Source organism: Globicephala melas, chromosome 16 (assembly GCF_963455315.2).
Source record: "Globicephala melas chromosome 16, mGloMel1.2, whole genome shotgun sequence".
Classification (NCBI taxonomy): Eukaryota; Metazoa; Chordata; class Mammalia; order Artiodactyla; family Delphinidae; genus Globicephala; species Globicephala melas.
The window spans coordinates 77,102,577-77,160,319 of record NC_083329.1 but is presented as its reverse complement, the minus strand read 5'-3'; the positions used below and the strand labels follow the sequence as shown (position 1 = coordinate 77,160,319).

Here is a 57,743-nt window from a genome sequence, read left to right as displayed (position 1 = left end):
AGGTCTAACCAGTTTGCTGGGTTCATTTACACACAATGTACAACAACCCTTTGAAATAAGGAAGTATGTGGTTCAACAATATAACTTTTTATCTCAGGTTGCATAAATTTAAGTAACACCCAAAATGATGTAAAATGAACAAAAACAACATATTTCAATGATGAATCAAATAAACTTATGTTTTGAGTTGCTGTTTTCCCCATTTGAAGATAACATTCCTTATCACCGTCATTGTCTGTGAAAAGACACAAGACCAACAGTTTTCCCCCCACTTAAGGCTTTAACCATAGTATCATAAACAAACGTCTCAAAATTTGCATGAAAACTTCCATGGCAAACTGTCAGTCTGAGGGTGGTCACCACCAAGCCGCTTGGCTTCCATAGGTCTTTAATCCCTTTCTTCCACACATGCCCCTTCCTGTTTTAAACTTTCATTATCTTGGTTCTACAGTGAAAGAGTATCTGCAGATCTCTCTTGACCACACACTCCTAAAAGTCAGGGACTTCTCACTTTGGTTTCCCAGGGCTTGGCATTTTGTTTGGGGCATGAGGGGGCTATCAATCAATCCATTGATCTGTGCTGTACACGAACCCTATAATAAATACTGGTTCATTTCTTATAACAAAGGCAATAGGAGCTTCTCATAATAGACTAAATTCCAAGGAAAGAATGAAGGCAGGAAAGTAGTTGGTTTATTTGTACCTACTATAAGCCAGGCACTTTTAGGTAATTTTATATATGCAATATTTCATTTAACTTTCACAATCCTACAAATTCTTACAGACTCAAGAGTTTTGAGTAACAAAACTTTGTGTGCTTAAGTGTGCACACAAAGCACACTAGTAACTTTTTGTGCTAAAGTAACACAAACTCATGGTGACGGGCCTATGAGTCAAATCCAGCACATCTGACTCTTTGGTTACCAATTCCCATTTATTGTGATTCCGAGATTCATGAGTTAATTTAGGTGCTATTAAGAAAAGTCAAAAATGTCCATTTTAAAGAGTGTTTTAAAACCCTCTCTGGGTAGCAATAGAAGGAAAAGCAGAAGGACACAGTATGACAGCAAATGGATTGTATGGTAGCCCTTTGGCAACTCCAATGGATGATAATTGTTTTTAAGTGTCCATCAACAGATGAATGGATAAAGAAGATGTAGCAATATATACAATGGAATATTACTCAGCCATAAAAAGAAACGAAATTGAGTTATTTGTAGTGAGGTGGATGGACCTAGAGTCTGTCATACAGAGTGAAGTAAGTCAGAAAGAGAAAAACAAATACTGTATGCTAACACATATATATGGAATCTAAAAAACAAACAAACAAAAATGGTCATGAAGAACCTAGCGGCAAGATGGGAATAAAGGCGCTGACCTACTAGAGAGTGGACTTGAGGACATGGAGAGGGGGAAGGGTAAGCTGGGACAAAGTGAGACAGTGGCATGGACATATATACACTGCCAAATGTAAAATAGCTAGTGGGAAGCAGCCGCATAGCACAGGAAGATCAGCTCCGTGCTTTGTGACCATCTAGAGGGTTGGGATAGGGAGGGTGGGAGGGAGTGAGATGCAAGAAGGAAGAGATATGGGGATATATGTATATGTATAACTGATTCACTTTGTTATAAAGCAGAAACTAACACACCATTGTATAGCAATTATACTCCAATAAAGATAATTGTTTTTAAATTAGCTTTTTGTAAATTAAAAAAAAAGTTCCACTTGCATTACACTTTAGAGTTCACAAAGCACATGGGAAAAATAAGGTAATGAGGGCTTATGGTTGCAATTCACAAAAAGTAGGTACAAGGAAATGGAATGAAAGGGAATAATATATATAGTCAATTTTCTTTTAAAAAATTAATGGTGAAGTGTGTTTCTGCCACCCCTCTTCTATCTGATATAATAAAAGTGGGAGTGATAAGACAATTAATTCAGGGTTTTGAAAAGCCAACCAGCTTCAGAGCAATGCTTGAGCTTGTGTTGCCGACTTGCTATGTGGTTCCTGACAACCAACCTCAGAAATAATTCCATCATCATGAGAAGTACAGAAAGAACCACAAACCAAACCTCAAAATGGATGCTAAGAGAAAACACCGTTTAAAAAACTTTCCCTTCCTATCAGAAGGCAGACCAAAAGGAAGTTCATCCTCCCGCCCACAGATTCCCCAGAGAGCTTTCCACCAGAAGGTCGACAGCCAGCCGGACCCTCTTCTCTGAGCCTCCCGTTTCTTTCATGGCATTTTAAGTGCCGATGTGGAGAGTGCCATGGGCCTCAGGACTACTCAACAGAGGGGGAGAGGCACAAAGCACGCCCCTGGTGGCCAAGAGGGTATGTACACACTTGCTGCTTTCCTGCATTTTTCGGAGCTGAGTTTTTAGCCAGAGGCTGCTCCTTCACGATAAACTGACTAAAAGCTATGTTATCTCTTTCAAATCAGTTCCTCTCTTTCAATTCTTATGTGTGAAGACAAAGGTTATTTTAAACCCTTAAGAGATTACTATTAAATTTAAATTGCCTGTAACCCTCGTATAGTAATAGATTTATGATGGATGATAGGTTTAGTTAAAATATAACATTCTTAAAAATATTCTTAGTGGAAGATTCCAATCTGTGCGCACGTAATTGGTATAAAATTAAAATTAAAAAAATTAGACCTTGGCATTTCCGAGGGAGCCCTAAGCTATTTTTCTAGCGAGGCTGTGCGAGTGTGTGTCAGGCTTCCTCTTTTCACTCCCTTTGTGTTGTCAGTACCCTGGAGGTCATGTAATAACCAATGCCAAAGAAAAATCAAAACAGAAATTATTAGCGTGTGCCATCATGCAGCGGCGTACTCTGCCTAAAGAGCAGGAAACGGTCTAAACATCAGACCGCCGCCAGGCATCTCAGCACAGGCCTGTGCGCGGAGGAGAGTTGCGGCCGGGCTCAGGCCGAAAGGAGGGAGCCAGGAGAGCGACCCGCGACTGCAGCCGGCTTTTAAGGCTAATAATCGCTTCGCAGCAGGTCCCGGGCAGCACTCCCGTGAGCTCCGCGGCGGGACCTGCCCTGGGAGACCTGGGCGCAGGACTGGAAGGGCGCTCGCGGCGGGTGCTGGCGACTCCAAGGCACCCGGGGACTCTCCCCGCGCCCTCGTCCGCTGCACCTGGGCTCCAGCTTACGCGTCTGGGGGCGGGGGGTGGAACCGGACGCGCACGGCAGGGGCTTTGCTAATTGCCAAGCAGGAAGTGAGCGCCGGGAAGAGCGGCGGAGAGAGGGGAGGAGCGGGCGGAGGAGGGGCGCGCGGAGCTGCCGAGGTTCGCTCCCCACGCGTCCGAAAGGCAGGGCAACCGAGCCCTGCAACCCAGCTTTCCTCCCCTGTCCCGCCAGCCGCCCGGCACTGCTCTGGCGCCCGTCGGCCCCACTCCGTCCCCATGGCTTCTCCGGACGACCCTGTGCGCACGGGTAAGTTGACACCGCGCCGCACCCTCACCCGAAGCGCGGACCGCGGGTCGCTAGATCGCGAGGCGTCCGCGTCTGCGGCGGGGCTGTCGGGGCCGAGCTCCCCACGAGCCCCGAAGGGCGACCTGGGACCACCCTGGACCCTGGCGCCCGACCCGGATCCGCGCGGGGCCGGACGGGGGACGGCGGCGGCGCCCGGTCCCGGAGGGCGAGGTGCGAGGCTCCCCCCCCGAGCGGCTGCTGGTGGCGCGCGCCCCCCGCGGGCCCCTGGCCCCAGTCATCCCCAAGCGTGCCTGAGACGCCTCTTCTCTCCTCTTGCTCTCTCGCCCCAGCGTCTTTGTTCTGCACCGGGGATGCCAGGTTGAAACAAGCCCCTCAAACTTCTCCGGCAGAAAAGAGCGCAAGGGGTGGATTTCTTTCTTTCCTCCCGAGCTCTCCCTTTCTCCCTACTCACGTGCCTTCTCATTTCTCTTCTTCTCTCCTCGTTTCACTTTTATTAAATGGTTTTGTTCTAAATATTGGCCCTCGGAGCTATTTCATAAACTAGTATCCACAAAACCAGGCGGCTGATTCCACCTGTAGAGGCCTTTGGTTGGAATGGCCTCTAGTTCTGTCCTTATCGTTAAATATTGTGTTTGCACCTGAAGCCAGAATCTAGATTTTTCTTTAATCTCACTTGAATTGAAAAACCGTAGAATACTGTGTCAGTTCTTGAGACCAGGCTCTCGATTTTTCTTTAATTTCACTTGAAAATCTTCCTCAGACTTGACCTTTAAGGAATTTGCTGTCCTTGCTCTCCCATACCCTAGGCTGATCCAAAGTGAATGTTTGTCAAACATGTGAATGAATGAATGATGTATCCGCCAGAGCACACTGGGGCTTTTTCTAGTTTTGTTGAGGCTGGAAAGGCTAGGGAGAGAGCCAGATATACAGAACCACAGATACCTGCTTAGAGACACGTGTTCCCTATTTTATTTCTTGGGCTTGGGCAGGGCCGGAGCTTGAATGTTTTATTGTGCATTTGGGGCTTGAGCAGTTAGGAGAATGAGATAGAAAGTATCTGGAGGTGGGTCAGAAGATTGCTGACTTGGCCTTGTGATGTGCTGGGTCTGGGAGAGTTTCCTGGAGATTTTAAGAAAGATCTAAATTCTCCTTCAAGTGGTTCTTCTTTAAGTGAGGAATGGTAAACATTTTATCCATGGGAGATGGAAGATAAGTAAATGGTTTGGATATCCTTCTCCTCCCCCACATTCATTGTTTGGAAAAACAGAAGGGGAAATTAAGGGAGAAATCCTACCCCTGCCCCCCAGCTCTCACCTCTGCATCCACTTCCTCGTCTGAAAATGTAATTGGCAAGATGCCAAGAGGTGTTAAGCTAGATTTTACTAACAGTGGTTTCGCATCTCATTAAATGATCATGGTGAAGGAGATTCAAAAAGATCTTGATCGGGACCCACTGAATGGGGATACATATAAGGTCTGCTTGGGACCCCCAAAATCAATGGCACCAGAGGAGGTGGGTGCTGGGAAACACAGCTTCACGTACAAAAAGCCTCAGTGAGTCAACAGTGTGATAAGGCCACCAGGGCAGCTAATAGGATCTTAGATGACAGTAATAATACTGCAGGATCTAGAAGTCCGGTGATGCTACTTAGCCTGCTTGGCCCAGCCAGAATGGAAGCTCACAACCTGGAACAAAGGGACTAGGAAATCCCAGCACATGTGGCGGGATGAGAGACCTGAGGATATGATGATAGGAGGGCGTCATTTGGAAAGAACCTGTCTCCTTGACTTTAAGAGGTAGAACCCAAACTTGTAGGTGGACTTTTGTTGGCTTCCTACAAAGAGGGGAGAGACCTCCTGAGTAGAGATCTCCCTCTCACTTGCAGCGATGTTGAAGAATATCTCCAGGCATCTGAAAGATAACTCTCATGTCCATTCCCACTCTGGAATTCTATCAATTAGATGAGGGTTCTTCCAGTTTAAAAAAAGATACATAATATCTCCACACTTGCATATAGAAACAAAGGGTTGGACAGAAATATGACCAAAAAAATGACTTCCTCTTTCTAACATCTCATATCATTTCTATAACCACCAGGACACATCCCTTCCATTTCTGTAATGAAGCCACAAGTGGTGATAATGTGTGAAACTCGTTACGTGGCATTTTCATGTCTCTGCCCCAGACCCGGTTACCATGCTGTCTCACCACATTTCCTGCACTCACCTCCCAGCTGGTATTTCCACACACTGTCACCTTCCACCAACCTGTACACCTAAAAGCGGCCAGAGTGACCTTTTAAAAACAAGATTAGATCTCGCCATTCCTCTACTCAGAAACCTGCGCTGACTTTCCAGTAAATCCTCAGTCTTTCAGTGGTGTCCATACTCTGTACGTGGGCCTGTAGCTCTCCCTTCAGTCGGCAAGCCTGCTCTTTCTCTTCGTCTGCACTGCAGCCACCCTGCCTCCTCTGTTTCCTTGAGAGCCCTGGACCACCTGCCTCCTGGCCTTTGCACAAGTTGTTTCTGCTGCCTGGAAGGCTCCCTTCACCTCCCCCCAACCCCCGCCAGTCCATTTACCTCCTGCCCACCCTTCAGATTTCAGATCAAAACTGATGTAGATTCAGCTCCATGTTACACAATCTTGGTGCACCCTTCCAGCACCTGTCACCCTTTCTAGCTGTGAAGATTTCATCATTGTCTCTCTCCCCCGTTAGGCTATAAGTTCTTGGACAGAGGGCATGTCTGTTTTGCTTGACCGTTTTTCTCCAACGCCTGGCCCAGTACCCAGCACTTAGTAAGCCCTGGTTAAATACTTATCATCTCAGTAAATGAATGAAAGATATAAAATGTAACCACCTATTCATCAAACTGGGGGCTGAAAAAGCTCTTCCCATGTTGGCATCTTAGGAACTGATTCAGTTAGATATGTTAACTGGGTTTACCTTGTAAAGTTAAAAAAAAAAAGATGTTTGTATATCCACATGCATATAACAAAGGTGGGTATCTATTATTATACCGTATGAACTTAATTAAAAAAACTTGCCCTGAGAAAATTTACACTGGCAGGAAAATAGTCATGCTGGTTACAGTGTGACCATCTCATTCCATCTCTACCACTAATAAACCATCCGTCGTGGAATGAGTCAGAATTGCCTGTTGAAAGTGAATAAAATCTGATTCATGTTCATACATATATTAAGGACAGAAACAAAGAAAGAGGCTTTGAAAGTCGGGAGAGTTGGGGAGATGGTACCGTTCACTGCGTTGTCGCAGTGAGCTAAGTAAGTGCCCTTGGCCAGGGAGCACATCAGCGTATGTTCTGCCTTTGTTCATCCTCGGGGTATTGTTTGCACTGCACACAGGGCTGCTCCCTGGGAGACCTGGCCCTAGAGACCGGCCCAGGACAGCCCCTTAGGTGGCATCTCACCCCTCATGCAACCCTCCTCCGCGCTTGGACGGGTCTGATGTGGCACCCTGTCCTTCTTGCAAACTCCAGTAGCACCGGGAGCAGAAACCAGGACTGAAGGGGGAACTACTTCGAACAGCACCCTTATTTGAAAGGCTGGACCAGCCAGTTCATTCACCACATCCACCAGAGAGTGCTGACAGGCTGCGGTTTTCCTTTCTCCCTTTCTCCTTCCCCGTCCCGTGGGTTTTTCCAATGCCCACTTCATTTCTTTCCGTTTCTTACAATGCCTCTAAGTTTTCTCCTCTCCACCCAAGTATTTCCCCCTTGTCTGCATTCCTCTTTCATCCCTTGGTTCATCTCTTCCCTCCCCTCCCCCTCCCTCAGCTTGGCCATCATCCAGAGAAGTCGCTCTAGAGGTGCACCTTCTTGATCCTTGGACCTTTCTCAGCTTGTTCAGCCCCTGCTCTGAGGTGCAAGGATGACAGAGCAGGGCTGCTGCCAGACAGAGAAGAAGGTAAACTTAGCAGCCTGTTAGCGCTGCTACCCTGAGAGCTTCTGTAATCCTGAATACGGTTAGGACTCTAGGGCTTCCTTAGAATCAGTAGTGAAAACAGCTGTAGGTCAAAAGAAAAGCTCGGGTACAAAAAATAATAACAGAGGAAAAATAAATGAACTCTGAAATCACCGAGTTCAAAGAATTGCCTTTACTTTTGCACTAAGATGCACAAAAAGCCCCACTCTTTTGTTTCCTGATGATCGGGAAAGCCAGGAAGCTCTGACACGCTTCCCTCTTTGTCTCTCTGAAAGGACATCTTTAGAGGAGATCTTTGAACTTCCTTTGAGGAACTGTCTTGAGGAACTATTGGCCCTTATCTAATGTGATTCATAAAGGGAGAGGTCCGGACGTGACCGTGCTGCTCTTGGGCAGCGTACCCACATCTGTGTTGGACAATCTGAGATCGTTCCTGGTGGAGAGGCTGCCAGGTGCAGCCCACAGTCTCCAGGGCTCCTGGGGATTCTGATTCAGGAGCTGACGAGAGCTGGGTCTCTGAGTGGGTGATGGGTAGGTGAGATTTTGCATTTAGAGTTGATGCCGGACTGATGAAAGCTTTAGGGGATGTCGGGTGAATGTCTTTTGCACATGGGAAGGACATGAATTTGGGGGCCAGAGAGTGGACTGTTATGGGTTGAACTGTGCTCCCCACCCGCAAAAAATTTTGTGGGCATCCTAACCCCCAGTACCTCAGAACGTGACCTGATTTGGGAATAAAGTCTTTACAGAAGCAGTTAAGTTAAAAGGAGGTCATCAGAGGGAGCTCTCATCCAATGTGACTGGTACCCTCATAGGAAGGGAAAATTTGGACACAGAGATCCCCCCAGGACAGTCTGTTATCAGGTGGTCAACGCATGAACCACTTCAAGCAACCCGAAGGCAGTGGAAAACGGGTAGATTTTGAAGTCAGAAAGTCCCAGATCCAAATTCTGCTGCTTCCTTTGCCCTGTGACCTTGGGCACTCAGTATGGATAAAGGAGACACTTGGCCCTCTCTCAGGGTTACTGTGAGGATGAAACGGGGCTGTGTGTAAACCAGGCAGCGTGGGGCGATGGGGTGGGTGGGCGGGTAGGGGTACTGGGTAAGTGGGAGCTCTAATTGTAACTGGGCTTCCTGTGTTGGAGTGACCTTCACCTGAAGATGCTCTTTTCACCTTTGGGGCCCCTACTTCTCACCACTCATGGACTTTTAAAGCTGGAAGGGCACGTGGAGGCTCTCTGTCCCCCCTCCCCCTGAATATTACAGATGAGGCACCTGAGGCCCAGAGAAACAAGTAACTGCAGCTGGCCTTGCTTGCTGTCCCCTGGGGCCTCCGGGAGCCAGGCCGGGTGTCCTTCCAGCAGCTGAGTGGCATTAGCTCACCATGGGTTTCACTCAGGGCTTTTGAGGACCTCCCCAGAAGATGCTCATGTGAATTAAACATCATTCTCATTGCCATCGTGAGACCCCCTTTGATCAATTACCAGCTAATTTGGGGTGACCTCTGCCTTCTTTAGAGTCACCAATCCAGGAGAATGGAGGCAGCTTTGGGACAGTAGAGCAACAGCCAGCATCAGGAGGAAGGTCCCCACCCACCCCTGGCTGAGCTGCCGGCCTTGCCACCTCGGAGCTCGCACGATCCCCCTTTCTGTTTCGGCTTCTTCGTGCCCCATCTGATATCAGAGCCTTGCCTAGAGGCCCAGCCTGCTGTTACCTGGGGCCTGTAAAAATAAACATTTTAAAGCTTCTGAGTAAACTATTTGATTTCATACTAATAATGTTGTAAACACGTGGCTCCAAGAGCTCTCAGAAGTACTTTAGGATGACTGCTTCTAGACTAGTCTCCAATAACCAGGATCAGCCCTCCTCCAAATAACCTACACAACACGGGCCTGGGAGAACAAAGGTGTTTCTGCGTGAACTACAGCGAGGGCCGGGGGAAGGCCCGGGATCAGGTAGAACAAGTGGAGAGACAGCGTGGGCCTGGGTCTGTGAGCGGATTTGGCAATAACACGTGAGGAAGAACTTCATCCCCAGCCTGGGCTACGTCAGAAGCTGATACAGTCACAACCATGCGAATGAAAATAATAAAAGACCTGAACGTGCCTCTAAGACTGGTCCTAAACCTCTCCTGATCGCCTAAGCCTTTCCTCATTGCCCTCTCACTTTGCTGTTGTGCTTCAGAAAACAACAAAAAAAACCCTCTAAATTCTCTGTGCCCTTCCCATCTTAAATTCCATCTATTCTCAGAGGTTTCAGACCAAAGCAAGAGACTTTGGGCCTCCAAACACTTGTGGTCCTGTTCACCCCATCACCCTCTGAGGCACAGATTCTCAGGGGGAGTCGTTCCCAAACCTGACCTGACCAGAATAATGATGATCAGCTGGGTGTGGGAACCAGCCACGTGGACCCCCTCCTGTTACAGAGGAAGAGCCAGAGGCCGGGAACACTTAACATGAGTCATCCAAGGTCATACCGCTAGACTCATTCAAGGTCAGGCCACTAGGTCTCAGCGCCCAAGCCTTCTCCTCCCAGGCCCTGTGTGCCTTCCCTTTAACTGTCCTGTTTGCATTCTCACTGCTGCTTTTGGGGGTAATTCTGCCTTTCCCAGCTATCTCCTCCATTTTCTTCCTCTTCATCTTTTTCCTTCCTCGCGTACTAATGTCTCTGTAGGAAACAGGCCTAACTTGTCATAGACTTGGTGGGCAATAGCTGCACAGGATTCCTATTAAGGAAAAACTGGAAAACCGAATGCAGGTGTCCAGCTGGATCTATTTGAAGTATGCTCATGTGTCCCGTTCTTTTTCACCTCTAGGCCTTCGCCTATGCTGTTCCCTCTGCCTAGAATGCTTTTCCCTCCCTGACTTCTTCTGGCTAGCTTCAACTCATTTTTCTGGACTCGTGTCATCTCCTCTATAGACTCCTCTCTACCCTCTCTTCACTCCCCACCAGACACCCCAGGCTAGGCTTGTGTTCCTCCTGTGTTTCCATATCATTCTGCATTTCTACTGTCTTAACACCAAATGCTCTGTATGATAATTGCCTTCTCCTTTCCTTGGGCAGCAGGAGTTCTGTAAACTCAGGGTGGAGTTAGCAACACAACTTGTTCTTATTTTCTTTACATTGACTTAAATCCAGGTCTGAGTCTGTCATCTACTGGGCTGGCAGGAAATTCCATTTCAGTCCAAACTGGGGCCTGGCCCCTTCCTTAGGGTCATATAGGAACCTAAGAGGATGATGTGGTGCTTGGAAAAAGAGGGGCCTTGAATTTTTAGTGCATCCGGGTGGGCTTGATGTCCTTGTTGTCCAAGTCTGAGAAGACTCTTGAGGTCCAGGAGCCCTCCGTTTCTCTTGCAGACCCAAATCGCGGGTTTGTTTCTCTGTGGGGCTGGGAACCCTGGGACCCAGGGGTTAGCACCCTCTGTGCATTCCCTGATGTGGTCTTGCCACCTCTGGGCTCTGCTAAGGACCACGGCACAGTCCCCCCTCGTGGAGCTGCAGTGTCTGTCCCCTGCTCCATGGGGGGACACTGGCAAAAACTCTCTCCTTTTGCCCCCGCTCCTCTAGGCCACCTCCTTTAATCTCTCCAGTGACTTGTAGCCTGTCATAAAACAAAGAGATGTTCCCTTCACACTGCTTCTCCTTTGGGCATTGTCAACACCTGCGGGGAGAGAAATGTGAGAAGTCTGGACACATTCTCGGATGGGAAACATCTGGGGAGAACAAACAAATGATCTCCATAAGTGGACCTGTTTTGTTGGTTTGGATCCCCCAAGGCATTCCCAGGACCTAGTGCCTGGGCCACACTATGTACTTAATGAAGATTTGGGAGAAAAATGAAAGCTGAATCTTGATTGGCCCAAGGCTGGCCACTTAAGGCTTTGCAGGTCGTGTGGTGACTGCACAAAATACCGAGGATCCCATTCAGACAGATGTGGTTGTCGAGCAAGATAGTTTTCTGGCAGATGTTTCGTAAAGTGTCTTGGAAAGGGGGAGCTTTTTTTTCTAATTTTCTTGCTCAAAGTTATAATCAGATCGTTGCCGACCTGGGTCCTTGGACTCTTTAATCAATAGAAATTGATAAGAGACCAGACGAGAAACTCAGGCAATGCTTTATTGGGACTCGTGCTGCAGCATGAGAGGTAAAAACAAGAAACAGGTGCCCTTGCTTGCTGTCCTGGGGGGGCGCGGTGAGCTGGGGTGAGGGTGGGAGCGGATTGGTGGGTCAGGCCTGAGGTGTGGCTTAGGTGGCCTGCCCACCCCCTTGGTGGTGCTGTGTGCAGGGATCACGTGCAGTACCCTGCTTGTGCTCCCGGCACCTCAGAAATGGCAGTTGGTTTGTGCCCTTTTTGTATTCTTTTCTGTATGTTGTTCATGATTTGCCCAACGGCACTTGCATGCAGTTATTTTTAGTCTTTTATAGTTTCTTTGTACTCTGTTGCTTGAGGAGATGTTTGTCCAGGTGCAAGCGCTCCAGTAAAGGGTCCCAGGTCCCAGCCTGTCTCAAAATCCAATCTGCAAAAGAGTCATTAATATCACGTTCACCTAATTTGTAGTTGTTTGTACCTCTGAGTATTTGTAGATATTTATAAGTAAACTGTTCCAAAGTATTTTTTTAATGTAGTTTATTGGTCATCATCACTTTCTTGATGCAGCCTGAACTCATTCTTTCTTATTTTGTCTCCACTAATGACTGAAAGTAAGCTTTTCTCCAAACTGATTGGGGTAGCTTGTGTCTATATGAAGACAGTTATCAAAGGACACACTGTGCTTCTAAGTTAAAGAAAATGCTCTCTATTTGTTCTCTTTACAGATCATTTGACAAAGGAGCCAGTGGAAGACACAGACCCTAGCACTATATCCCTTAATATGGTAGGTTACAACTTTTACATTAATGGTGATGACTCCTGTTTTTCCTTTTTCCCCTTTTGTTATTTCTTTATATTTTTTATTACTTAGTACTTACATGAAATTTGAAACCCTAAAATAAGGTTTTCCAAGATAAATTTCTTTTTCATGATATTTCTCTGTGACATAATAAACTTGGGGTTTCTCCAGGTTAAAAATGGTGTTAGACTCTGTTTTCATTTTGCACATATCAGAAGTGGTCTTCTTAGGTTACGTGAGGTCTTTATCTGCTTGTCTACTTTTAATACTATTTTTAATTACCAATTCTTCAGAAATCAAAATATCTAACTTGAGATCGAAAGAAAAAATAGGACAACCTTAAAGTTAAAGGCGGCCTGCTCGTGTCAGATGGGCATACACTGTTGATTTACCTCTGTTACCACTTTTTTTTTCTTTTAATTTTTAAAATTTATTTTTGGCTGTGTTGGGTCTTTGTTGTTTCACGTGGGCTTTCTCTAGTTGCGGCAAGCAGGGTCTACTCTTTGTTGCGGTGCACAGACTTCTCACTGTGGTGGCTTCTCTTGTTGCGGAGCACGGGCTCTAGGCATGCAGGCTTCAGTAGTTGTGGCTCGCGGGCCCTAGAGCGCAGGCTCAGTAGTGGTGGCGCACGGGCTTAGTTTCTTCGCGGCACGTGGGATCTTCCCGGACCAGGGCTAGAACCCGTGTCTCTTGCATTGGCAGGCGGATTCTTAACCACTGCGCCACCAGGGAAGTCCCTCTTCTGGCTTCTGATGGTCGTTGGTAGTTCTTGGTGTCCCCTGGCTTGTAGCTGCTTCGCTCCATTCTCTTCCTTTGGTGGCACGTGGCCGTCTTCTCCCCGTGTGTCTGTGTCTTGTTATCTCTTCTCCTCTTACAAGGACGTCTGTCCTACTGGATTAAGGGCCTACCCTACACCAGTATAACCTCATCTTAAGTAATTCTATCTACAATGACCCTATTTCCAATGAGGTCACAGTCTGAGGTACTAGGGGTTAGGACTTCGAGGTATTTTTGGAGGGGACACATTTCAACTATAACATTCCTTCCAGGATTAAATACATGGTCCTTGACATGGCAGATGAGGTCCTCCATGACCACGTCTCAACATCCCCCTGATGAGCCCGTTGTGTGTAGCTATTTGCTGCTCCACAAATGCCCCACGCCCTCCCCCGTCCTGGGATACCCATAGTGCTGGCCCCTCCCTGCTTCCTCACATAATGAACTCCTATGCAACCCGCCACTCAGCCCAGGTGTTCCTTATCTGGGAAGGCTTCTCAGCCTTGGGGCCTTCGGGTGCTGCCTTATCCATAGTCCTACTTTTTTCTTTCTTTCTTTTTTTTTTTTTTTTTTGCGGTACGCGGGGCCTCTCACTGCTGTGGCCTCTCCCGTTGCGGAGCACAGGCTCCGGACGCGCAGACTCAGCGGCCATGGCTCACGGGCCCAGTCGCTCCGCGGCATGTGGGATCTTCCCGGATCGGGGCACGAACCCGCGTCCCCTGCATCGGCAGGCGGACTCTCAACCACTGCACCACCAGGGAAGCCCCATGGTCCCTACTTTTTATCGCATTGTGTGGGAATTATTTGCTTGCCTGACTTCCTGCGAGGCTGTGCTGACCGTCTTCCCATATGCAGAGTGGGGCATGAAGCAGGCAGCAGTGTTAAATGAGCCAAGCTTCCCGAGATCCTAGAATGGCAGCCTTCCTAAATCCCTTTGCCTCCTTTGCAGGGTCTTCCATGGAAACTGGCTCCATTATTTCGTGTCCAACCCTGTCTTCCTTTTCCACCTCCAGCATGCATCCGTCCTACAGGCTGGCCCGTCTTCCAACCACCTGGCCTTGCTCCTCCGTGCCCACCATCTGCAATCACCATGCTCCTTTCTCGCGGTCCTCTGAGTCCTGGGCATTCTCTAGGCCCATGTCAACTGTCAGTCTCCCCAGGAAACCTGCACTTGTTCGTTCATGTAGTCTGAACAGAGTCAAAATCTGGGGATGCACAGATCATGGTCCCTTCTCTTGAAACACTCACAGTCTGTCTGAGGAAATAGACAAATACTTTGAAAAGAGCCCGAGAAGCACTATGGTACAGATGTGTTTTCCATGCTCTGGGGAGCAGAGTATGGATAAGGATTTAGTCTGGGGGAAAAGTATTTGATTTTTAAGTTCCCTGTGATTGATTGATTGATTGATTTCTTTTTTCACTCAGGATTGTGGTTTATTACAGCGAAAGTATTCAGATTAAAGTCAGCCAAAGGAAGAGGGGCATAGGACAGGGCCCAGGAAAGTTGCACACGTGGAGCTTTCAGCTACCCTCTGTCAGTGACGTTGTGTGGACAGTGTTTACTTGTCTCAGGAACGATGTGTGATGATACACACAGAGTATTGACAACCAGGGAAGCTCACCCCACGCTTGGGGTCCAGAGTGTTATTGGGGCTCAGTCATGTAGACACGCTTGACCACCGGTGTGTCTGACCTTAGACTCCAGCCCCTTCACAGGTTGAACTGATACCGTAAAGATGATTGATTGATTTCTTTTGTGGAAAGGGGTTGGAGGCTTCTAGAAGGTTCTGAAACTTTACTGCCTAGCTCCAAAAACTCCAAGGAAAGGCGTTTAAAACAGAATCCCTGGTTCCACATTTGTTTCTTTTCCTCCTCTGTCCAAGGAAGATAGTGATGAGACTTACAGGAGAGTTGGGAGGTACAGCTTTTTTTTTTTAGGCTGGAGGACTATAGACCCAAAGGCCCAGATGCAGATGATGGTGGGAACTGAGCCGGGGTCAGAGGACAGGCTAGGGAGATTGGGTGCATCCCCACTCCTCTCATGGAAGTCTTTAGAAAATGACTACATTGTATAATCTGCAGTAGAAGCTTCCAGAAGCTTAGATACCTGCATATTTGTCGGTACCAACAAAGAAATATGTGATTATAAGAGCATTTGCTATTTTGAATTCCCTGTAACAGTACTGCCCTCAACTAAACCATTGGGGAATTGTGCATAATTGTGCATAATGGGTAACTAATTTGTAGATCTTCGTGCAATTAATGGGATAGTTACCTTTTGACTCCTGTCCTAGTCAGCCCGTGACAGAGCTCTCCAATTGTGAGTACTGCCCAGAACACATGCTTATTGGCCCAAATGAATGTCACAGAAATGGTGAGAAGAGATGGATCTGTCCCCATAATTCACTAACAGAAATGTCCCTCAATTTTGAGCTGCAGGAAATAGAAGAGCACTGCAGAAAAGAGAGGAAGTGTGGTTTAGTGGTCAGAGCTGAAGGCTTCTTCTGTTTCATGTTCCAACATTAACTTCTCATCCACCTTGGTTTCATTTGTATAAAATTGAGAATGAAAGCAAGCAATGGGTCAGGCATATTGATAAATCCAAGGCTAAAAACTTGCAAGGATTTAAATTAAAATCATGACTTTCCCAAGACAAAGCTTTCTCTTTACTTTGATCTTATAATTGACTACGATGTTTAAAAATAACACTCCTCTTTTGTTGGTCTCTACAGTCAGACAAATATCCCATTCAAGACACGGGACTCCCTAAAGGTATGTACAGTTAAAGTAGCAATTTAAACTTGTGATTACTTTCATATCTTGAACAAAGCACTAGTCACAGTAATTTTTCATTTTTTAAAATTGTAAAACAGAAACCTACTGATAATTTAGGGCATGATTTGACCTTCTCTGGTATGAATTTTCTTATTAAAATGTAGAAATTATTTTATAGCAAATTAGACATCAAATTCCTATGGTGTTTTTTAACATGCATAAAATGAAGAAAGCCAAGACTGTGGGTTGCAAGTGTCAGAAATGTAGCTCAAATTAGTTTAAAATGGGGGGCGGGACCTGGTGGCTTAGAGTCTTTGGGTGCTGCTAAATCCAAGCATTTAAACGATGTCTCAGGCTCAGCCCCCCACTCCCCCCACAATGGCTCTGTCTTCTGTGTTGGCTCCATACTCGAGCAGGCTTTCCCCACTTGGTGGGAAAGATAGTCTCTGACACCTCCGGCTTTACTTGGTGCAGCTAAAGATGCCGGGGCAAGAGGGAGCCTTTCCCCCAGCACACGTGGCACAATTTTAGGGGCAAATCGTGAAAGGAGCAGTTTGGTCATGTGGCCATCCCTGTATCAGCTGCTGTCGTCGGAGGATGGAGGGGTGACCAGGTCTGAGCCTTGAGGTTGGAGGGTGGGGGGCGGAGGGCACGAAGTCAGTTGTACTCAAACCACAGGAAAGAGGGTTCTGTTAGCAGACAAGGGGCAAGGGATGCTGTCAGACCCCAAAGCAAAAAGAGCTTGCTTTTATGATCCACAGGCGAATGTCTCAGGCGTGGTGCAGACCATAAAGGCCTGAGCCTTTCCTAATTTCCCCTGGGGCAGCCTCCAAGGCTGTATCCAGTAGGGAGGCTGAGCTGCCGCTTATCGCACTAGAGCGTTTACCTTGTGCTCTGCTGACCAGCCAGAGAGGAGGGGTGGGGAGCATCAGATCTGAGCAGCTTCAGAGATGGCAGGGACACCCCGGCTTCCTGGAGAGGAAGGACTTCCCAGCACAGCCTGCTGTGGGGTTCCCCAGCAGCCCTTGTGGTGATGGGTATCACAGGGTCACTGGGTTGCAGGGTTGGGAGCTCCCTGGCAGGGCCCACCTGTGGTTAAGTCTGTAGTTCTGCCAAGTCCCCCTCCCTCATTCTCTACTCACCACACTCTTCTTCCTGCTCTCTGAAATGGCATCATTAGAGTTTCATTCCTTTTGCCCCCTGTGCACGTCCCAGGAATGGCAGTGGTGTAGGGAAAAGAGGCTGAAGGCCAGGTTTGAGCCCAGATCCTGGCTGTACTAGGGGAGGCTTCTCCCAAGCACACTTTGCCCTTTCCCCTCTCCATGAATGACTTCCCAGTGTCCTGAATTCCCCAAGCTGTGATTGCCTAGTTCAGCAAGAAAGTGGAAGGTGCAAGCCAGGCCACCAGGACGAATCGGAGGCAGTCTTGGGCCGTGTTCCTTGGATTTTTAGGGTGCAGTGAAGAATTACCTGGGGAGCTAGTTTAAAATGCAGATTCTGGGCTTTGCTACTCCAAAATCATGATGTGGTGGATCTGGGGTCAGGCCCAGAAACCTGTGTTTTTAATGCAAACCTGAGGGGGTGGGACACAGACCTCCCTTTGAGAGCCTTCCTAAGAAGCTTCAAGAATGTGGCGTGGGGGCTTCCCTGGTGGCGCAGTGGTTGAGAATCTGCCTGCCAACGCAGGGGACGCGGGTTCGAGCCCTGGTCTGGGAAGATCCCACATGACGCGGAGCAGCTGGGCCCGTGAGCCACAGCTACTGAGCCTGCGCGTCTGGAGCCTGTGCTCCACAACAAGAGAGGCTGCGACAGTGAGAGGCCCGCGCACCGCAGTGAAGAGTGGCTCCCGCTCGCCGCAACTAGATAAGAAAAGACCCAACAAAGCCAAAAAAATAAATAAATAAATAAATAAATTTATATAAAAAAAAGGATGTGGTGTGCCACATGTAGGAGACATGTAAGAGACACCGAGCTGCAGCCAGACCGCCAGCTCTGAGAGGACTCAGCAGTTGACCTCATGGCTCAGGGTCCCAGTGTCCAGTCTGCAGTGCAGAGAGGACAGTATTACACCGACCTCCCAGGGTGCTTGTGAGAATTCAACGAAACGAGACTGGAACAGCACCTGACTCCCAACAAGCATCTGACAGGTGTGGAGGGAAATCTGGCAAAAGAATCGTGAGCCATCAGGGTAGAGGACTGTTGAAAGCTTTTGTAGTGGAGAGGCAAGAGTGGAACCACCGTTTTAGGTAGACTGGGCCGCAGCAACTATTCGAAGACCTTTTCTATCACTCTTGAACATGATTTTCTGTTTTAAGAGAAGAAGATTGTTGCTTAGCAGCCTGATAATACAGTAACTGTACCGTTGGGTTTCTCCTAGAATTTGAGGTTTACAAAACCTTAATTAAAATTAATTAAAATGGTGGGGGGGAGGGGAAGTGTTATTAAGCACATAATTTCTTATCTCCAAGAAATACATCGTCTTCTATGTAATATCCAACATTTGCATTTAATAAGAATTTAATGTCTGCAGTAATTTTTTCAAACATACCATAATGGAGCCAGTATCATCGTTAAATGCTTATGGTAATTTTCTCACTGAAGTTGTTTTTAGGGAAACAAAGCCCATATATAATTAGTGAAGAGACTAATTTACAGCTTAAAAGTAAATGTAGGCTTCCCTGGTGGCACAGTGGTTAAGAATCCACCTGCCAGTGCAGGGGACACGGGTTGGAGCCCTAGTCCAGGAAGATCCCATATGCTGCGGAGCAACTAAGCCCGTGCGCCACAACTACTGAGCCTGCACTCTAGAGCCCGCGAACCACAACTACTGAGCCTGCGCTCTAGAGCCCATGCTCCGCAACAAGAGAAGCCACCGCAATGAGAAGCCCGTGCACTGCAACGGAGAGTAGCCCCCGCTCGCCGCAACTAGAGAAAGCCTGCACGCAGCAACGAAGACCCATCGCAGCCCAAAATAAAAATAGATAAATAAATTTATTTTTAAAAAAAGTAAATGTAATCTAATTATATTAAGAACAATTCAGACTCTGACACGTGAATTCTAGGGGGGCTACTATATTTAATAGAGGAGTCATTTGTAATTAGCTTGAACCATTTCCATATGATTTTAAAAGTCCTCAAAATGTATTTTCTTAAGAAAATGAGCATGTTTCACAAAGTCTTCATTATAATTCTAGTATACTCCTGCTTTTCCCCTGGACAGTACACCATAGTCCCTTAACACGGTCCACACTAGAGTGGCTCTCGATAATGTGCTTTTACCCATAAATCAACTGTGGGACTCCAGTGTGATTTCAACGATCAGCACGTTTTTGAGGTGAAACGTGTTATTATACCTGTTTTCTTCTCGGGAACAAATGTGTAGCTTCTGCCTCCCCTGAGTTTAGAGATTCGGGAGGTTCATTCTGTCAGGCTTCTGTTATGACAGGTGCTCTGTGAGGATCTGTAGGCACCAAACTCAGGGCTAATTTAAGATTGGGGTTTGTCTTATATCACAGAATTCCTGTATCTCGTAGAAACTGCCGGCTTGAGGGTTCTGAAGGGAATGTGACTCTTCATATTTTGAGAGAAAAATGTCTTTGGAAAAAGAATTCTGATTTTTGAGGCACTATTCCTAGTGAGGGGAAATTGCACATAACTACATCATAAAGCCATCAACATTTTACCATCTTCATCTTCTCTGGCATTACTGCCCTTCCATTGTTCAAAAAATTTAAATAGCGGATGTAAAGTTAAAGAGAGGTAGACTGATTTTATTGTTAATTATTTTGAGAAATTTGAACTTAAGCATGGATGATATGTGGAATAATTCGTTAACTAAATGTAGAAGTAGTAGTTCCGTTTGAAAAAGGAGAAAATAAACAAGTACTCAGGAGATCACCAAAATAATTCCTAAGTAAAAATGTCTGCCCGAAAACTAGCAGGCCAATGTGTTGTATTTTAGACGGTTTCTCATCTTGCCAGTTGACCGACAGTATCTTGCTGATAGGTTTCCTTGTTGTAACATGAAACTAAAAGCCCCTCCTTCCCGCACGATTTACCGTGACCTGGTCCCGCTCATTCCACAAGTTCACTGCCTTCCACCCAGCCATGACGGAGAGTCCTGACAGTCTCCTGTTTTAGCAAACCAACCCCTCCCCCAGTTATGACACACATACAAAGATGGCCATTCTTTTTTTTTTTTTTTGCGGTATGCGGGCCTCTCACTGTTGTGGCCTCTCCCGTTGCGGAGCACAGGCTCTGGACGCGCAGGCTCAGCGGCCATGGCTCACAGGCCCAGCCGCTCCACAGCATGTGGGATCTTCCCGGACCGGGGCACGAACCCGTGTCCCCTGCATCAGCAGGCGGATTCTCAACCACTGTGCCACCAGGGAAGCCCCGAAGGTGTTTTCTTTTATGGAGGGTAGCGGGGAGGGAGAGGGGTGCAACCACAGGAGTGCTTGGGGGACCATGTAAGAAAAGTTGCTTTTTAATTTCAGGCTAACATTGCGTTGGGAAATAAAAAGTCCCACTTGTCCAATAATGCTGGGTTAACAATTATGACACTGGCCATTGTGAGAATTAGTATGACAGAAGTCACATGTCTGTGACTTTTTGCTGTGAAAAATCAGTGTGCATCCGAATTCTGTGGGGTGCTTGTTAGGTGTCAGATTTCTGGGGTCCCTGAGATTCCAATTCAGAAGGTCTGGAGTGGAGCCCAGCAATCTGCATTGTTAACAGGCAGCCCAGGTGATTCTGGTGCAAGAGAGCTGGGACTATCTTGAGAAACAGAAGGCTAGGTAAGCTCTCTACTGCTCCAGCTTAAAAAGATACCATATGGAATCTTAATAAGAGACCGTGCTTTTAGTTTAAATTTTGCAGATAATAATGTTCAGGAAAAAATGGCCTTTAGTCAGAATTGTGTAGGCAGCAATAAATATAGCCCCTTATATGAATAAATCTATCAGCCCAGCCTATATAGGTCAATGAATGTTAAGGAATGTAAAAATAAATAGATGAATTAATCTGTCACTCAGTCCTAACTTTTGAACCTTGAATTAAATGATTCTCTATTAAGGGCTTTATTAACTCTAAAATTCTACATGCCACTAAACATTTCTTTCATAACATAATATATTACTGGCGATTTTCAAGGTTAGAGTGGGATGTTGAATTCTGTGGTTAAAGATTAAAATCTGATGGAACAAAATCAGTTTTTAATGCATTTGTACAGTCTTCACCACAAGTTGGGGAACTGTGAAGTTAACACATATGTAAGACAACCTAAGGATGGAATTTCCTTCCTACCAGTTAATTCCGAAAGGTGTTAGACATTTCACATGCCTATCATGTTCCTTTGACTTTCACTGGCAATCCCCACTTTAACCATAGAACTGAAATGGTTTCGGTTTGACTTTTAGGAGGGTGAGCTATCAAGACAAGTATAATCCCACTCTGCTCTCTGAGAGATTTAGTAAACTGTCAAACAGTGAACACCATGGAATCTGATGTAAGGTTATCAGAGGGGAACGTGTTTGGACTACCTCCTGTTCACCCTGTTGGTGAGGGAGGGATCCTGCCCTGGGGTTATGGGGATGGCCACACACAGGACACCTGACACTGGGCAGATGAGATTGACAGTAGCTTGTGAGTCACGGATATTCACCGCCTGGGGAGGGAGAACGCTGCACCCCATGCAGGGTCTCATGGGGGTTGCACTTGGGAACAGAGTGAACAACCAGGGGCTGTGGGTGACAAGCACTGTCCTGTCAAGAGGGTGTGTGACCCCTGGTTCCCAGGGAAGGATATGATGACTTGTCTGAATAATTCAGTGGTCTGGCAGGGAACTGAAACCCACTGCTCAGGGATAAGCAGGGACTGTGCCTGGTCCCCTTGAAAAGGAGCGTTGTTTAGCTGGCGGTCTTATCCACAGGAGCAGAGCGGGGAGGGGAACTTGCAGCTGGGCCATTCAGCGTCCTCCTGGTTTTACCAGATGTAAACAGCACATAATATTGAGTCTTAATTTTAGGCCTTACAACCACGGAGTATGTGCTTTCTTTATCAAGCTTGCATCTTTTTTTTTTTTTTTAATCCCTAGCAGAGGAGTGTGATCCAATTAGTTTGAACTGCCCAACAAATTCTGATGTGCAACACCAGGTAAGAATAATTTCAGTTATATTTTTACCCTTAGGTACATGCTAATCTAACTAGAATTTATTTAGGAATTGTTTTCTAGAGCTTTAAAAATAAAGAAAGAACAGGATTTTTAGATAATAAGTTTGGAAATGATCTTTAAGCATCCCAGTAATGTAGCACATCTATACAACTTCTGTTACTTTGAGTAACTGAGGTAGCTTTAATCCATTTTTTGGAAATAAATACTTATCCAGATGCCAAAAACCATCAGTGTTACTGAGTTAGAGAGTTGCTTTCTTTCGTGTGTAGTTGGTATGCTGTGGATAGGAACTTTTTAAAGAAGCCTCAACAAAACTGGGTAGTTTAAAAACATTTTTGTAATGTTTTATAAAACTTTTACTTTGTTCAGATATCAGATGTCAAATTTTAACATATTATTTTAATTGTCCTTTTCCAAAATACATCTATTGTTTTCTGATTATAAAAGACTGTTATTTTTAACTTCAGATACAACAAAAATGTACCAAAAGGTTGAGAATCGCTTGTCACATTCCATTGTTCACCTTTTGAGGTACATCCTTCCAGAAGCTTCCTGGGGTCACCGTGTGCTTCAGTTACTACTTGTACTTTCCAGCCTATCTCTGTTTACTCACTCAAAGCTCATTAGCAAAACTGCACAATACCTCACATCTGTTAAACTATAGTTAGAACACTAAATGTCTCAAAAAGGATGTCTTGCCTGAAGATAGACTGGTTGGGTCCTGCTCTCTTTATAATATTGATACCAAGTTAATTTTTAGCAAGACAAATTTGAAGCTTTGTTTAGTCTTCCTTTTAAAACATCAGTCAGTAATCATTAATAGTGATATTCTTGGATAATCAAATCACTTTTTTAGTAAAGCAGAGTTATACAATAGTTGATAAAACAAGCAATTTTAATCATAAACACGATTCTCTTGAAAATCGTCAGTGGTGCTACCTTTTTTTTTTTTTTTTGTGGTACGCGGGCCTCTCACTGTTGTGGCCTCTCCCATTGCGGAGCACAGGCTCCGGACGCGCAGGCTCAGCGGCCATGGCTCACGGGCCCAGCCGCTCCGCGGTGTGTGGGATCTTCCTGGACCGGGGCCCGAACCCGTGTCCCCTGCATTGGCAGGCGGACTCTCAACCACTGCGCCACCAGGGAAGCCAGTGGTGTTACTTTTAACTTTGATTTGGGGGTCTTCAGTTGCCCACTGAGAATATTATTTTCTTATTTATTAATCCTGATACTCAGCATTTTTCTTGGAATTACAATCTAATGATTGACTTTGATATTGACTGAATTTGAGCTATTTTAGTGAACCTAAAGTATAAATTTTTCCTTTCTTGAAATCCTTAATTTGTTTAATGAAGTTTTGCTCCCCACATTTTTTGTAACAAAATACAGACTCCTTTGAAGATACAAAAATGTTACGTTGTTTGTTTAGTTTTAGTGATTTTCCAAAATCATTTAAGATTAGGTACAGAATATGCATTAGGACACTGTTCAGTATTTTTTCTGATTTCAGTGTTATAGTTCTGGCTTTATCAAGTAGACTGTCTTTAAAGATGGGAAAAGATTTATCAGCTAAAGAAAGCGGGAAAAACCTATTTGAGATTTTTATTTAAGTTCTGTTTTAAAACAGGGTGTCTTACATTCTTATAAAAAGTAGCACTGTACCTACCTACTGCAGTTGGTTATTTCTTTGCATAATCTATAGGATTTGTTCTAACTGCTAGATATCCAGAAAGAGTCTTTGAAACCAACTTGGCAGTTAGAACAAAGAAAACTCATTAGGGGAGAAACGTTTAAAAAAAAACAAAAACAAAAACATCCCCACGCTTCATTTTCTATAGCTCAGACATTAAAAGCAAGTTGAAAATACATTCTTTAGTATATTACCATTTGCCGTTTCATTGATTTTTATAATTTAAAAACTAAAATCCACTTCACTGAAGACTTAATTTTAGCCACCTTTTTTGAATGATGCCACGGAAAAACATTGTGGTGTCCTGGCATCAAAATGGAAATCTGACATGTCATAAAATTTCATAAAGGACCCTTTACTTTTAGTAATTTAAAATCAATACCCCATCTGTTAGAGCTATCCTACTTCTACAGTTTGTTACAGCTGGTACTTGTCGAGCCTATGTTCTGAGACCGGGTATTCTTGGACATGAAATATACCAGGGGGAGTGGGGGGAGGCAGACCCCAGGCAGAGCTTCCAGACCTGGAGAAGCAGTGTACACAGCATTAGATTCTAAATGTGGATATGGTTCAGCTGTTTAAAAGTTTTTCATGGTTCTTTTTTTAAAAAATATTTATTTATGTATTTATTTGGTTGCGCTGGGTCTTAGTTGTGGCAGATGGGCTCCTTAGTTGTGGCAGATGGGCTCCTTAGTTGTGGCATGCGAATTCCTAGTTGCAGCATGCATGCGGGATCCAGCTCCCTAACCAGGGATTGAACCGGGCCCCCTGCATTGGGAGCGAAGAGTCTCTTTCACCCTCACGGTTCTTTATGTTATAGAAAATGTTTCCCAGAACCTTTGTCAAACAATAAAATTTTAACTACTTTAACTACAGGCACACATGTATGGCAAATTATAGTAAAGCAAAATTTGTTCCAGTTTGTAGCCAAGGATCCATGCCAAGAGGAAACTGAGGTAGTAAGAAAAACAGTAAATATTAGGATGCTAAGTTGGAGTTAGAAGTTATGAAAAAAATGACATTTTCTTCTATTTATACTGTTTTTTTGGTTTTACCAAACTGTAATTTTTTTTTTAAGGTTTAAAAACCACATTAAGTTATTGGTATGATATGGTATTACTAGTGTGATACTAATTTATGGTGTTGGTAATAAGGGAAACTGGTGTAGGGTGTACAGGAATGCTCTATACTATCTTCTCAAATTTTCTGTAAATCTAAAACTATTTTGAAGTATATATGTATTTTAAAAACCACACTAAATGGAATTTAGAATCTAGAAAAACAAAAAATATTCATCCAAAATCGCACCACTCTAATACTCTATTTTTGTCATTTTGATGTATTCACTTATACAGTTTTTTCATAAGGATAATTATAAAACTGCAGACAATTTTATATCTTGCTTTTGTTATATAATACTATCTCACAAACATTTCATCCAGTTTGCTGCATGGCCTTACCATCCGTCTGAATGGCTGCATGATACTGTCACCTCTGATATTTATTGATAACAGAAATAGATTCAAGGATGTGTGTCTGAGGGCAGGGTGAGAGCACTCCTGGTAGAAGGAATGCTGTAAGCAAAGGCTCTGAGAAGAGTCAGGGACAAATACTTTGCCTGGAGCTGAAGTATTGGGAGATTGTAGGCAGTGAGGCTGGAAGATCTGTTGGATCTGGGGTCCCAGAGCCTTGAATGCCAGAGAGAGGCAGATGGAAGGTATTGGTGGTTTTAAGGGATGGTCCTATGACTGTATCTGGGACCCTGGGAGACTGGAGAGAAGATGAGACCAGGTCTTAGGCCTGTGATTGGGAGAGGGATGCTACTAACAATATCAATAGAGAATTCAGGAGGACGATAAGATTTGTGTGTTTTTAGGATTGAGAGTTGTTTGTGGGCTGTGGAAAAAGGAGATAATGGTCTGTAGAGTTTGGGGTATGTGAGATGTGTGATAGGAAGGGCTGCATTGGGGGTTGGTTTAGGATTCCTGCATCAGGAGGTTACACTTGAAGCCCAAGGGGAGGATGGGACTGTCGATGAGAGAGTCCTTGTGCAAAAGCAGAGAGGAGAGCCCAGGATGGAGCCTTGAAGAACAATCTGGAGGCCAGAGGAAGAAAAGGAGCTCAGAGGCAGACAGAGGAGTGGCCAGAGAAGAACACTGTCAGTGTCGAGGCATCTGTACTTTCCTTTGCAGCACTTTCCCAGTTTACAGTCACATGTTTGCTGATGGCTTCATTGTCTCTCCCCACGAGGGCAGGGACTGCTGTGTTTTTTGGCTTGTAAGTGTATCCTCCATCCCTAGCACATAGTAAAGTCTCAATAAATACACGTTGAGTAAAGAGAGAAAAAGGCCAGGATTGGGCATTGCTTCACGTGCCAAGGAAAAGGCCGTCAGCATCATCCTGTGGTCAAGGGCGAGGATTTGTCCTTTCAGACGTTACTGGGACCTTTCAGGAAGGAACTCGATCATAGGGACAAAAACATAATTGCAAAAGGCTGAAGGAGTGAGTGGGTGATAAGAAAGTTTATGTAGTTCTGTCAAATTCATTAAGGTAGCAAGGAAAAAATAATAAACTTTTATTTGAAGGTGTTGGAAGATACAGGAAAAGCTTCTTTTTTTAAGGTTGGGAAACAACAGATTTTAAAGGATAAGTTATCACCAGGAGTGGAGAGATTAAAAATTAAGAGGGAGAAGAAAGAGAAGTGGAATAATTAATGGGATTTGTTTTCCCTGTGGAAGGTAGAGAGGATTAATTTTCTTAGCAACTGTTTATTGATAACATCCTTAGCAATATCTTGTGGAGAAGACACAGCACATTGATTTCCCTCAAGGAATTTGTAATCTGGAAGGTGAGATATATGTGCCCCTATGTTAGATAAATAAAGTTATCAAAGGTACAGAGAGATGAGTTAGCATTTTAAAAGTAAGAACCTCAGCTCTTTTTCAGAGGCAAGACTAGAAGAAGAGGAAAGATGGAAACTTCTTTTTTAGATGTAAAGGCAAGAAGTTGAATTAGTTGATGTCAAATTTGAATTGTGCCTTGAATGATGACATTTGGATGGGGCAGGAAGGGAAGAAATCCATCGAAGTGGGATTGACTATACACACTACTATATTTAAAATAGCTAATCAACAAGGACCTGCTGTATAGTGCAGGGAACTCTGCTCAGTATTCTGTAATAACCTAAATGGGAAAAGAATTTGAAAAAGAATAGGTACATACATATGTATAACTGAATCACTTTGCTGTACACCTGAAACTAACACAAAACTGTTAATCAACTATACTCCAATATAAAATAAAATTTTAAATAAATAAAAAGAAATCCAGCCAAGATATTAGGGGACTAAAGAGTTTGTTCTGTTCATACAGCAGGGAGGCCATAGGCCTTCGTGAACTAGGTGGTGATATGACAGTGCTTGATAAATTGGAAATAGATTGCAGGTGGATAGATGATGACCCATCCATCCATCCATCCAGCATTTGAGTCCAAGAATGTCTCACCACTACTCTCCTAGGTGCTGGGGGGACAGTGATACACACTTGGAGCTTTCAGTGAAATTGGGCGTTTTTAAATCTCCGGCAAGGAAAGCTGAGTCGGAATGTTTAAGCTAAGAGACTCTCCCTTAGGTTCTCAGAGAGTCTCAGCACAGAAACAGAGGGAAAAGACAGAGAGAAGACATTTACTGAGGTCATTCAACAGGTAAGCAAGCTTCTTTGATCAGAGAAAGGCTTGTTTCTCCCACCCCAGCATAGCTGTCCCCCAACAGTCAGCGTTTTCTCTAACTGCCACCGAGGGAGGTGCTGCTCTAGAGGAGTCTTGAGGGCCACGTTGGAAGCACGGGCTTCATCTTCCAGGCCCTGGGAAATGATGGGATAAAAAGAGAGTCTTAGAAAGGTTATCCTCGTAGTGGCTCGTCAAGGGGATGGGTAGGAAGAAAGACTGAGGCCGGGAGACCCCAAGTGCCTGTTATAGGAAGCTCATCCCAGGGGCCCCAGTGCAGCTGTGGAAGGAAGAATGGGGATATCGGCTCGGTGCTCTGTGACCGCCTGGAGGGGTGGGATAGGGAGGGTGGGAGGGAGGGAGACGCAAGAGGGAAGAGATGTGGGAACATATGTATATGTATAACTGATTCACTTTGTTATAAAGCAGAAACTAACACACCATTGTAAAGCAATTATACCCCAATAAAGATGTTAAAAAAAAAAAAAGAATGAAGAGCGGGGATTGTAATTCCAAGGGGTTAGTGTTCACTCTGCTGTAACGAAGCACCACGCAGAGGGTGCCGTAAGCAACAGAAATGCATTGTTTCACAGTGTGGAGCCTGTGAGTCTGAAATCAAGGTGTGGGCAGGGTTGGTTCCTCCCGGGGGCCGTGAGGAAAAGATCTGTGCCATGTTACTCTCCTGGGTGTGTAGATGGCCGTCTGCTCCCTGTGTCTCTTCACATCATCCCTCTGCGTGTGCCTGTCTCTGTGCAAATTTCCCCTTTTTCTAAGGACACCAGTCACATTGGTTTAGCGCCCACTCTCGTGGCCTCATTTAACTCGATCACCTTTGTAAAGAGCCTCTCTCCAAATACAGTCTCACTCTGAGGTACTGGGGGTTTGGACTCCAGTGTGCGTCTTTGGAGGGACACCATTCAACCCCTAAAAATGCTTGGAAAAAAAAGAAAAAGAAGAACCAAGACATAACACATTTTGAGGGAGAGATGTCAGGGATTCAGTGTCTGACAGGACTTGGAACGAAGAGAAGGGAGGGTTGGAGATCTGCTTCAGAGAGTTCCAGCTGGTGACCAGGTGCATAGTGGGGCCACTGTCGAAAAATAAGAAAATAGCTTATCTGGGCAGTGGGGAAAAAGTGAGTTCATCTTTTTTTAAGCTCTTAAATGAACTCCATACAGTAGTTAAATCTCTCATCCAAGTTCAAAGCCTTTCTCTTCACCTCCAACTCAGGCCTGATCTGAAATGTGGAGGCCCGAAAGAGGGGCAGGTGACCTTGGTTCTCCTCCCCTTCCCCAGCAGGTGGGAATTCAACACTGCAATTACCTGATACAGGCAAAGCATTCCCAGCTGAATGTTCACAGCTGCCCCCAACAGCTAGCCCCAGCTCCTTCTCTCCCAGGCCTACCTCCTGCACCTCTTACCTTGGACAGGGTCCTTTCAAGATGGCGATGGCTCTGGTCCACTCGGCAGTGGCAAGCTCACCCCACTGTCCGACCGTCAGGAGAGCTCCAGCTGGCTGCTCTCTCCTCATACACACAGGGTAGTGTCTCCCAGTGGCAGAGGGTTTGGCACTGTGGGTATCTACACATCAACAAGCATCAGGCTAAGGAGTGACAGGCCGTCTCCCCTTCTGGCATGCACCCCCAACAAGTGGTGACCTTGAGGCCCCCTTCACTTGGCTTGGGGGGTGGAGCTGAGAGCTGCCCCTTCCTCCTTATGGGCAGAGGAAGGAAAGCAGCCCCCGCTCTCACTTCTTCCACTGAGTCCTTCAGAGAAATCTCTTCCTCTTCTATAAGCTGAGGGTGGGGCTCATACCACTATTCTTGGCCCTTCTCAGCTGGTCCTTTGGGGTTTACCTGGGACCTCTCCGTGGGGTGTATGCATACCATTGTCCTGAGCTTGGGGCCCCAGTTAAAACTCTTAAGACAGTGGGAAAACATCCCATCCCCTATCCTGTTATATTCTATGTCATAGAGTTACTTGAGTTTCCCAGTTATGGGACTTTGAGATTGTTTCAACTGTTTTACTTCCTCAGTACTGCTATGGTGGATGTCCAAGTGTCCGTCCCCACCGTATAAGGCTATATATTTCCTTAGACTACATCTCCATTTCCAGGCTAGACCTAATAGGCCACACTGACCGTTTGTTCTTCCACTAAGCAAGCTGTAAGGACTCAAAGTCAATTCCTAGTCATAAATACGACCAAATTTTAAAAAACGTGTTGTCTTATCTATCGAAAGCCTATCAACAGCTAATTGATGTCTTCGAAATTAAACAAGCCTTTTAAAGTTCCACATTATATTACCCAGAGTAAATGGCGGGCAGGGGACATACATCCAGTTTTAAACCACAGAAACTCCAAGCATGCTGGTCCGTTGATAGTATTATACAAAGTATAATAGGATAGCCAAGACAGAAAAGTGGCTTTAACAACTGATGCTAAAGTAGCGGCCCAAGAGATTAATTTTGTATCTTATTTATTCACCAAAGAAACAGAAGTCTTTTATTTCCAAGGACACATATTTTGTATCTCAGGCGGGTCTCTCCCCTGTAGCCTTGGCCCTTCACATACCCTCTGGGCTCTCACCTTCCTCCCAGCTCTCCCGCACACCCTCTGTTCTGACAGAGGCCGGAGCCCTGTCTATATTCTACCTTATCTCCTGAGCTTGGTGCCTCCTGGTACTAAATCAGCGGGGAGGCTTGGCATTGCTAATCCTGACCATTTAGAAAGTGGGTTTGGGCCCAGATGCTCAAATTGACAACTTGGCATCTTTAGAACTGAAGGGGACCATAGAAATCATGTTGTTTCACAGAGGGGACCTGAGCCAGTGGTTGAGAGGCTGAGTTGGGACCTGGGGCCTTGTCCATCATCCCTCCACCCCCATCCACCCCCTCATGCCTAGCATTTCTGAATCGGTAGCACTTGGTGTTACCAGTGGCTGCTGAGCCTCTTGCCTGGCCTAAATCTAGGGAGACAGGCTTTTCCACAGTTCTCAGTGCTGTCAGTCTGGCAGACTAGCGCTAGGGTAAACACTCCTGGAACAAAATTGGTAAGTGGAGGGGTTGCTCCTGTCTTTAAAGTGGACTGAGAGGTGGGTGGCAGAATCCCATCCCGCGGCCTCATTGCCTTGGCAGAGACCATCTGCAAACCCGAAGCAGGTCCGTGTGTTTTAATGACAGGGAATGGACCCCACCAGCACTTGCCGTAGATGGTATCTTCTGAGTCAGCCCAGCAGGCCCCTACCTGCCCTTCTGGATGTGCAGCAATCCTTTCAAGCTCCAACAAGATCTGTTTGATAGATTGGCGAGTCCTTTCGTTTGTTCTCTAAGGGAAAGTCAGATTGTTCTGCTTTTAGGAAATACTTGATCATTCCTTACTTCGCCCCTGATGTGAAGTTTAGAGATGAGGGACCAGGTAAAACTAGAGAACTTTGCCCAGAACCTGCACTTGGTATTTTTAAGGGTTTCTTTTTTTTTATTGACGTATTTTCTCCTAGTTATTAATCAGATTGTCCTCCTTTGTATGTTTATTAATTTTTTATTGCATGGCAAACATTGTGAATTTTACATTATTGATCTGGATTTTGTTTAGTTCCTTTATTTTATTTTATTTATTTTTTGGCTGTGCCATGCAGCTTGCAGGATCTTACCTCCCCGACCAGGGATCGAACCCGGGCCCCCTGCAATGGAAGTGCATTAGGACAGCCAGGGAATTTCCTTACACTTGGTATTTTTAACTCTGGTGAGAGGGACTCCCTTTAGCCTTGCAATCACCATCTCCCAGTCCAAACAGGCTGCACTTTCTTTAAACAGGCTGTCAGAAGGTTGGTTCTTGAGACAGAGCTGTCTGGGCATTTAGAGGAGGGAGAAGGAATTTCAAGGGGTTGGTTTTGCTAGAATGGGAATCACCTGTTCGATTCTATGAATTTCAGTCTCTAATCTCTCTTGCCTTGTGCTCCTTAGTCTCCCTGCTCCCTTTGTGCTTCATTTATCTACCTTCCCATCAGCCTACAGAGTTGACTATCTCTCCTCTAACACGGTGATGGAAGGTGCTACGTTAGAATCAATGAATAGATGCACTGACCATTAGAAAGTGAAAATTACGTGAATAATACCAGGTGAGCTTGACTAGGGTCTTTAAGAGCTGTGGATCTTTTCTTCCTGCCTTTTAATACCTTAGACAAGTTTGCCTAAAACAGATAATGATCTGATTCTATCTCCCATTTGGTATTTAACTACCTCAAGTTGTGTCACCTTACTTTTTCTAGCCTACATTTATTTATTCTGGGCTGTATCTTCCAGTGACCTGCCTGCCTTCTCACTGTGCTCTGCCATACATGGAACCATCACATCTTATCCCTGGGGACAGTCCCTCCCACATCGGAGACCTAACCGGGTCTGTTTTCTTTCTTCCTCCCCCTCACTCCCTCTGCCCATAAGTTTCGCTGCTAACAGCCTCCACTCATCAGGCATTTTGGTGATGCTCTTGCTGATTCTGGGTGGACACTGTCTTGCCCAGCCCTAGGTTAGGTGGACTAGGACCTCCTCCTTTCTCTGTTTTTGATTCCTGGAGAAAATGATGAAACGCAAACTGCTCTTCCCACTACAAATTCATGCCACCCAACCACAGTCATCATTTCAGGACCTTGAGTCCTTTTTTTCTATAATGAACTTCCCAGAAATGAAATTTTATTTATTTTTTCTTTTTAACATCTTTATTGGAGTATAATTGCTTTACCGTGTTGTGTTAGTTGCTGCTGTATAATAAAGTGAATCAGCTATATGTATACGTATATCTCCATATCCCCTCCCTCTTGCATCTCCCTCCCACCCTCCCTATCCCACCCGTCTAGGTGGTCGCAAAGCACTAAGCTGATTTCCCTGTGCTATGCGACTACTTCCCACTAGCTATCTCTTTTACGTTTGGTAGTGTATATATGTCAGTACTACTGTCTCACTTTGTTCCAGCTTACCCATCCCCCTCCCCGTGTCCTCAAGTCCATTCTCTACGTCTGTGTCTTTATTCCTGTCCTGACCCTAGGTTCTTCAGAATCTTTTTTTAATTCTTTTTTTAGATTCCACATATGTGTGTTAGCATATGGTATTTGTTTTTCTCTTTGACTTACTTCACTCTGTATGACAGACTCTAGGTCCATCCACCTCACTACAAATAACTCAGTTTATTTCTTTTTATGGCTGAGTAATATTCCATTGTATATGTGCCACATCTTCTTTATCCATTCATCTGTCGATGGACACTTAGGTTGCTTCCGTGTTCTGGCAATTGTAAATAGTGCTGCAGTGAACATTGTGGTACATGAGTTTGTGTTTTGTTTTGTTTTTTTGCGGTATGCGGGCCTCTCACTGTTGTGGCCTCTCCCACTGCCGAGCACAGGCTCCGGACGCGCAGGCTCAGTGGCCATGGCTCACAGGCCCAGCCGCTCCGCGGCATGTGGGATCTTCCCAGACCGGGGCATGAACCCGTGTCCCCTGCATCGGCAGGCGGACTCTCAACCACTGTGCCACTAGGGAAGCCCCATGAGTCTTTTTGAATTATGGTTTTCTCAGGGTATATGCCCAGTAGTGGGATTGCTGGGTCCTATGGTAGTTCTATTTTTAGTTTTTTAAGGAACCTCCATACTGTTCTCCATAGTGGCTGCATCAATTTACATTCCCACCAACAGTGCAAGAGGGTTCGCTTTTCTCCACACTCTCACCGGCATTTACTGTTTCTAGATTTTTTGATGATGGCCATTCTGACCAGTGTGAGGTGATACCTCACTGTAGCTCTAATTTGCATTTCTCTAATGATTAGTGATGTTGAGCATTCTTTCATGTGTTTGTTGGCAATCTGTATAGCTTCTTTGGAGAACTGTCTATTTAAGTCTTCTGCCCATTTTCAGATTGGGTTGTTTGTTTGTTTTTTTTTCAGTTAATTAATTTAGTTTTGTCTGTGTTGGGTCTTCGTTGCTGCACAGGGCTTTCTCTAGTTGCGGCGAGCAGGGGTTACTCTTCGTTGTGGTGCATGGGCTTCTCAATGTTGTGGCTTCTCTTGTTGTGGAGCAGGGCTCTGGGGTGTGCGGGCTTCAGTAGTTGTGGCGCATGGCTTAGTTGCTCTGCGGCATGTGGGATCTTCCCGGACCAGGGCCCGAACCCGTGTGTCCTGCATTGGCAGGTGGATTCTTTTTTTTTTTTTTTTTTTTTTTTTTTGCCGTACGCGGGCCTCCCACCGCTGCGGCCACTCCCGCTGCGGAGCACAGGCTCCGGACGTGCAGGCTCAGCGGCCATGGCTCACGGGCCCAGCTGCTCCGCGGCACGTGGGATCCTCCCAGACCGGGGCACGAACCCCCACTACCCTGCATCGGCAGGCGGACTCTGAACCACCGCGCCACCTGGGAAGCCCGGCAGGTGGATTCTTAACCACTGTGCCACCAGGGAAGTCCTGTTTGATTTTTTGACATTGAGCTGCATGAGCCGCTTGTATATTTTGGAGATTAATCCTTTGTCAGTTGCTTCGTTTGCAAATATTTTCTCCCATTCTGAGGGTTGTCTTTTCATCTTGTTTATGGTTTCCTTTGCTGTGCAAAAGTTTTGAAGTTTCATTAGGTCCCATTTGTTTATTTTTGTTTTTATTTCCATTTCTCTAGGAGGTGGGTCAAAAAGGATCTTGCTGTGATTTATGTCATAGAGTGTTCTGCCTATGTTTTCCTCTAAGAGTTTGATAGTGTCTGGCCTTACATTTAGGTCTTTAATCCATTTTGAGTTTATTTTTGTGTATGGTGTTAGGGAGTGTTCTAATTTCATTCTTTTAGATGTATCTGTCCAGTTTTCCCAGCACCACTTATTGAAGAGGCTGTCTTTTCTCCATTGTATATTCTTGCCTCCTTTATCAAAGATGAGGTGACCATATGTGCATGGCTTTATCTCTGGGCTTTCTATCCTGTTCCACCGATCTATATTTCTGTTTTTGTGCCAGTACCATACTGTCTTGATGACTGTAGTTTTGTAGTATAGTCTGAAGTCAGGGAGCCTGATTCCTCCAGCCCCATTTTTCTTTCTCAAGATTGCTTTGGCTATTTGGGGTCTTTGGTGTTTCCATACAAATTGTGAAATTTTTTGTCCTAGTTCTGTGAAAAATGCCATTGGTAGTTTGATAGGGATTGTTTTGAATCTGTAGATTGCTTTCCTGAAATGAAATTTTAAAAGAAAAATCATAGTACTCTAATTTGATAGCGTCTATTCATGTCTGTGTCTTTGACTTATTTCTACTTTGGGACTGAGTCAAAAGAAAATGTGGTTAGACAGGTACAAGCTAAAGGGCAAAAATGCCTGCTTCCTAGCACTTAGTAGTTATTTCCCTGAGAGCAGCATAAAAAGAAGTTTGTTTATTAATCATTAAATTGCACGGGTCCTTTACTTTATCTGCTCTAATTGACCTAACGGCTTCTGTTCTCATTATTGTTCAGTGCCCTGTGGGCTGTAATGCCTTTGAATTTCACAGGTGGGCTAGAATTTCACTTAAAGTTCCTGTTGGTGTGGGTTTCAGGGTGTAGCTGCCCGTATACACGTTTGAGAGTATAAATTGATAACAACTTTCAGGAAATTATTTGGCAGCCATCTGTTACCCATTGATCCAGTGGTCCCGCTTTAAGGACTTGATCTCACAGACATCACAGCAGAGGGTGTTTGAAACAGAGGAGAGTTGTGGGTATCTTACATGCACATAGGTAGGAAGTGGTTGAATGAATTTTGGTACTTTGACACGTGTAATGCTATTAAGCCATTGAAAAGAGGAGAGACCACTGACCTTAAAAGATACTCAGAATATATTGTTAAACAAATAAACCAGTAGACTAGTATGGTTTGGGGCTAAACAACATCTCTCTATAGGTTGCGAGTGTGGCTGTCAGTAAGGACAGAGGAAGCATGTGCCCCAGGTTGTAACCTCTGGGGAGGGAGCTGGGATAAGAGATTAGGAGAAAAAGAGTTTTGTTTCTCTTGCTGCTTTTTTGAAAAACAGTATGATTTTGAGTACTTGTTATTTTGTGTGTGTGTTTGGTGTTTTCTTCAAAGAAAAGTGATGGGGCTTCCCTGGTGGCGCAGTGGTTCAGAGTCCACCTGCCGATGCAGGGGACAGGGGTTCGTGCCCCGGTCCGGGAAGATCCCACATGCCGCGGAGCGGCTGGGCCCGTGAGCCATGGCCGCTGAGCCTGCGCGTCCGGAGCCTGTGCTCCGCAACGGGAGAAGCCACAACAGTGAGAGGCCTGCGTACCGCAAAAGAAAAAAAAAAAGAAAGAAAAGTGATGGACTAAATCATCCAGACATTTAGGTGGTATTTTGGCTCAGTAAACTTTTCATATTTTGGCCTTTGAAGCTAGGTGGGCTTTCTTCAGCTAGCACACAATTATGCAGCACAGGAAAATCAGAGACTGAAGAGTTCACGAATGCACTTCCTCATCTCGAACCTTCGGTTGGTCTGTGCTCCAGCGTCGCTTGTATCCTCCGGCCCAGGATTTGTGAATGACAGAAACATAGGCCGTAATCTCCTGTAAAATACTTTTTTTTTTTGCGGTACGTGGGCCTCTCACTGTTGTGGCCTCTCCCATTGCGGAGCACAGGCTCCGGACGCGCAGGCTCAGCGGCCATGGCTCACGGGCCCAGCCGCTCCGCGGCATGTAGGATCTTCCCGGACCGGGGCACGAACCCGTGTCTCCTGCATCGGCAGGCGGACTCTCAACCACTGCGCCACCAGGGAAGCCCCCTCCTTCTTTCATGAAAGAAGGTATGAAATTACACCTCAGCGTCCCCGCCTTGAAGTCACAGGAACAGCCACTGCAGTCTTTGACCTTCACTTCAACTCCAGAAGTAGCAGGTCTCCCTTTTAATTGGATAGAAATCTTGCTGAAGAGAAGAAAGAACTAAATGTACACAAACCCACAGGTTTGCTCTCATCCTAGCAAAGCACCATAACATTCATTTCAAATTCCTGTTCTTCCAGATTTAGTTCTTTCATCCTCAGTGAAACTTGCCCTGTTCCTGAGGTCTCACTCGAGTTCCTGCCCACCTTTGTGCTCCCTTGGCACGCGGTCTGTGCCTTTTTCACACGTTATTCCTTGTGGTAACAGTGTTTATGTGCATGTTTTTGTCCCATTACTGGATTGTAACCTTGCAGTATCAGGGGTCTGCATTGTTGCCAACACTGAATAGGTGCTTGATGAATGTATCCTGACTGAAACACATCTTAAAAGCCAGTTGCTGGAATACAGGCAGACCTTGTTTTATTGCTCTTGACTTTATTGCACTTCGCAGATATTGTGTCTTTTACAAATTGGGGCAACCCTGACTCCAGTAAGTCTATTAGCGTCATTATTCCAACCACATTTGCTCACTTCGTGTCTCTGAGTCACATTTTGTAATTCTTGCAATATTTCAGACTTTTTCATTATTATCATGTGTGATGGTGATCTGGGAGCAGTGATCTTTGACGTTACTACTGCAAAAAGATTATGACTCGCTGAAGTCTCAGATGATGGTTAGCATTTTTTAGCAGTAAAGTTTCTTTAAATTAAGGTATGTAGATTCTTTTTTAGACAGAATGCAGTTGTACACTTAATACTACAGGATGGTGTAAGCATAACTTTTATATGCACTGGGAAACCAAAAAATTCGTGTGACTTGCCTGATTGAGATATTCGCTTTATTGTGGTGGTCTGGAAATAAACCTGCAGTATCTCCAGGCTATGCCTGTATACTTTCAAATAAATAGATATGTCCAGTTTTCTATATGTATATTATACTTCAGTAAAAAATAAAAATGAAAGTAAACAGTTACTGCAATAGTAATTAATTTTCAGGAAAAGAATTGAGTATAGGGCTTCCCTGGTGGCACGGTGGTTAAGAATCCATCTGCCAATGCAGGGGACATGGGTTCGAGCCCTCGTCTGGGAAGATCCCACATGCCGCGGAGCAGCTGAGCCCATGCGTCACAACTACTGAGCCTGCACTCTAGAGCCCGCGAGCCACAACTACTGAAGCCCACGTACCTAGAGCCTGTGCTCCGCAACAAGAACAGCCACCACAATGAGAAGCCTGCGCACTGCAACGAAGAGTAGCCCATGCTCGCTGCAACTAAAAGAAAGCCCACGTGCAGCAATGAAGCAGCCAAAAAACAAAAAAAATATTGAGTATAAATTGCTTAGAAAAACTCAACAGGAGACATAGTCTAGTCCTGATGTTTAGAAGTGGATAATCAGTAAACACATTCAGAAGAGTTACACGGATGTTGGGTCTGTCTTGGGAATTCATAGCATTGAAAGGTGCTTGAGTTGCACTGGCTGAGTGATGGGAGAAGACTTAGAACAGTCTAAATCCATGCTACATAAGCCCTGTTACTCTGGCACACTCAGGCATTTAAAATCTTATTTTGAAAACCATTTACTAAAATATTTTCATAAAGCAGAGACGTTAAGCTTTAGCATTGGTTGTTCTCCCAAAGCAGCTAGTTAAGTAATTCGGTGTTATGTCATTTGCAAGGGAGGCCTTTCTTCTCAGGCTCTTTGTTTGTCGTGTAGGTTGCTGCCACCAGGTGGGCAGTGATAACTTTGGTCTTCATGGCGGTTTCCAACCAGATTTAGGCTACAGTCAGATTAACCAACCTGTTGAGTGCTTTCCCACTCAGTTATCCTCCCTATAGTTTGCAAAATTATAAAGATGGGGCTCTTTATTAGTTAGCTAAGCATAGACAGTTTTAAAATAAATTTATTTATTTTATTTTTGGTTGTGTTGGGTCTTCGTTGCTGTGCGCGGTCTTTCTCTAGTATGTGGCGAGCGGGGGCTACTCTTTGTTGCGGTGCGTGGGCTTCTCATTGTGGTGGCTTCCCTTGTTGCAGAGCACAGGCTCTAGGCGCATGGGCTTCAGTAGTTGTGGCGCACTGGCTCAGTAGTTGTGGCTCACGGGCTCTAGAGCACAGGCTCAGTAGTTGTGGTGCACGGGCTTAGTTGCTCCGCGGCATGTGGGATCTTTCCGGACCAGGGATCAAACCTGTGTCCGCTGCATTGGCAGGCGGATTCTTAGCTGCTGCACTGCCAGGGAAGTCCCTAAGCATAGACATTTAAAGAAGAACCGAACAGTCCAGAAGAGCATGTTTCCCAGAAACCCAGTACCTGGCCCCATCAATCTGGTGCTGGTTAGTACCCTCCCCATCAGTCTGTCAGCATGTTCGGCCCATCAGTCCATCCCCCCGTGTGGACGGCACACGGAGTACGTTCATCTCTGAGTTGAGAGCTTTTCCCCGAGTGTCTTCTTGGCCCTGGTATTGCTACTGCTCGGAGCCTGGTGTGAAATCACCACGTGTAAGTCTCCACGGGGGACTCTTGTTCAGCACCTGGTTCTTGCAGCTCCCTAAGCAGAAATGGGACCCGACGACCAGGTTATAAACTCACCAGAGTGCAAAATTAGTGTCATCTAGCCACCTTTCTACTCAAAGAATTCTCAGCAAAGGTTAACAAATTTGCCCAGATATAAGGTAATTCCCTCGTATTCACAATGGAAAGGTTTTACAAAATGGGCGTTTTCTTTAGCCTACTTGGATATATAAACCATTGGCGTTCAACTTTGTGGTTACCTTCATATTTTCTAAGGAGATTTTTAAAAATTTGTATGTGGTAAAACAGTGGTCCCCAACCTTTTTGGCACCAGGGACCGGTTCCTAACAGTCCGCAGACCAGTACCGGTCCGCGGCCTGGGGGTTGGGGACCCCTGTGGTAAGATACACATGCAGTGTTTACCATCTTGACCATTTTTAGGTATAGAGTTCAGAGCCATTAGGTACATTCACATTGTTGTGCAGCCTTCACCACCATCCATCTCCAGAACTTTTTCATCTTCCCAAACTGAAATTCTATCCCCATTAAACTCTAACTCCCCATTCTCCCTTGTCCCACTCCCTGGTAATCATTATTTTACGTTCTGTCTCTGAATTTGACTCCTCTAGGTCACTCATATAAATGGAATCAGATAGTATTTGTATGTCTGTGACTGGTTTATTTCACTTAGCATAATGTTCTAAAGGTTCATTCTTATTGTAGCATGTGTCAGAATTTCCTTCCTTTTTAAGGGTGAATTGTATTCCACATTTTGTTAATCCATTCATCTATTGATGGACATTTAGGTTGTTTCCAAAAACCCAACAGATTGCCCTTGAACTTCACTCAGAATTAAAACGAGTCCTCTGAACAGAAATCTCTGAACAGAAAAGCTTTGGAACAGGACCTCGACGAGGACGATTTGAAAGGAAACTAAGAATGACCAAAAAGCAGCTGGGACTCAGCTGAGATCAGATTTGTGAGCTCATGAATGTGTGAGGCTTTTCATTTCTTTTTCCCCAGCAATACTCAGCATTTAGAGCAAGACTGGTGGAGTAGACTCATGCAGAGCTAAGGACTGGCAAGGCCCACAGCTGACGGACACATCTAGGGTGTTTTTAAACATATCACTGACATGGTTGACAGTGACTAAGTGACAGGAACCAGGTGAGAAGGATGGATTGGGGGTGGAGGTGCGCAACTGGTGACCAAGGAGATGAGGCCAGAGAGCAGGGTGGAAGGGAATGGGGGAGGGGTAAGGACGGCAGCTTGAAGAGCAGCATCCTCTGGGCTGGAGAACTCAGAGCCTGGGCTGTATTTAAGCCTTCTTTCCTCCCTCCCTCCCACTCACTTCCCTTCCCGCAGATCTTCTGTGTTATCTGTCTCAGACGCGTGTTAATCACTACGGGACAGCATGGACAAGACCCTTGGCCTCATAATGTAGGGTCTAGTGCAGAAGAGATACTGCAAACCTCCCCACCCAGTGTAACGAGCGCCCTGGGGAGTGGCAGGTCCAGGATGCTGTGGGAGCACCCAGGGCCCGTCACCCAGACAGAGACTTTGGAGAAGCTTCCTAGAGCTGGTGATGTCTAAGCCGAGGCTTCAAAGACAGGAGAAAATGAGGCAGCTAGAAGCTGTGCATTGGCTTCCACCACTTTGCTAGAGCTGCTTTCACAAACCACTCTTCTCCTCACCAAACCGTATCTTCACATGGCCCTTGGAGCCCTGACCTTTTCTCTCCTCCTCTCTGACCTCCCTCCTCTGCTTTCCTTTCTCATTCCCTCCCTCACCACCGGAATGTAGGCCGTTGGGTGCTCCTCGAGGTTGTGACCTCACTGCATGCCCTCCACGGCCTCTCTCTCCTCCCGTGACCATGTCAGCATCCATGTCTCTGTCCCCTGCCCCGGCCTCTCCCAAGGACCAGAGACATCCTCAGCTCCCGCCGTGATCTTGTCTCATCCATCTCATCTTCCAAACTCGCTCTTCGTCTCACCTCCGCTCACTTGCCCACGTCCTGGCTATATCCCCGCCGTGGCTCTAGCTTTATCCCTTCCTCTCCCAAAGGAGTGGTTTGGGGGCCTCATAATTCTTGCCTTTGAGTCAGTCATGCTTCCCCCCCTCCATCAAATCACCTGGCCGCCCCACTCTCCCTGGGCGCGTGTTCCCGCTCTGATCCTCTACAGCTGCGAGGATGCCCTGCTTCTGGTGAGAGCCCTTCAGTGACTTCCATCGCCTGAGACTGGCTTTCAGGCCTCAGCCCATTTTTCTCACCTCATCTCCCTCTGTCACCCCCTCACTGCCTTTGCTTCAGACAAAACACCCTACAGGGGCCCCGTCTGTTTCCATTTCTTTTTGGGCTCACATGGACCTCTGGCTAAATGCCCTTTCCTCCCCGTCCCCACTCTCCAGACCCTCATCAAGGCTCGTCTCAGATGCCTCTGATTCGAAGAAAGCTCCTCTGGGTGTTTTTGTTGGAAGCAACCTCTGCCCTCTGACTTGATCTATTCCTCCCTATTGAAATGCACCATCTTTCGCCTTGTATTTTAGTTACTCGTGTGTGACTCTGTTTCCCCAGCATATCTAAGGGCAGGCCTTGAGGTCAAGGGTTCAGGTCCTTTTATCTTTGTAGGTGGATTCCCCCGAAGGAGCTTGTACCTATTAGCTACTCAGAAAAGAGGTGATGAATGAGGTTTCAGTAGGACCCTAAAAAACACAAAAATCAGTCTTTTCTGATTTCACTCTTACAAAACTAACCTAAAAAGTAGCATAACATAATAATCAGAGCAAGAATAGAGATCACAGATCTAAATTCTGTCCCCATCAACCTTCACAAGTAATTCTGAGTCATGTCCCTCGTCTACATCAGGGTGATGAGTCTGGCCAGACACTGATTTTGGTAACATTTTCTGCAGATGATGAGAAATCAAGTCAGATATGCCATGTAATGTGGTCTTTACTTAAAGGACAGTTAATGTTTTAGCAGGACCTCGTTAGTACCACAAAAATCTGTCAAGTGTTAACACTGTGTGTCTCGACACTGAAGGTCCTGTTTTTGCTTCTTCCGCGCAAGTTTCCAATTCAGTGAGCAGAACCGTACTGTGTTGATGGGAGGGCAAGCCTGCCTGGTCCTGCTGGAGCTGCACAGATGCTAAAAGGCAGGTCTCCACACGACCGGGTGAATAATGAATAGTGGCCTTAACATCTCGGAGCTTCTGGGTTTCGCCTTGCAGAAGTAAAAAATTGCAGAGAGGAATTTTTGTTCTTTTAGAAACTGCTCAAACTCTTACAAACTGTATATACATATGGTGAGCAGTTTGCTTTTTGTACTAGTGAGGATAGTGGGAAGGAACAGGACTCAAACGAAAACAGTATTGAGATGAGTTAGGGGACAAAATCTAGCTGGTAAGACATAGGAATACTTCTTGTGTGAAAAAAAATAGGATTGTAATTAGACCAGTGTCTATGCACTGCCGAGACGTGGGCATTTATGAGCTCGGAGCAAGGAGAAGGGCTTCTTAGGAGGTTAAGAGGAAGAGACTGTTTAAAATGTTTGATACACCAGGGAGTTAACACATCATTAAGGGTGAAACTTTCAGAGACCTGGGAATGTGGAGCATCTTAGTGATAAGGGAATCCATCAGCCACCTCAATATACAAATAGGGGATCAGAAGCCAGTGCTGGTGAGTGATGTGCCTGAGGTTATGAGTGCAGGTGGACCTACACCCAGGGCTTTGACCCAACTCTTAGTGCTACTTCTGCAATACTAGGGATGGAGGGGGTACTGTTAGCTGCTGAGAGATATTAGTTTTATAAAGATGGAATTAACATAGACATATACTAGGGTCAGTCTCCTCTGCTGACTTCATTGAAAACCCTTACACACACACACACACACACACACACACACACACACACACACACACACACACACACACACACACACACACACACACACACACACACACACACACACACACACACACACACACACACACACACACACACACACACACACACTACAAGAAGATCAGGTAAGTCCCTCCAGGTAGTATATCCTGTAACATGGCCTTGGTTGTAAACATGGAACCTCAGGCAGGCAGAAACGCAATTACCTCTCAAGGGAATTGTCGCTGCTTTTTAACAGTTTCTCTTTGCTGCTTTGTAATATGTACTTAAAAAGTGTAATAGATACAGGAAAGAATTATAACCTGGACTGACAAACAACAAGCCCAACAAAAAGTAAATAGGAAATAAAATAAGGGGAATAGTCCATAATGTGAAATTTAAAAAAGAAACAAAACAGTAGCATGTTGTTACGTGCACTTATACTTTTTTTTAAAATAAGGACAGTCATTCATTTAACAAATGTGTTGAGTGTCTCCTGTGTGCCGGGCATTGTTCTGGCCACTGAGGATCCAGCATGGAGAGCAAATAGGCAAGGGCCCCTGCCCTCCAGGAGCTTATATTCTAGGGAGAGACACATCGTTCACTACTCATTTTAAAAATGTTTTTATTGGAGTATGGTTGATTTACAATGTTGTATTAGTTTCAAGTGTACAGCAAAGTGAATCTGTTATACATATATCCACTCTTTTTAAGATTCTTTTCCCATATAGGTAATTACAGAGTATTGAGTAGAGTTCCCTGTGCTATACAGTAGGTACTTATTAGTTATCTATTTTACATATAGTAGTGTGTATATGTCAATCCTAATCTCCTAATTTATCCCTCCCACTGCTTTCCCCCCAGTAAACATGTTTGTTTTCTACATCTGTGACTCTATTTCTGTTTTGTAAATAACTTCATTTGTACCATTTTTTTAGATTCCACGTATAAGTGATACCATATGATATTTGTCTTTCTCTGTCTGCCTTACTACCCATTAAAATACCATTTTTAAGATCCATTCTCCTTCCCCCACCCATAGTTTTTGGTGGAAATTTAACTAAATTGGAAAATTGATAGCATCTCCAATCATGTATGGGTATGGTTTTAACGAAGATTGCTTTTTGTTTTTTAAGGGAGAAGAAAATGGCTTTCCAGACAGTACTGGAGATCCCCTTTCAGGTAAATGATTGACTCTAAAGGTATCTGGGCTTCAGCGATAGCTAGTGTGGCTAAATTCAAGATCATTTGAGATGTTTATCATTAACTTTCAAAATCTGTATTACACACTAGAGAAACTTTCCAACCACACACCGCAGTGAAGTGCAAAGAAATCTTACAGAATTTCACAAAAGCCTTCAGAGAGTATTTTCTCAGTGTTAACCCTTCTTTGCTTGGGTGGGGTACAGCAGGCTTCTCAAGTGGACGGGTTTAGGATCAGGTGAGGGTCGAACTGACCCTCCCTCCCTCTGAGTTCTGGGAGCCACAGTGTTGGCGGAGAACTTTGCCAGGTGGAAGCGAACAATGGGATGTAGGCACACCGAGTCAGCGTGGGAAGGGCTGCTCAGCCGCCTGCTGCCCGCTTCCCTCCTCTGGCACTTAGGGAGCCAAAGGGACCCCTCCTGACGTTAGACCATGTGCTGGTGCCCACCGTTTTCTGCTTCTAGTGTGTTTAACCAAGAAACATTTAAAGTTCGTCTTCCCTGCCTCATCCCCCGCTGCCTTTTTTATTCTTTATTGTAAGACAGAAACTTTGGCAATGTTTAGATTCCTCATTAATTAATCATGGGGAAAATATGGAGTGAGTATTAAAATAAGCTACCAAAATAATAATTAGGAAAAAAAAACCCTCACCAACATTTTAAAATATCTTTCAAAACACATATTGAACGGCCTGATTCATCAGGAGTTGGTTTGTTTCTTTTTTATGGAAAGGTTGGTGGCTCATAAAAGCCTTAGGATAATCTGTCATCAGTCCCAGGCTGTGCCCAGGTAACAATGCTGAAAATCAGAACTTGTGGTGCATAATCAATTTCTTTTCCTTAGAAACATGATGTTAGCAGCAGTTTTATCTCTGGTTGGTGAGATTCCAGGTGGTTTTTTGTCATGCAACAGATTTTTATTTCTTAAAGAACCCCCTGTGTGCCAGGCTCTCTAAGGAGGCCAAATGACAAAGGTATAGTTCTGGAAGACAGTATTTGGGATTCTGGTTCCAGTTCAGCTACTGTCCTTCTGTGATTAGAGAAATCCAGGAGAAATTGGGCCAGGAGAACTTCCGGTGGCGCTTACCCACCAGGTTTCATGGGACAGGCCCAGTGTCGGGGGTCCCATCCAGGCACCCAGTGGAACTCACCTTCTTTGGACCAGAATCCGCCCCTACTAGAGGCTAAGGCCACGGGCTAATTTTCCCTCTTTCACAAATACTGCAGCAGACACAGGCTCAAATTAGAAGCACCTAGCTGAGTGAGGTAGAGGAGGGGAAAGCATCTTTGCATCCAGGCAGAGGCAATTTTAATAATCTTTTCACTATCCTATATTTTAAAAATTTCTAACATGAGTGGGGTGTCAGAAAAATCTACCCCCAGAACTTTAATCTGTATATACAAATGTATATACAACAAATGATCCAGTGTAGGCAGATACGTACAGTACGTGGTAAAATAACCAAGGAAATCTCTAAAAGCCTAACTGTGATGGGCCTGGGTGGTGAGAACATGAAATTTTTTTTCCATATGTTCACCTGAGTGTTTAGATTTTCCGTGACAAGCACATATTTCTTTTCTAATTAAAAAAAATCTACATTTAAACTTTTTAAAGACTAACACCCTGCACTCTAATGTGAAACGTCAGCTAAAATGAGAATGAATCAAGTAAGTTGCTTAGGAATATCTATAAACCGTTCAAAGACTCTTATGTGTTAAGGTCATTGATAGAGTACTCAAATTTCGGGTTGTCTCTAAAAGTTTTTACCTGTGTCAAAATGACATGGAAGGGGCTTCCCTGGTGGCGCAGTGGTTGGGAGTCCGCCTGCCGATGCAGGGAACACGGGTTCGTGCCCTGGTCCAGGAGGATCCCACGGGCCGCGGAGCAGCTGGGCCCGTGGGCCATGGCCGCTGGGCCTGCGTGTCCAGGGCCTGTGATCCGCGGTGGGAGAGGCCACAGCAGCGAGAGAGGCCTGCAAAAAAAAAAAAAATGACATGGAAGATTTTCAAAGAGAATAAACTTTTCACAGTGATAGCAAGTATTACTGAGAGCAGAAATTGTACTGCTGAAATCAACAGCTGTACCACCCAGCACGGTGCTTTGCCCAGAGGAGTGTATAGGTGTTTGGTTGGGTTTGGGGTTTTTTTCCCATAAACAAGCAAATGAGAGATATTGACTTACTGGCTTTGCTCTTGGAAGAAAGGGCAAAAGCAGATCCCTATATTTTCTCTTTGAATGAGAGTAGCCACCTAAGTAAGATTTATCTTATTGTTTTACTTACAGTAATATAGCATTTGCCATGTACCAGGCCCCCTTCAAGCACTTTTAGAGATATACTCAGAAAAAAAAGCGTTCATGACAACTCTGTGGGTCCAGTTATTTTCTTCACCAGGTGGATGCAACAGAAGTAGCCCTGGGTTCCGTGGCTGGTGCCCATCACATAGGTCCTAAGTGGGAGTCAAGCCCCAGGCCAGACCCAACACTCGCGTCCCCACCAGACCAGGCTGCCTCTCTATTGGTCAGACGCATCGCCTGTGTAGCACACGTGTTGAATACCTGAGTGTCACACATGGGGGTGAAGGTCAGGCTTCCAGCTCAGAGTCTCCATCTGGAACAAAGGTCCACCCCAGCTCCCACAGAGTCAGCCTCTGAGCCGCTGAAACACCTTTCCCAGAAGCTTGCTGCTGCATCAGGCCCTTGGTCAAGCCTTAACTCAGAGCCTGGCTTTTATTTAATGCTTGCAATTTGAAAACCTTAGTTACCTGCAATCCAGTTTATATCTGGTTAAAATAAGGAATATGGGCAGAACGGAGGGCTCTAGGATAGAAGGAGGGAATTGACCAGAGTGAGAAATGACAGTTTGTAATCAAGGAAAGAATAAGAGTACAATTCAGAATCAGCTACTACTAGAAAAGCAAAGCCCCCTGGGTGGAACCGTTGAATACAGAAGCAAGCCCCCAGGAGACATTAAAGTTTTACAATGTTTTCAGGCAATTTTTCAAAATGAAAACATTTGGGCATGAAAGGAATAAGCCTCAGTTATAAAAACAAACAAAAAACCCCCACAAAACTCCCAAATAGTAAAGTTAAAAACCTCTTCTTGTTCTCCCTTTTGGTGGCGGTATTTATCACCCGGACCATGACCCGCCTCCCCATCTATTCTCCACAGTTACCTGTTTTTCGAGACTGACTTTTCTGACGCCCTTGTATAATTCAGCACTTGCCTAATCTAAACCTAATTTCCCCATAGAAGTGAATGTACAATAGGATTTTCATTTTTTTCAAATTAGGTCCATAAAGTGACACTTAGTAAATATGCTTGTGTCACATAATTTCGGAATTTATGTAAAATTCTATGTTGAATTTTAACCTGGGTCCTTTCTTATGTGTGTTTCTTTTTTTTGAAACGTGCCTTCTACACTCCAGTTTTGTTTGATGACAGAATGTCCTGCGTGGTTTACTAGCCGGGCTCCATCCAGTTTGTCAGTTAGCCTCCCCAGGGATGTTAGCAACTTGATTTCTTCTTAAAAGGGTATTTCAGAGAGGGAGAATGAAACCATATTGGTTTTCCCTTTGGTTAAGAGATCAAACACCCACCAAAAGCCCTTGGGTCAGTTTCTTAGTAGATAAAAATAATTCTCCATCATTTTCCAGCTCATATCAAATAACTACCTCTGATGAGTCGTGTGGTATGTGGGCACCCCCGTGATTTCTCAAAGCCGTAAACTGGCATTTTAAATATATTTATTTCCAACCACATCGGACACCACACACAGAAAAAAGCATGACACCCTTAACACCCTTGACACCCTTAACAAACATAACTGGAGAATTATTTGACTGTAGTTTGACACTTGTTGGTATTTTCCAAATCTCATAATTAATAGACACCTGAGAGAGTTATTTTATTTTAGAACCACGATGTCTTGCTGTTTGCAAAGCTGCCAATATAAAATGTTTACTGTTTAATTGTTTGAGCTAACTCAAGACCTAGTTATCATGAGGAGCATTATTATAAACGATCTGAGAGCCAGCAGTGGCACTGAGCGCTTTGGAGGAAAACACCCGTGTGGTAATAGCTCTTGAAAAGCCAGGACATACAAGATAAAACGGCACCTCCCCTGCAGGGAGGTACATTAAGTCAATCTGTGATCCACTGCTGACATCCTGACTGAAGCCATTTTCTAGGTTCAGCCAGTCATGACCCTTGTGAATTCTGCATCTTGTTCCAATTAACAGTTAATTGACCAGCATTTTATAACCTGCCAGCCTCAAACTTGAGAGTTAGACACTGCATCATTGGACACGAACTGTTTCTTACTTTGCTTTAAATGACATAGACATACCTTGTTGATGAACATGCTTGATTTCTGAACTCTTCTTTAAGGTTTGATGTAAAGTGTGTGTGAGAGAGAGGATGAAGAATAAGGGGAGAGGGGCAAAAAAAGCCCCATTGGAAAATCCATTCTTCTGCTTGTGAGCGTAGGGAAGTATTATCTACCCACAGACGCCTAATCACCAAGCAGACACGGTATCTTTCAAAGAGAAGTAGCTGTCATTCCAAAATCTACTCTTGGCAGGCCCTTCTGACGAAGAACTTACTCTGTAGATGTCTTTAAGGCAACGGTTTTCAACCCTGACTACACATCAGAATTGTCAGGAGAGCTTAAAAAAAATTCCCATGTCCTGCCTGCACCCTAGACCAAATAAATAAGGATCTCGTGGGTGGCACCAGACATCAGGATTTTGTAAATCTCTGCAGGAGGGGCAGGGTAAGGGGGATCAGAGAGTTCCATTTTTTGGCCAAGGTTGAGAACCACTGCTTTAAAAAAGGCTGTTGGTTATGGTTCCTTACCCGCAGCTACTAATTCTTTGTTGTGTACTTATCATGCACTAGGATGAGGCTTTAAGGGATGATATCATTTAATCCTCTCAACAACCTTATGAAATAGGTATCGCTCTCCTTGTTCGGAGAGGGAGGCCATGGCGTTAGCAAGCTCAGTAACCTGTCCAAGCTGCACACCTGCACAGTGTCGATTGTATTGACGGTCGGCACGTCTCGAAAGCTCATGGGGATAACCTCTGTGGTACTCAGTGTACTCTGTCTCCATAGCAACCAGTCATCTTTCTTCTGCCTTGTATATACTCAGCACTAAAAAACTTTCAGTTCCTCTGAAAATCTCTAGATAGCTCTTCATAGGCTGCCCAGAGGTTTCTAATTTGACTGTTTCTCTGTGTCCCATTCTTCATTCATTTGATTTACTCAGCAGACATTATTGAGTGCCTACTCTGTGCCTGTAATGAAGTGGTGACATCAGACATCTACATCCCTTTCCTCTTGGAGCTTATATACTAGTTGGGAGTGACAGACAATAAACCCAAATAAGTAATTTCATATGGTGGTAGATGCCTTGAGGAAAATAAATGAATACAATGGGTTTTGCCTGCAGGGAAAGGATACTGCTTTAGCTAAGAAGGTGCACCAAGGTCTAAATAATGCAAAGAAGCTAGCCATGTGGAGATCTGAGGAAGGAGGACTCCCGGGGACAGAACTAGCTGGTGCAAAGGTCCTGAGGCAGCATTGAGCTTAGTATTCTAGGGACAAGCATGGGCAGTGAGGAGCAGTAGAAAAGGTGGTGAGCTAGGAGGTGTCAACGGAGGCCAGATGACATGGGGATTCTTTTTTTTCCAGTCTACTTAAAAAAAAATAAATGTAAAACCTAACATCATTAAATAACATTTACATAAGACTTGACAAAAATGCTTTCACATCGTTTATCTCATTTTATTTGTTTATTTTTATTTATTTATTTTTTTGCGGTACGCGGGCCTCTCACTGCTGTGGCCTCTCCTGTTGTGGAGCACAGGCTCCGGACGCGCAGGCTCAGCGGCCATGGCTCACGGGCCCAGCCGCTCCGTGGCATGTGGGATCTTCCCGGACCGGGGCACGAACCCATGTCCCCTGCATCGGCAGGTGGACTCCCAACCACTGCGCCACCAGGGAAGCCCCGTTTATCTCATTTAATTCATGAGCTATAGGGATTATTATCATCTCCATTTGATAGATGAGGAATCTAAAGTCCATGGATGTTAAGTGCCATGAGCAGTCAAGCTCTGGGAAGCTGGAGCACCGGCGTTTGATGGGCCCCATCTGATACACATGCAGAATCGGATGCTTCAGGATTATGTGTGTAAAGGACTCGGTGCAGGGCTAGTTATATGTTAGGCATTTGATAAATGACAGTTACTGTGGTGATGAAAATCGCTGAGAAATTTGGCCCTTTCTCCGCTGATAAATTCTTCCTTAGTTTAAGCCAGTACTCAAACTGAACTTACAGAGGGCAAGTCCTTCCAGGGTTTTGGCCGCTACAATAAGAAGTCATCATAAATTAATGGTGTAATACATTCTTGTTTTGCATCGGTGGAAAATACCCGTGTCAAAATATGACAAGTGAGGACTCTACTTGTTAGAGAATCTAAGTGAATTTTTATACATAATTAACTTCTCTTTTCTCAGTAACACTCTCCTTTCCTTCCCCCAAATCTAAAATCAATCCGTCTTTTTGTATTTGAAGACCAATTCTGTTCTGTTTTCCATCATATCTGTTAACTGCCGGCAGACATCAGCAACGTTCTGTTCCCTTTACTAGTAAGTCTCTTTTCAGGTCCTAAAATTCATCAGACAGTCGTAAGAAACCTACCTTGTCTCCTGAGGAGAAAGCACAGTTCTCATTCATTCGTTTACTAAACAGTTTTTGAGTTTCTGCCATACAACCACCCTGTGCTTGCTATTGAGAAGCATCAAATAATAATCCCATTTTTCCCCATTTCTGATGAAAGCTTCGTTGGTCCTGAGTCTGTCTCTCTCCACAGTTGTTTCTTCCCCAAGGCATTACCCAATCTTTCCTTTCATGTGCACTGTTACGTGATAGGTGTTTATAGCAGGGCAGGACAAAATGTATTTCATGGGAAAAGAAACACGTTTCTCTGTTGAAGTCCTCAGAGAGCTAATTATAGTTTATGATTCTAAAAGGCAACTTGAAATTCACAACTGTTGGCAGTTTCGGTAGATTCCAGTTCACTAAATGGCTTAGCGTTTGTGTCATTGAAAATACAAAAGGAAAACATCAATAGACTTTTTGACACATCATGTATTTTAAAACAAACTGATGATTTTGTAGTCTGTGTAGTTGTTCAAAGAAATGGAAGCTTCTTACGCACTAGAAGGCTTAGAGGAGCTTCACAGAACCCTTAATGGTGTTTTCATTCTTCTTCTTGACACTAAAGGAGAAAACATTGCCAACCCTGAGTCTTATGGAGGTAATACAGAGCAGACTTTCAGACACTAATACATTTAATTCTGGACTTAGAGGTGTAAATCCTACTTTATTTTTCTGTGACATTTAAAAAATATTTTTAAGTAGCCAAATAAACATAGTAACTATAGAAAATTAGGAAATATCCATTGTTAACATTGTTGTTATATGTACTTCCAGATTTTTTCTATGCCCGTGAATGTGTGCATAACATATACTTTATGTGGATATAAATGACTGTATTATTTTATTTTTACAAAAACTGAATTGTGCATACCTTTTGGTAAGCTGCTTTCTTTTCCACTTGACAGAATATTATTTTGACCCTACCTTTAAATAAGGGCAAAGAAAATTGCACAGTTTCCCCCTTTTACTGCAAAACCACCTTCACCATTAGATAGTTCTTTTTTTTTTAAATAAGTAAACTTCTGTCCCACCATGCAGCTAAAGTCTTATTTCTTTGTATACCGTTATTAATGAAGCTGAAGAATTACTCTCACTATATTACATGTAAATGTAATTCAACATTTTAGAACTGTAAGATGTGGGACATACTGCAGAAGGATATGGATCTGTTCTCAGGGCATTTAAGGTAAATGAGGAATAAAAACAACAACAAAAACCATACAGAATATCTCACTGCAAGGCAGAGTCAGGAGAGGCAAACAAAATGATGGGATTCTGGGTGAGACAGCATTCTAGGCAGGAGCTGGGGGATTTCATGAAGGGTGTATCTGAGGTGGGTTTTTTTTAATATATATAAATTTGTTTTATTTATTTATTTTTGGCTGCATTGGGTCTTCGTTGCTGCGTGTGGGCTTTCTCTAGTTGCGGTGAGCGGGGGCTACTCTTTGTTGTGGAACGCGGGCTTCTCATCACAGTGGCTTCTCTTGTTGCGGAGCACAGGCTCTAGGTGCGTGGGCTTCAGTAGTTGTGGCTCGCGGGCTCAGTAGTTGTGGCTTGTGGACTCTAGACAGCAGGCTCAGTAGTTGTGGCTCACAGGCTTAGTTGCTCCGCGGCATGTGGGATTTTCCAGGACCAGGGCTCAAACCCGTGTCCCCTGCATTGGCAGGCGGATTTTTAACAACTGCGCCACCAGGGAAGCCCTGAGGTGGGTTTTATAGAATGGATGATGTTCAGTAGCTGAAGGGAAGTCCAGTTAGAGGAAGTCCAGTGAAAGGGAGAGAGAAAGAAGAGAGATCGATAACTGATCAGAGAGAAAATACCAGAAAAGGCATGGAGGAAATCTTTGTTAATTTCCACCTATGCAACTGACAAAGATTTTTTAAAGTAATATTTGGTGCTGATAAAAGTGAAGTGAGATAAGCACCATCACTATACTCTGTTTGGAGTATAAATTGGTGCAGCATTTATTTCTGGAAAGCAATTTAGCGTATATGCATTGATAGCCTAAAAATGCTCGTAACTTTTGGCCCAATAATCCCATTACTGGTGAGATGGTTAAAGATGTGCCCCCAAATTTTTATATGGAAGGATCTGCATCAAATTGTTCCTCATAGTCATGAAAATATGGGAAAACCCTAAATGTTTAAGTGTATACAAAATTCACAATTGTATATAATTTTTAAATGTTCTACTTTGAGCTTATATGAGTTGTTTTCTTTTCATTTAATTAAACTTTGAAAAAAAGAAGAATACAGGTTGTCTGTTCAGGGAACTGAGTAGTCCCCCTTCTCTGGAGCCCAGATTGTATATTCAAGGAATTCACGGGGAATAGTAAGAGAGGTGTGGAGAGCTTCCAGGAAAGGCTGGGACCCTGGTAACTGGTTGGATAGAGAGAAGAAGTCTGTAAGGATGCTGGGGAACTGCGAGTGTAAATAGGGGACTTGAGGTGCTTTGGGTGCATAGCGGGAGAAATCTAAGTACTGGTTCGGGTCCTTTGAGTTGGAGATGTCTTCTGAACATCAAGAGGAGCTTTCCAGTAGTCAGTTCTGGAGCCCAAGTGAGTGGGCAGGGCTGACCATTCATTTATTCATTCACTCATTCAGTCCACGTTGGTTAAGCATTTACTATATGCCGAGGGCTATCCTGGGTCCTGCAGATGCAAAAAGAAAGGGTCTTCTCTTCTAGTGGGAGAGTTTTGTAGAGGTTGTTGGGAGTGGAGAAGGTGACCAAAGGGAGAGAATGTGGAAGGGGAAAACTTCGGGCTGAGAACAGGGCTAGAGCGCTTCTTTGGAACTCCCAAGGACTCAGCAATGAGACAGGCCGGGATCTTAGCATATCAGGCTGACAAGAGAAGGGATGTGTCCAGGACATGGTAGGGTATATGCCTGGGGATGTGGGGCTTGGCTTTCAGAAGGAACCTTCAGGGCAAACACAGCCTGCAGGGCAATAGACAGTGTCCAAAGGGGCAAAAGAGTCTTGGGTCCAGTTCCAGAGGCAGCCAAATCCAAGGGGAGCTGGTATGATGGGGGCGTCAGCAGCAGCAGGAGGTCTGGGTGATCCTCAAAGGCAGGTGGGGATCTGCTTCTCTGGACTTTTCTACCCCATCAGAGCTGGATTCTGGCCCACGGTTGCGGTGTAGGGAACTGGGTCCGGTCTCTACAGGGTTTGGCAAGAACTAGGCTGGGTCAGATGCTGCTCAAAGCCAAAGAAGGTGAAGATTAAGAACATGATGAGGCATTGGAAGCAACAGGTTTTGAATTCTCCTTCTAGAAGTTTAATAGTAAATTGGGGCTTCCCTGGCGGGTGGTTAAGACTCCATGCTTCCACTGCAGGGGTCACGGGTTCGATCCCTGCTCAGGGAACTAAGATCCCACGTGCCCTGGTGGTGTGGCCAAAAGAATAATAATAAATAGATACATTTTATAAAAACAGTAAATTAGAGTTAAGAGAAAGTCATTTCAGTGAGTTATGAAGCCAGAGGAGGGCAGTTTGAGGTTCTTATTTTTTATGATAGAGGAGCCCTGTGCATATTTGTAGATGAAGGAAAGAGAATCAGTAGAGTTGGGTGGCTGGAGATGACGGGAAGGAAAGGAGATGTTTGATGAAACAAATCATGGGGAAAGTAAGGGTGGGCTCAAAGGCGTAAGTGAAGCTTGGCAAAGAGGAGGGTCACTCCACTGCTAAGCCTTCTCTGTGCTAAACAATATATTTATTAATGTAATACATTGTTTTAGTTATCATAGAAATAACACCACCACTAGAGAAAGTTTGGAAAATAGAAACAGAATCCTACCACATTAACCACAACAGCTATTATTATTTTTGTACATTTCCTTCCATAGTAATATTAACAGAGACTTTTTCCATAGTTGTAATGAGTACATAAATTCCTCACATCTTGCGTTTTCCACTTAACGTGAGAGCACAGACATTTTCTAGGTTGCTACGTAGTCTTCATAATTACTTAAATAATATCCCATCAAGTAGCACAATAATTTATTCCACTAGTCCCCTAACTTTTTAAACTGTTTTTGAAAAAAGTGGATAATATGAATAAACTAATTAAAATGTTCGTGTATATACACATTCTAGATGATCTCCTAGGCTGGATTCTCAGCAGTTACATTCGTAGGCCAAAGAGAACGAACGTAATTTTCACGGCCCTTGTCATCTTTTACTGTGTGCTTGCCTCAGAATGGCTGGTTCTCAATTTTACAGTCACCAAAGTGAGCCCTTTTTCTGAATTCTTTACTTTCCTAAATTGGGAAGTCCACACGGCTCAGTGTAGAAAAGGTCATCATAACCTCCCAGAATTTTCCAAGCCAGTGATCTCTAGTGTCACCTTTGGCTGTTCATGTCCCCGGTCAGAGGGGTCAGGAGACCCAGTGCTGTTGCATGTCTTAAGTCGCTTGGGTTGCCATGCTGTACAGACCCTGCTTACAATTTTACTATAACTAGTTTGCCTCTTACCTACTAACCTCTGACCTACTCACGACTTACCTACTAACTTCACCCTCCTGCTAACACGCTGCCGGGTACTGCATGAGGCCAAAGATGACCGATGGGGAAGGTTGTCCTTCCTCCGTGCTGGGGCTGCTCTTGCTGAGGCTGAGCTCAAAGCCACCCACTCGTCCCACCTACTGCGCACCTCAGGGTGTTGGCTCCACTTTAAAGGCAGCCCCATGGGTGAAGAAAACCAGAGATAAAGGCAAAGACATGATAAGGTGGCCATAAATCTAAAAAGTACGTTTTCTGGCATTATCAATTATCACTCAATTTTCAAATACGCATATGGAGTGGATATTCCAGTTTGGGGTGTGTGTGTATTTTTTTTTTCTTTAAAAAAAGACCTTTTAAAGAATTGTGCAATCCTTTACACCCTCACATGCTGTGCTTGGCATTAAGAAGCTGTCGGGGCTGACTTGTAACTTGGAAGGGGGGAGGGTGGAGAGTCCGACAGCCCTGGACTGGCAGTTTGCCCACGGAGAAAGCCCTGCTCCTCGGGGCCCTCGTCTGGCCAGCAGTCTCACAGATGCACAGCCTGGGCGACAGAGAGTCTCAGAAAGAAAGGAAAACTGGCTTTATAAAATCTTGCCACCGCTTCCGCAAAGCAGCCATCCTTGGCCATAAAGAAGAACACGTTATTGGTGAGTATGTAGAAATGAGTGTCCTGAAATATCTCTGTAAGATGCGCTGTTATACTTACACTGACGCTATGAACCTTTCAGCGGGAAAGTAGAGCACGGAAGAGATGAGCGCGCCTCTTGGGCCTCTTGCTGACACGTGGACCGTATCGTTTGTCCCCGCAGATATAAGCAAGGACACGTCCTGCGCGGAAAACTGTACCTGTTCGTCCTGCTTGCTCCTGGCCCCCACCATCAGCGACTTGCTCAATGACCAGGACTTACTAGACGTGATCAGGATAAAGCTGGATCCCTGTCACCCAACAGTCAAAAACTGGAGGAATTTCGCAAGCAAGTGGGGCATGCCCTACGATGAACTGTGTTTCCTGGAGCAGCGGCCCCAGAGCCCCACCCTGGAGTTCTTACTCCGGAACAGTCAGAGGACGGTGGGCCAGCTGATGGAGCTCTGCCGGCTCTACCACAGGGCCGATGTGGAGAAGGTCCTGCGCAGGTGGGTGGACGAAGAATGGCCCAGGAGGGGGCGTGGAGAGCACCCCAGGAACTTCTAGCCCTCAGCTCCTTCTCATCGGCCTCTTCGGACCCTGAGCCGAGCACAGGTTAAGGGGCAATGTGAATCTGTTCTTTTTTAAGTTTAGGCGAAGGACGTGGCACAGCGGACCTTAGTTTTCCCCAAAGCTGGTGGTTTTGTGGAGGGTAGGGTATGTTTTTGGTGGCGGATTTTCCTTTAGTTTTGCACATCTGTTTTTATTTAATATTTGAATCTGGAATTGGGAAAAATATGTTGTAGGCTCCTATAGGGACCAGGGCCAAAGCTACAGTCAGAGTGGATTCATGCCATGATGAAAATAAAAGTATCCTCTCCCTTAAAAACTGAAGACTGAACTCAGAACTAAAAGTCATCATCCACAAGATCCTTTATGATTAATGACACTCCCACAGCTTAGAAGGAAACCACAGAGAGAAGTTTCCCTTTAGTCTGTTACTCTTTTTGTTGTAAAGTACTTAGGTGAATTCACAGGCTGCTGGCATTGCGTGGTGATACTCTTCAGGACACATGCCAGCTTTCTTATTCAAATACTTGTATAATTTGGGCACTATCAAAGAGGACTTTGCTTGAGTGTTTTTGAAAGAAATGCAAAAACCGATGGTGATTGGGAGGACAGAGTCAGGAGTTAGCAGGGTAATAAGGACCATGGGAAAGGTGTTGACAAAGAGTAGGCCCGGGGCTTCCCTGGTGGCGCAGTGGTTGAGAGCCCGCCTGCCGATGCAGGGGACATGGGTTTGTGCCCCGGTCCGGGAGGATCCTACATGCTGCGGAGCGGCTAGGCCCGTGAGCCATGGCCGCTGAGCCTGTGCATCTGGAGCCTGTGCTCTGCAATGGGAGAGGCCACAACAGTGAGAGGCCTGCATACCGCAAAAAAAAAAAAAAAAAAAAAAAAAAGGCCCTTTCGGTACCCTTGGCTTTTTAAAAATTAATTTAATATTTACTTTTATGTCTTGTATATCAGGCTGAGTGTTTCACCCCTGAGAGAAAGCTCAGTTAAGAAATAAAAACTACCTGGCCTGTGGGTGAAATGCAACCCCGTCTAGCACCTACTATCCCACCTTAAAACAGGGCCCAATAATACTACACAGTACTTTAGTGAAGAAAGAGATATCTTTACTGGTGATACTGGGAAGGAAGCTATGCATTAAAACCTAAATTTCAAAGGATTTTAAACCAAGTGAAAAATTGGGTCCAAAGACTATCCCCTGTTCTCGTTTGATGGTTTACTGTGGAAGGTGGTGTGGATGGGAGCGTTTGCTATTAGAGAGAATTTTCTAGGTTTGGGGGGTGGGCGGGGGGAGGGAGAGAGAAGCCTTGGTTTACTTGGCGATTTCATAGAAGTGCTATTTGGTTTTGGCTATAGGTTTAGAAAATTAAGGCACTTTGTCCAATTTGGGAGGATTCTGTTTAAATCCCTGACTAAAATAAGCAAAAATGATGAATGACATTGATTGGAGTACAAGGG

At 44.9% G+C, this 57,743-nt stretch overlaps 1 protein-coding gene across 2 annotated transcripts; it reads left to right on the top strand.

Moving 5' to 3' along the window:
• Positions 1-3,290: 3,290 nt before the first annotated feature.
• Positions 3,291-56,982, top strand: EDARADD (EDAR associated via death domain). 2 transcript variants are annotated; one of them, XM_060286434.2, is made up of 6 exons: positions 3,291-3,446; positions 12,204-12,262; positions 15,787-15,826; positions 21,927-21,982; positions 43,799-43,844; positions 55,897-56,982. In XM_060286434.2, the coding sequence occupies exons 1-6, from the start codon at positions 3,416-3,418 to the stop codon at positions 56,277-56,279; spliced, it is 615 nt and encodes a 204-aa protein (XP_060142417.1). In that variant the 5' UTR covers positions 3,291-3,415; the 3' UTR covers positions 56,280-56,982. The 2 variants fall into 2 exon arrangements, with proteins under 2 accessions (XP_060142417.1, XP_030695359.1); XM_030839499.3 differs by having other exon boundaries at positions 21,924-21,982.
• The last annotated feature ends 761 nt before the right edge of the window (positions 56,983-57,743 follow it).

What these genes read in the sequence shown, in the direction of transcription:
- EDARADD (XM_030839499.3), top strand. Translation starts at nt 3,416, where the DNA reads ATGGCTTCTCCGGACGACCCTGTGCGCACGG. An exon ending in GGACGACCCTGTGCGCACGG is followed by an intron (nt 3,447 to 12,203) that starts GTAAGTTGACAC and finishes TTCTCTTTACAG; the next exon opens with ATCATTTGACAAAGGAGCCA. An exon ending in GCACTATATCCCTTAATATG is followed by an intron (nt 12,263 to 15,786) that starts GTAGGTTACAAC and finishes TGGTCTCTACAG; the next exon opens with TCAGACAAATATCCCATTCA.